Below are 51,440 nucleotides of genomic sequence, written 5' to 3' on the forward strand. Positions count from 1 at the left end.
TTTCTTGCACACATATGTATTTAAAGTACTATGATACTATATCCTCCATAAACCCAAATCTTTTTAACTGCTTTTCATTGCTGTTGCTTTCACCCAATCCTGATTCTGCCATCTATATTTCAATGTCTCTTGAGAAAAAAAGCTCATTACAAAACATTTCGCACCCTTCCCTTTCTTCCCCTACGCCTGTCTTCATCAGCCTTCCCCAGGGTGATTTTTCACTCACAAGCAAACAGCTCTGTAGCTTGAGCTATCCTCCACCTCTCTCTTCTCTTATCTCCTTTCTTTCTGCCCTACAGCGAACATCCATCATCATTTGATAATTGCATTCCTATTATCGCTGCCATACCACTCTTGCTGGTTATAAAATGAATGTTTTATTCCTTGAGTTATTCAGCTACCCAACACATCACATTTTACATGTAAATTAACATCATTTAATGCTAAATGATTTGATTCAGCAAGTTGAAGGTACAAAACATGTATTTAAGGTAGCTCAGGGACTGTCACTTCCTGTAATGCCACCAGTGCATATCTGTGCCATGGGAAGCTGTTCCTATTTTCTTTCAAATGACCATCGGTCACACAACTAAAGTGCACAAGATTGTGAGCTACACAGACCTGATGTCAGAAATTGCTGCTACTCAGACCAAATGGAATATAAAACCCCTTAAGTTGCCCAGTAGGGAAAAAACTGAATTGTTGCTATAAAAGTGACTGTATTTCAGGCCTACTTGTTCTGCAGTTGTGGTCTTACAGTTTCCTTTGTTGGTTCTTATTTCAGATTGAACAGACCTACATCTCCTTGAAAGACAACTTTGTTAACTGACAGTAAAGCCAAGATAAGTGGTGGATCGAAGAGAAGAACTCATGAGATGACTTTTTGTCCTTGGAAGAATCAACTGAAGGGCCATCATCACACAGACCCTGAAGAGGAGAGACGGGGAGGGAAAACAATATTTGTAACTCTATAAATGGCCTCAGGACCCTGCAGGTGTCTTTGAGTGGTCCGACATGAGCATCCCAACTGGTTTCCAGGGACTGAGGGTCAATGTTGACAGAGCAGAAAAGATTGCAAACAAAACCCAGATCCAGTTTTCCCAACCAGAGGATAATAATGCCAATCAATTGTCTTCAATTGGTGATCAAGGTGGAAGATGCCTGATAGAGGACACAAGGCACAGCACAAGCTCCCTTCCTCCTTTGGTCTCTCAGAGTGAATCACACGACAAATTTGTGATCTGGGACTCTGAGCAGCAATGCATGGAGCCTGAACTCAGAGAGTTTGAGGTTGTGGAGAGTCCGGAGATTCATACATTCTTGGGAAACAGGGATCAGGAGGAGGAAAATGAGGAGGAAGATGATGGAGGAAGTTTGAGAGATGGTAAAGATGAAGGTCCAATGTCTATATCCTCTAGTTCAACTGCCAGCTCTGCTTCAATCGGGGCGAGGATAAATGACAATGACAGCAACAAAGTGGAGAGCAGAATACAGAGGGCCAAAGAGTCGCAGAAAAGGATTGGCTGTCATAGCACTGAAGAGCTAGACACATGTGTGACAGGCTCAGTAGAGAAAAGGGACACAAGGTCAGGCAAATCAAGAGACAGAGAGAGACGGAAGGGAGGTCTCAAAGAATCCAAGTCTGAGACAAATGTGTTTGTCTCCAGTCTGTCAGCTGTTTCCCACAGTGGGAGCCTATCCAGTGCTCTGAATTGTAGTGGAGAAGCACAGTCTCTCATCTCTCTGCCCAACTCCAAGACCAATCCTTACCCCAACACCAACAACACTACCTCAGCCCAGACTAGAAGAAGGGCAACCCCTGTAGATGCCAACCAGAACACCTCACCATTGCATCCTCAGGAGAAACATGACCGCCTTCAATACAGAGAGGAGGAGGGAAGTCATCAGAAGAATGGATTGTCCTCAGATGGGGGGCTGGGCCAAAGGAGGAAGGCTGGATTTGAGGAGAGGGTGTTGCCACCACGAAGGCAACAGCTTGTCAGACCCCTTTGTCAGACAGAGATGGGGAGAGCAAGGAGCTTAGCAGATCCCAATGTTCATCAAGCCATCAAACCTTCTTATCCAGACCCCTCTCTAGATTCACACAGTAATGGGTCAAACAGAAAGTTAGCAAGAACATCTTTACGTGAACCATCAGATTTCTCCCACCTGTATAGCACAGCTGGATTTTCCCAGGCCAAAGAGCCCAACCAGGTGGCCCAGTGTGAGGCTTTGCCTGTGGAAAATCAGGCGACTGCAACTGCTAATTCAAGTCCCTCCAACCCCTCCACCTTAGAGAAGAGACCCCAGACTCAGCTTACATACAGAAGGAACTGCTCCAGTCCCAAAAGGACCGGGGTCGATTCCGAGGCATCTACCCCTCCCCACTCCCCTCTCAGGACACCACAGGGATCACCACGCAGGCAACCCTCTATGTACCTTGTCTCCAGGAATGTCTCGGGAGCGGTTAGACAGATCCCGTCAGGATGCAACCCTGCTGTAACAATATCAGCTCAGGGCTATGGCAACCCTTGCTTAAGAGCACCAGTCAGAACCAATATAAGCACAACTGGAATTCCCAAAGCGCCTCTCAGCAACCAGCAGAGCTCCCCCAACTCTAACAATTCCAGCCCTAAAGAGAGTTCTCCTTCACCTAAACTTAAACCCAAAGGAGTTCGCCCCAAAATCATCACTTACGTCAGAAAAAATCCTCAGTTTAAGCCCCAGGTTGCTGACGGACCATATCAGGTATCTTCTTTACCATCCAGGCTCTCAGCATACACACATGGCCAAACAGCCAGTTCCTTCAAAGACACACATAAAGACCCCTCCAAGCCTGACAAAGAAATCAGGGGAGCCCCAGTACTCAGTGCCTCCAACCTGCTTTATGAAAAGTACCGCCAAGAGATGCAAACAAATATCTTCCCATCAGGAATGCTGTGCCGGAGTATCAGGCCCCCTGGACACACCAACACTGTTCCCCCTGCGCACACACATGCCACTCCACATGCACACACACACAGCCACACGGCACCCCCAAAACTGGGCGGCAAAGCAGGTGACTTTTACGGGGCATCATCAGAGGTGAGTATTTTGTATTGTACTGTCTTTACCAGAAGTATCTGACTTCAAAGTTTTATGCATCTTTAGTTCTTCCTTAGAAGAATGAAGCTTGTACTCTCATTTCTTTCATAGTTTGGTATCACGCTCATTCTCAACAAAGGATTTTCTGTCAGCACAATCCACTATCACAGCACAGTCACACCAACATTGAAAAGGGACAGACATAAGATTTAATTATGATAGCTCCTGCATCAATTAGCAGTGTCTTCAGATAATGACTTTATGATATACAGTTTGTCATATACGTTGAGTACAAAGACAAACCTCTTCTGTTACATATGTTGACTCTGCCTATTAATTTCCCCAGCAGATGTCCATAACTTCTATCCCGCAGTAAAAACATATATAATTGATCACATATCTTCTGCAATTGTATTCCTGCTCTCACCAGAGCTGCTCGTTATCGCTTTGAAATCATTCCTTATTGATTCTGATTAAATAGCTTCATTTGGCATTCGTATTCTTATGGCAAACACAGTATGTGAAAATAAATATTTAATGCATGCTGAAGTGCAAAGCCTACAGGGACAAGACTATTCTCATCACTTTACTGTACATTCCACTGCAAGTATGTCAGATGTTTTGTCCACTACACAAGATGATGTCCTTGAGAGGATACTCTTGTGTTGGTGATGTCAAACAGTTAATGTTTCTTGATCTCTGTTTCCCTTCAGGGTGATGTTACATTTTCTTTAAGAGCTAATAATGTCAGATTTGCAGTGATCAACTTTTTTTAAACCTTAGATTTTAGCTAGACACAGCAGTAATGTAACCAAAGTAGTCAGCATATATGATAATTATAAGGCATATCATGTTCTAATTATCTGTCTTGCTCATATTGAAATTTTATATCAAAGAGTGTCTTGCTTGAGTGCGATTTAATTGTATGAACTTTTGTACATATTAGAGCTCCAAAAATGGTGTAAGACAATTACCTCATAGTAGTTTTTTCATTATTTTTTTATTAATTATTTTGATTCTTAGGTGGGAAGATCAGCCAGTTTTAAAGGGAGTTCTGCTGAGGACGCGCTGCAGCACCGCACAACCTCTCAAGCCGGAGGGAGCGGCAGTCTCCTGCGTTCTGGCCGAGGTCTGCGTCTGGGCCTGGGAGCAGTCACCAGAACGGCTACAGGCTCAGCCAAGGGCAGAGGACCTGGTCAGGGTCAGAGGTCGATGCTTGTCTTCAGCCAGCCAGTCCAACCTGTCAGCCCAGCAACCAGTCACCAAAGCCAAGATAACACAGGTAAAAAAATAAATAAAAAACTCTCAGAAAATATCTAGAATGTCAGATGGAGATGTCTTCTTTTGAGTTACAGAATGTGTCAAATTTCATTTTCACAACGAAAAATTTGACACAATAAAGAGCTACCTTATATTTCTTCTTCTGTGCAGCAACGAGCAGTCATGGAACTGTTTCTCCCTCAAATTGGCCTGAGATGAAGGCAGCTCATTAAAATGCATTCTCTGAGATTAATTTTGGCTGATCTGATTGGAGGGCTTTAAGAAAATATTCTGCAGGGACGTTTTGTGCTCCAAAAGGCTGCATCTACAAAACAAAATAAATAAATAAATGAACGCTGGCTTGCACTTTCTCTGAACACATACACAGCGTTCACACACTTCAAATTTTCTAATTCAGATTTTTCAGATACCACCTCTGACTGCTGAAGTCAGATTAATGTTACAGCTTGACTGTCGCTGGAATATTGAAGTATGAAATTTGCTCATCACCCTGCACACTGCTGGAGGCCAGCGCCATTTATCACCACCATGCATATTTGATCTGCTGTCTCCCTGGGTGTGATAACCCAGGCATACAGTTAAAACCAAAACTGCGCACACAGAATTGATCAGCATAGTGTTAAAATGTGCCAGGCTTCCTTATCATAATCCCTATTAATACATATGTATGGTGTCTTGGTGGTGCTCATCCCTCTGGGAACTACAGGCTTTGAAGTGCAAAGCAATTAGTGCTTAAGTAACGACAGTATCCTCCTGCTAGAATCATCCCTCATGCCTGCTGTACCCAGCCCTACACATACAGCATGGATAAACATCAGCTAAAATATATTATGTAGCATTGGTCAGCATCAAGTTTGTCTGCGTCAGTGGAAGTGAGGGATTTCCTGTTATCTTCTCATTCTTTTTCTGGAGAACCCTATGCTGTAACCCTTAAAAATGTGTCAATAAATTTTGCTTTTTTCTTTCAGGCTTTTGTCAAAGGAAATCTCTTCATTTGACATATGCTATAGTAATTATATAGCAATTGCATAGCTGTCAAAGTGCTGTAACTACTCACATAATTGCCATGTAGGTTTTAACTCTGTATTGTTATGGTAATGAGGATCATCCACTTACAGGACATTTGTGTTGAAGGTACTGTAACTTCTGCATACTGAGGCTCTCACCATGCCTTTCTCGCAGCACAAAAGCCTGTGCTTTGTTCCAATAGTTATGCAGCGCAATCAACTATCACATTTAATAGCATGCAATTTAACGCTTTGTAAAGGAAATCCATGCAGGTTTGTCCCAGTCACCTTGGGCTATAATTAAAATCACTTGGTCATTATATAGTGCTTATTCATGCTGTCCCATTGAATTTACTGAGATCAATTTTTATAATTCACCTCAAGATAGGATGCTCATGTCACATTTTCAGATGTGTGAAGTTTTGTACTTTTTTGAGAGCCTCTTCATCAGTTAGAGTGTATTGTGCAGGTACATTGTGTGAAATAATAATGTGAGAAATGCTGAAAACACACATATATGTTTATGTATATATATATATTACAGAAAGAGAGAAGGACATTCAAAGTCATATTATAAGTTTGATCTCCTTATGAATAATGTGTTCTTCCATTTAGCAGGAGCAGATATCTGTGATATCTAGGCTTAAGTAGATGTTTGTCAGACTCACTTCTCTTCCCTCTCTCAAAGGGGATGAAGGGAGCGTAGGGCAGGAGGGAAATTAGGACATTTATCTTTAATGATTCTGACTCTCTCACTCAAGAGGAGCAAGCTCGAATCTAATAAACAGACTGCATGGCGCATAGGCAGATATTGAGGAAGAGGTGATAAGTGTGAACAGCGGCACCGATGATGCTGGAGGGGAGTTACACTGGAGACTTCTCCTTTTTCTGTCCTACTTTGTCTCTCTCTATCAGCAGAGCTGGTATTTTCCTTCTCTGAATTTTTTTTCCCTCTCTGGTATTGATGTGGTGGTTATTCTGTAGCATCCACTGGAGCACACAGCTGTGCCAAATGGAGAGGAAAGGAGGGCTTCCTACCTTATCTCTGAAGCCAGCAGGGGATAATGCTCTTCTTCGGCCCAGGATCTAGGACCCTGTGTTGAAGGCTGGGATAGCCAAGATGGGGCTTCAATCCAAGGCCTGAGGATTTGCCCACTGCCCACTGTGTGCATGTGTGTGTGCAGCCATGGTTGTTCATGCCTGCACATTTCATCTGTTTTGCTGTTGAAAACCATAGATTACTGAGAGGGAGGATTTTCCCCCATTGCTAGTTGAAAAATAGCTGCCACTGTGGAGCTATGATTACTTTTTTATCCGTCCTTTCACTCTTTGATTCCCTGTCTTTTCTTTCTCTTCTGAAGAGATCTCTTTTCTTTATTTTCTCTATTTTCTTCTTCTTTTCTTTTTTTAAAAAAAATCTACCTTTCATTACAGGTCTGGAAACTAGGAAGGTAGAACCACAGCTTTTAGTTTAGTTAGTTTGTTTCACTGTAATATCTAAAATAGTGAGACATTACTGATAACATACAGAACTTTAAACACAGGCAACCCAGAAACATAGTGCATATATCACCTGTGTCCTGCACTGTGGGTGGCATATCAAACTGTGTTGGCATTAGAAAAAAAGCTGGCTGCTAGCCCAGTCTGCAAGGAAGACTGCACAGTGCTGTTTGCAGGTTACTATACTTAATTTTTGATTGCAGTTGCAGTTGGAATCATAACACAGAGAACTTCCTGGTTGCCCACTGAGAGCTTAGTCAACACAGGATGATAAATGATTCACAGGGGGAAATAAACATCATGGCTATGCAGAACCTCCTGCATTTTGTTTACAGTAGTCACGCTAACACACACACACACACACACACAGTCTTACTTGCTACACTTGTGGTTTCAGTTTACGTGCTGCAGTACAACAGCTCAAACAAACGGATCATTATGCAACTAATTACCATATATGATGAAATGCATGATGAATGAGTGTGTACCTCTTTCTATACTGTCTGGCTGCTGCCTGTATTCTCTGTCTGTATAATATCAGTTGCTAAGGGCAATCCTTGTAGATTTAACTCTATAGATGCTTCAATTAAGAAAAAAAAACTTTCCCAATAGAAGATGAGGTTTTCACTCATCATGCTCCACCTCCGGCTCCAGTGGCAGTGTCTGCCCAGCCCGAGGCCGCCACCTCCAGGTCTCTGCTTCCCAAAGTGAACCAGTCAGGCCTGCGCCCCCCGGGCTCCAGTTCCAGCAGCCGTCACCCTGCAGGTCGCTTGGCAGCCTTCGGCTTCGTCAGGAGTTCCAGCGTTTCCTCCGTTTCCTCGGCCCACTCTGCTGACAGCTCACAGAGTGACCCCTGCAGAACAGCTCACCGTGAGTCATTTCAGGGATGCTTTCACAAACACCTACTTTACTGCTACATCATGAGTGCACCATCATCATACTGTTTTTATTACCTTCCTCTATGTATCCCCCTCATGAATATAGTTTGCATAAACAGCCCCCTCCCACATTCATTATGTTACAATTTGCTTTCTCTTCCTGAGCTCCTCCCTGCTTCAAATGTATTCATCTCTGTATTTCCAAGCTCCACGTCATTAACTACTATGCAACTGCAGTGTAGCACATTTTATAAAAGACATGAGGGCACAATAAAAGGTTTTTTTTTTAAATTCATGAACGTTTTGCTATACTTTCAATCATTTATTTAAGATTAAAGGTCAGAATGTTGGCTCTGGGATGATTCTAAATATGCATGCACAAATGGCGATGACATGGTGCTAAGTAGGTGTGACATTAAGGCAGGATCGACTCTAGTTTAGCAGAAAATTTTGTATGAATTTTCACAATTTACTGCAGCAGTGATACAGTAATTCATTGATTTATATTCTGAACAAGGCACAGTTTATCATGAAATTCAGTGGTTCCCCATTTGACAGATCAGCTTATAACTTCACCTTTTTTTCTTAAATGTTAGAAGAATTCTCTAGACTTATCAGTAATGTAAATTAGAGTCATAAACAGGATTGATTCAGACAGCATTAGCACAGATTACAGTATACTTTACTTTGTGATGCTGCTGACTGAATGATGTGGATAGTTTTGATTTTCACAGTCATGGAGAGCTGGAAGAGCACTTACAGTTGTGATTTCAGTGCTGCTTGGCAGGGTGGTCGGTTAGTTGGCTGAATTTGTGATCGCTGCATGTGTTTTTAATGTGACCTACATAAGAAATGCTTGCTCTCCCTCTCCCAGTTACAGTTGACGTAAGCACCTCAACTCTCACGCACATCAAGCTCCCTGTTATGTCATCACTCTTTTTCCCTTGCACCCCCTCCCATCTCAATACCAGTCATACTTTTTCATCTCTCTTTCTCTCTTCCCCATTGGATGAAAGTGAATACATACTGTTTGCAATGTAGGGGATGGACCTTTTCTGGAGCTGTGAAATAGGAAACAGAGTACTCTTCTGGGTCTTCACAGCAGAATGTTTTTAAGTGGCATACATAGAGAAGTTGTCATTTTTGAAAAGCTTTAGAAAATTGCTTTAATGTTATTGTCATGTCTGTTTCATATAAATATAGACATTGATTTGATCATTCTTTTTCGTCAATGGTTTCTGTGTTTGAGTAAAAGCATTATAGAAGAAAGGCCTTACATGATTGAATGATGAGTAGTGCAGGAATTGTGCTCGAATTGTGCTCTAATTGCATTGACCAAGTGTACTGGCAACAGTGCACACACACATGCCATTGTCAATTAATCGATTAGTCAAGCAACAGCAAATTGATCTGCAACTTTTTTGATAGAACACTTAGTAGTTCCAGAGTCTTAAATATAAAACTTATTTGGGGGTATTTTTGGACTCAGATAAGCAAAAAGCTATTATCTGTCTTAACAAAAATCGATAAATCAAGTTAATAATCAGCAGATTAGTCAATAAAGAAAATAATTGTCAGTTGATGCCCTATGCAACAATAATAAGGTGAAAACTAATTTTCTTCTCCTCTTGATCATTCTCTTCTTGTTTTACCCCCCCCCCCCCAGTTGCACATATTGACACAGACGTTAAACTTCTATGTCCAACAGAATGTCAACCTTAAGTTTTGTGACACCAGATCGATCAATTTCCCAAACCCTTACTGATATTGACTTCTGACATCATATGCACATGTTAGAAAATGAAAAAAAGTCACTATATAAACAGACCAATGAGCTACAGCACAGTTTCCATGGCACTGAGGTACTTATATGCCATCAACTGCTGCCTGCAACTACTGTATTTAGATTTTCCTGTTGTTCTCCTTATTATTATTTGCTTTCACAGAGAAATACAACATCATCATCAGTATAGAATTTACCCTTCCCTTTCCATAGATACCTTCATTTGTTTAAGTCTCTGCTGGACGGACCGCCCTGGTGGTCGAGTGGTCAGAGCGTATGCCATGTAATAGCAGCGTCCCTGGTTCGAATCCGGCCATTCCCCTCTCCCTGTTTCCTGTCGGCCTCTCTGCCAGTTACTATATAAATAAAGGTGAAAAAGCCCAAAATGAATCTTTAAAAAAAAGAAAAAGTCTCGGCTGGACCACTCTGCTGGCCAAAATAGTGACTGACTCTGTAGCCAAAAGATCATAAATTAATTCCCAGCAACATCCATCAGACTTTATATAACTCTGTATGCTATTGTAACAAGTGCATCAGCTAAATCCTAATTTATTTAAGTAGCTGGCGATGTAAGGGTGGAGATTCACTGTATCTATTACCTGTAGTGTAAAACTCCAGTGTGACCATTTATAAATATGACACCTGTACACACACGAACACGCAAAGCACAGAAAAACACCTGCCAGTAGAAGGCGAAAGACTAGAAATTTTAGAAGTAATGCCTGCAGCAGAATGTTTCCTCTGCTGTTGAACTGCTGCTGCTCGGAGCACAGTGGGACGAAAATGGAATCAAAAATGATAGACATGATAGGGGAAAGATTACGGGACCTTTGATGTTCATTTCTCTCTCTCTCTCTCTCTCTCTCTCTCTCTCTCTCTCTCTCTCTCTCTCTCTCTCTCTCTCTCTCTCTCTCTCTCTCTCTCTCTCTGCTCTCTTTTCTCTCTCTCTCTCTCTCTCTCTCTCTCTCTCCTCTCTGTCTCTGTGTGTGTGTGTGTGTGTGTGTGTGTGTGTGTGTGTGTGTGTGTGTGTGTGTGTGTGTGTGTGTATGTGTATGTGTATTTCAAACAGTGACATAGACAGGAAGAAAGAGCAGGAATATTTACCTCCGATTTTGACTCTGTGTGATGCTCGTGACCTTTCAGCTGTGAAACATTTGAACTCCCTGTTCACATTTGACCTTCTGGATTAAACTGGGCTCAACTGTACACCCCTTTCTGTCTCTCCCACTGTGTGAGTGCTTGTTGAGCTTTAACCAAAAGGCTGTCTGATGTCTTTTTGGCTAACCTTTCTTTGAGAAACTGAGGAAACTTTCAGTTGCAATTGTTCACCTTTCTGCTCCCATTTTTCTGAGTGACAGCACAAACACATTTGTAGACTGGTGGTGCAATTCACAGCAAGATGATATCAGAAAACTTAAGTAGCAGTCATGAAAGTGGTAAACAATCTTCAGTTTCTAATTTCCAGGGTCTCTGTTGAGACTTATTTGTGAACGTGTGCGAAAGAAGAAAAGCGTGCATGCAGGAGTATTTGTTATACCTTATCTCCCTCTATAACTTGCCGCGCTGCAAATCAAAGAACTGATAGAGTTCTCACACATCCTTCCATCAAGGATGTCAGGAGCCGCAGCAACCTTCTTTAACAGAGAGAAGAAAGGCTGGGCTCAGTTGCTCGTTTCCCCATTGATCAGCAAGCAAAACGGACTCCATTAGGGCTCTGGATGATACAGATACAATAAATCATTAAAGAATGGAGCGATAGGGATTGTGGGATCTCAATAAAGTGGGTTAGAGGAAGATCCCCAGAGTTTAAACTCCCCACTGTTATAGCTCCTCAACCTGCTCTGATCAATGGGTGATGTGCAGATGTGCAATTGTGTGACTGTGAAGAAGAGAGCGGCAAGGGAGAGGAAAAGGAATACTTTTTGCACTCATTTGTACATTACTTTATGTATTCATGATTTTAAAGGGCTTGTTCACCATTATTACACAGTAAGCCATGCAACTATACAGTTGTTTTATTCCCAAGTTTTTTTTTAAAATGATTCTCTGGGTTTGTTGCTGTTGTGCCACCCACCTTTGACATTTTCAAAGATGTACTGCATACCTGAAAAATCAAAAACCGACACAACTCTTTGATATTGATGCTTTGTAATTTATTGTAAAATAAAAACTACTAGTAGTGTAGATTTTTTTGGAGTGAAACCAATCATAAATGCAGATCCAGATACATTGGAAATACACAAAGACTTTTACGCCTTCATACACATTTTTAAAGTTGACACATTGAGCCAAACTGATATAGACTTGATTGATTCTTATCTTCTGTTTGCATATAAGTTTGCATGCAAGTGGGGTTGTCTAGCATCCGGGGGGCTATAGGTCACTCTATATAACATTGATTAGCCATTAACCCAATCCTGCCTTTAGCCCAGTCTCTGACATCCCCTAAGGTGTTTCGGGGATGCATGTTTATTTGATGTGTGCGTGAAAAGAGAGAGGGCATCCGTGCATGTAAGGTACATTGGGGGATATGTCGTAATTCCTCTGTGATTGACAGACTCTATTACATAGCTGAGAGGTGAATCCAGCAGAAGGAGGCAGATGAAGCCTGTGCCTTTGAGCCGCGCTGACTTCATGATGGAAACTCGATCGCTAAAATAAACAGAATATTATTGCCTCTATCAGTCTACTCTTTAATGAAATAATGGTGGAAATCTAATGAACTAAAGGGCTGAGCTGAGAGGAGAAGCGAGGAGAGATGCAGTGATGAAAACCAAATCCAGTGAGTGAAAATGAGGGCAGGAAGGTAGCATGTGAAAGGGAAAAAAGAGAGTGAAGAAAGAGGCATGGGAGGAGAGTGGATGTGATACCCCAGATGCCATGGCTCAGATCTGGTCTGTGACTCATGCTGGCTCACTGTGAACAGATGGTTTCTATGGTGTATGTGCACACGCAGATATACACAAGCGTACATGCACAAAAAAATACACACAAGCAGAGCAGAGCAGCAAATTAGATGGGCCAATTAGATATGGCTGCCATTATGCGGCTGAGGAGAGAAAAACTAACATGGCAGAGGCTTATTGAAGCAATGGAACTGTGGCAGTTTGGAATGGCTCAATAGGCCTGTTCATTAACCAATAAATTACCTGCATGTTTCATCCAGCTCCATGTTAATCACAGTTTATGACTAAGCGATTGTTCAGAATGACAAAAAAACATCAGAAATGTAAAAACAAGTGAAAAACCAGTAAGACTCTACTGCAAGTCATTCTGTTTGGTGTTTATGGCCAGTATATAAACACACTGTAACAAACAAACTAGCACACTATAACGTAAGCTGATACAAAAAGATTTTCAGGATTTCAGATAGTCCACTGGAAATTCAGTACAGCCTGTGAATGTAAAACATCAAATGCAAGATTTTGAAGACTTTTGTAAATGTGTGTTTTTATTTTTCTCTTTTTACCCTATGGCTATATTTAGTTCTTCCAGAACATAGGCTGGCTGCTTAATGTTACACTGTGAGCACGGATGATTGTGCACTCTGCTGAGTTCACTACATTAACCTTCACTCAGTTTGCAGGGGTCATGTGAAAAAGGTGCATTTGCACAGGCTGAAAGATTGTGGTGGAAAAATTGTTACCAGTATTCTACAGAATTTAATCAGTGGCAGCCGACAAAGGCCAAAGTCCCTCCATTGCCCTCTCTTTGAATCCCAAAACTAATTGTATCCTCCTTTTCCATTTGGAAACTTTTGTTCTTGTCCTAAGCCCTTAATTTTTAGGGAAACTTTAATTACTGTGCTCAGAAGATTCAGGGCTGCATCTACTCGATAGAGAAAATACATTTTTGACATAAGTCCTAAAATAATACTTTGAGAGGATAAAGTCTGTGTTATTCATATTGAACTTCTGTCATACACTCATAATGCCATTTTCCCAGTTTCAGTAAATGCTGATAGATGCATTGTTGACTATAAGAGAAGAAATACTTTACATGTCCTCCTGGTTATACTCAACCTTAATCTCCTAACATATGGGACCTGACAGAGGACAGGAGGCCCCGTGGCTGCTGCTGTCAGCTCTGGTGTTATCATCTAATGTATCTCTCAGTCTACAGCCCAGGTCTGTTTCTGCAGGGTCATTATGTTGTGCTTTATGTAGGCAGCTTTAACCTTGGCTTTCATACACATTGCTGCAGATGCACATTTTCTGAACTTTTTTGTTGCTAGGAGGAAATATGCATAGTTTTATGGTTGTTATTAAGTTTTCAGAACTCTTAGCATCAGTTACTTTTCCTAAGTCTACTCAAAAGTTGGTATTTTAACTTCCAATATCAAGTCTAACTTTGATTAAATTGGGATGGATGACACAGCTTGTTTCATCCACAATATATAGAATATACACATATACTATCTGTACTACCAAATCTGAAATGCCAAATACCTACACAATAACAATCACTTTATTATTAGCATAATATATATCATCTCCAAATTTCTGTTTTGACGGGCTGAAACCTAATGCAGACAAAATAATCGTTGCACATACTGTGGACATAGCAAAAACAGTTTCTAATACACAAAAGATCACAGGAAAAGTGATTAATAGGTAATACCTTGTACATTATGACTGCTGGATGAAGATTGACAGACATCTTAAACCAGCTTCAAACAAATGACAGGAAGCAAAGATTAATAAGCAGAACAAATTACAGGCTCTGATGAATACAATCTTCCAGCTTAATTACACACACTGTCTTCTGCACTGAACACTGCTGAATGAAGCTGACATCTGTCTGTGGGAGCATGCAGTCTAATTAAACAGGCAAGATTAAGGGTACACCTCAAAATACACAAAAAGTATAAAATCAGTATTTAAGCAAAAACTTTCCATGTGGAATTAAATGATTTCAGTTGTTTTTTATCTCAGTTTCACACCTCAGTTTCACATATATTCCCTTTAATATGGAAGACTATATTTACTACAATTTGTATTTATGTAGGGTTAGGGTTAGGGTAAGGTTACGGGTTAGGGTTGGGCTAGGGCTAGCATGCGCAAATACAGATGTTAAACATAGAAATGCTCATAAAACATTCTTGAGTCGATTTGTACCAGATGCTGCTGTTTTTATGTTTATGAATAAATACAACTTAAAGTATTCACTCATATCCCAGGGTACGTATGTTTTTGTTGAATAAGAGCTATTTCTTTGGCATGTCAGCAGTGTGAGCTGTGCAGTGGGTCCAGTTCAGCAGTCTATGTGTATAAGCACCTGGTTGTATACTCCTATTTCGGCTGCTGTTTGCCACCTGGACAGACTACAGCATGATGATGATGATGTGAATGTGCTGATGTAGTTGACAAGTGAAGACAGGTTCATGCTACAGTCAAATAACCACCTCTAAGGTCTGAATTGTGTTATTTTACTTTCAAATTTCATTGTATTCCTGTTAGTGACATGGCTACATTTTACATATAGACAAGGGGGAACATTTGAGAATACACACTGAAAGCACTGAGAGTGCACATGGCTCGGTTTGATCTGTTTCCTGTTTAGTCAGTGCAAGAGGACTGAGATCCAAAAATCTGCATTATTCTACAGGCATTAGTTGAGCAATGAAATGCAAGCTACTGCAATAAAATGGCCCCCTACTGAGCCGGAAAAACTGTTCTCTTTTGTTCTCCCCTTGCTCCTCTTGCTCATGGTCCTTTTTTTAATATCCCTGATATTTTTCATCCATCTTCATAATTTGCAATGCTTGCCACTGGCTCCATATCAGCACCATCCTTTCATTCCTCTTCATAACTCTATTTTATATCCTTTTGTTCGCCTCCTCCTGATCCCATACAGCCAGTCTCTTCCTTCCTTCTCCTCCTCATGCTCTGTTATCCATCATTGGCTGGCGTTTTGCCAATCAGTGATGCATATCAGTTTGCTTTTACCATTAATGAAATACATTGCTTTTTCTCTCTATCTCTACGCTGGTGAATTACTGTCACCTTTTAATCATTCACAGAGCTCCTCAATTGTTTATGTTTTGTAATGTCATCATTTACTCTTCCTCTCTCTGTTCCACGCTTTGGGAATTTCTTTATACATAGTTGACCTATGACTAATGAGCACGTTTCTGTTCATATCAACCAGCCAGTTTATCTGTGTTGACTCAGATAATGGAGTACTGGGGAAAGCATTCAGTGTAAAAGACACTATTTTCTTTGATTTAAAGAAATATATAATTTAATCTATTATTTGCATGTGCTGGTCTCATCTTTAAGACTCTAACTTCTGGAAGTCCTCACATATAGGATGTTTACAGCAGTAATTAAAGCATGCAGTAATAGTAACACAGTGCTCGACCAAGATCATACACTACCCATCCCTGCCCATGCCCTTGACCGGTTAATAAGGAGGAAATACTGTAAACAGCCTCGTTAATCAACTCCTGGAGGACCTCTGGGTGGACTAATGAAGCTTTGGGAATGTAGATTACAGGTTGTCACTAGAATGGTGACAAAGCAACACATGTACACACAGTAGTGAGAGATCATAGATGATTATGATCTACACGCAACCTGTGGGTCAGGGCTTTGACAAGGTGATTTTTGCTTTTCTTTTCACATTCTCCTATAAATGACTGTATAAATTGACCTTAACATGCCTAAAAAACTATTCAAATGAAACAAAGAAAGAAAAACTACAGTTCAAATGAATTGCATTTCACGGTCTCATGCACCTGGTGTTGGTCATCTGTTGTTACTGCCATGAAAACCCTTCAAGAAGAAAGAAAGTGCTGAGACCTTACACATCGGCACTGTTGCACATGTTGCTGTAATAATAGGCAAACAAAGAAACTTCTTTATCCCTGTGTCTGCATTACCAGTAATTCATAGTATCACAAAAGACACTAAATGAAGCCAAACAAGAAAACACAACATGATCTGCCTTTACTTGCTGTCTGCATACAGATAGAAGAGACTGCGGGGCTAAATAAAATGAAATGACTGAATTAAATAGAATGTGGCCAGAAAATGGTCAATTATTAGACCAAATTATGCTTTTATATACAGTATGCTTATGTGTAGAGTTAGTGAGGAATGTGTAAGTTAGTAAGGAGTAAATCTAATCTGTATTTTCAAAAGTATAAGAACATTTTTAGATTTTCCTTTTAGTACGTATTGTACACCAAACTTACTCTGTCAAGTGACGGAGCACTTATGTGGCTCTTCATAATATTAAACAAAATATAATTTGATTCCCACTACTAAGTATTCAGAGCAATATTGGTACAATACAGCAAACAGTGAAAAGTATTTCATAAGGAGATCTGTGTGTGTTCCTGCATGGTTATATACGCATGGTGAGGTAGAGTCCTTTGGTCACCATAATAATCCTCACCAGTGGCAAAGCTGCTCCTATGAATAGACAAGGTTCCCTGCAGTGTACTGTTCTTATCTTGAGCGCCTGAGGCACTTGGCACAGATATAAGACAATGCAGACCAAAAGGAACTCTTGATATCAACATTTTCACAATAGCTAGCCATCACAAGTTGCGCTTTGAGTAATACTGCATGGCTTAATCACCATCTCACGGCTGCTTATATGCAGCTTTGCATTAGATAGTTTATCACCGTCACATACAGAAGGTGGAGAAGTGCAGTATTGATCGGAGATTGTGAGATAAGTACGTTATACGCAGTGCGAGAAAGTGTGTACTAGTCATTTGATGGATTACAGCTGCAATGATTGGTGTGCTTATGTGTGAGGGTACATTGTATTTTCCTCTGTTTGTGCTCAAGAGGCCCTGTGTCAACATGTGTGTAAGACTGTGAATGCATCTGCGGGATAAGTGCACTGCTCCAGCTTAACAGAGGGAAGACTGAGAGCAGCAGCAGTGAGACCCAGAGGTTACAGACCATTTTGCAGCCCAGTGAACTTTGTGATTCAGACATAATACAGATACTGTATGTGATTTTTTTTTCCAGGGCTGAGTGTGAGCGAGGAGCCTCCTCTTCACAGAGTGACCACCAGCCCTCCATCAACAGATCACCAGAGAGGTGTGCCATGTCGCAGCAACAGCCTTCAACCGCCCTCGACCCCTGCCCTGCCCCGACGTTACCTGCCTACTCAGCCAAGAAGCTCCCCTGGAGGTCAGCAGACAGAGCATGATTTGTTGATATTTGTTTGACTATAGATATAATTTTTCAAAATATAGGGCCCTATTTTATGCGTGGCGCACAGTGGCGCCAGGCGTGATGCAAGTGTCTTTGCTAGTTTAAGACCGATGCATTTGTCATTTCCCCGTCCAGTGCCCATGTTGTTTAAATAGCAAATGCACTCGTACTCATCTGTGCACCCATTGGCGTGTTGGTCTCAAAATGAGGTGTGGTCAGGTGCATTGTTGGTGCATTGCTATTTTGAGGCAGTGGAAAGTGTTTGAACTCAACTAAACTGAAGTCACTGGCACATTATTTCACTGTTATTTTAAGGGCACATTATCAAGATTGTAATAGGCGGGTGTACAATGTGCATACACTCTGCCTGTTAAACACATGCAGACATGCAGCAGTGCACAAACATGCAAAAAATTTGAAATAAAAGGATTACATCAACATATTTTTGAAAAATACATTTCATAATGGTTAGTCATAATATTTATCAGAATTAATCAATCTCACAAATAGCGATTTAAAACACACCCATGATTATTAAGAGACTTTAGTACAACCATTTTTTCCACCGTTAAAATAGCAAAAGTGGATTTGGACATGCCCAAATGCACTTGAGCCACGCGCTTCAAACCATGCACTATATATGGTTAAAATAGTATAAATAATATAAATTATACTTTTAACATTTTGTACAGGGGAGAAACACCACACTTTTACCATGTTCTTCATAGTCTGCTCTGTATACATGTTGACACCTGTCATGGTTGACGGTGCGAATTGGGCCGGAAGAGATGAAGAAGAAGCTCACTTTCAGGAATGCTTTTCACACACAGTGTTTTTTCACACCTCAAAATTAACACCATAAGCCTTCTAGTATCACACTTAAACTTTTGTTATTGGTGTTCTCAACTGGTGAGAGTGTTTCCAACATATATTTGTGACAGTTCCTGTTTTTTTTTTTTTTTTTTTTTTTGGGGGGGGGGGGGGGGGGGGGGGGGGTTGTAGAAGCACAGTGGTGTGGCAGTGTGTATTTGTATGTGTGTGTGACTCTGGGGTTCACTCTGCAGTAATGAGTCACTCTGAGAGCCACATTTGCATGACCACACCAACATATCCACAGTGAAAACACACACACACACACAGTGCCTCTACAGGCCTGAAGTATATCTCTCCAGGGTTATATGGGGATTTGTTCAGGATCAGAGGCTTCTCTCACATTACAGGTCTAATTAGTTTCTTTCCAAGGCCTTCTCCTCCCTGCTTCACAACAGACTCCCCGCTAACCTCCTGACACCTACTTCTTTATTCACTAGCATCTGTTTTTTTTTTATTTCCTCCACTTTTTTTCACCATTTTGAGCTCCTGGGTAACACATCTCACATTGATTGTTTCAAAACCAGCTACATTCTTCACACCCACACACCTCAACAGCTCTGCAACAGATTTCATGTGACAAGATGCTTGAGCACAGAAACATTAAAAATGATGCTCGAGTTCTGAGTTTGGCTGCAAAGTGTGTAATGTCACAAAGAGCAGTGACGTGATCTCTCCCAGTATGCTCTGCTTCTCTTTGACCTGTATTCCCATGAGACGTAGTTATATTACAGTACACAGCAGGGGGGAGATAGCTGGAGATGAAAGCAGGAAGGTAACATAGCGATTGAAAAAAATGTAGGAGAGGAGAAAAATCAACAAAGGAACGGAAAAAAGGAAAAGGGGAGATTGTGGCGTCAACAGGGAGGGATGGTTGGTTTGATGCTAATGTGAGTGTGAGTGTGTGTGATGATGTTTGATTGACATAAGGACATATAATATAATGGTCAGATACATTTTAACGTTTCACTGCAACATTTCCTTTACACCCACTGATTGGTTGTATCCTTGTCAATTGGCAGTTGGCAGGAAGGAGTTTCAGAGGAGTTCTGAGGTCACACGTTCCCTCCCTTCCTCCCCAAAGAGGCTGGCGGTGGTTCCTCCCAAACCTCAGTCCCCAGGTGAGTCTTTTCCATCGTTACCAAAACACACCATAGCCAATGCACATAGACGTTATTGTCAGTTGTCTTAGCACGTCCATCTTTACCCAATAGCAACATATGGTTATCTTCTGTCTCTTTTACACAGAATCACAAACTTAATCACAAAAGGGCTTTTTCATAGCAGACATTTTGACTTGTGATATTAGGAAAAGCACTGGTGTTACTTATAACCTTAAATGATGATTCAGTTCTATTCAAACGTCCCCTATTTTTTCCTTATTCCACCCACACCAATTAGTAGCTTTCATCCATTCTCTGGTGCTGGCTGTGTGCTTATTTATGACCTACTGTTTCCTTACACAATGCTTACTGTAGCACTCTCTTCCATGTTGTGCCTTGGTGCATACAGTTTGGAGTTTTCTTCCACATACAGTACAATGCAGTGGGGAAACAATCTTCTCAGGTCACACAAGACTGCAGAGGGTCTGCCCACCTTTCCTGGCTGAGTTGACACACATCTCCTCAGGCTACACCTGTCTCTTACTATTTCGGGTGCTGCTGTTAATGATCACCCTTCTCTTTACTGCATCTTGCTTGCTCTTTGCTGGACTTTGTTTCCTCCCACACAGTCTCAAAACACAAACATGTTTCCTCCTTTCTAGTTTCTAGTCAGCACTGTAGCATTTTCTCTTGTTTACTTGGATATACAAATATTGACAGTATCTAGTGTTGCTCCTACTCTAAGCTGCTCTGAATAGTGTGCTGGCAAAATGTCAACGTGTTGAAATGTAGCTGAAATGTTTTACTTCATGAGTAACCCTCCTTTACCACTTTTAATAACACGCTTTGCACACCACAAGGTCTGCTATCACCTTTTCTCATTGTGTCTCACATCAACCCTTCTACCAAAATCTGCATGCTGCCATCACACTCAGCCATATAAACTCATTTAGTATTCACTATTTTCTCTCTAACCTTTCAGGTAGAAACTAGAGTTGTCTCAGTGTGTGTGCGCCTGAAAAAATACCTAATTTGCATACTAATACTTCTAGAAGTCGTTTTCAAAGATGGCAAATTTTAATGTGCCTTTGAGGCAAAGACACTGATGAAGATATATCGGTAATATTGAAACATTTTGAGCGGCACTGCATGGGTCATTGGATGCCATGAAAAAAACACTTTCCTTTTATGTTTAGTTCTTACATTTTCTTTTTGTCTTTGTCCAGAGAGGAATGTCCCCATTTCAGGTTTTATTTGCACACATGCGCACTTGTGAATGTCTGTATGTTTTCAACTTAGACCTTTAGCTCCTCTCTTTTCTCTAAATTGGTTCAACATGTCTGTCACCATTACAATCATTCAGTGCCTTTCGGTAACCCCCCTCCTGTCTGAAAATGAGGAGAGAACTCCTCTCATTCTATCCCCCCTCCCAGCATCTCCCTCTAGCCCATCTTTCACTCATTACCTGGGACCCTGCACCCCAAGCTCAGCCCCGCGTTGTCATGGAGACCGCTCCCCATGCTTCAGTAGGCCTGAATGATATGGCTGAGGCAGTAGATGTGGGGCTGCAGTGATTTACTGTGTGTATGTGGACATTGAGGCTTGTTTTTCAGTCTGTGTGAACGTACAGATGGTAAGTCTTAAAAAGAATTTCATGTATCTGAGAGATGCTGTGTATCTCCACAGGTTAGTATGTGTTCACACTGCGTGAAGGTGACTCACACAGGGGTTAATCGGACTGCCTGTATGTCAACTGCAGCGCTAATGGTTGCCTGCGCGAAGAAAAAAATAACTTATGCATGTTTGTGTTCGTCTGGCCTTTAAATTAGCACCATCGTTGATGCATCGAGCCTTTACTTAAATGTGCTCTAATGTTTTTACACAAACACAATATATTGTAACAATGTCCACATGTTATTGCAGTCATTTCTTGATACTGGTCACATTCATCACAAGATTAGATCGTCCAACATGAGGAACACCGGACTGGGTATTACCCCAGGGCTTCCTCTTTAGAAAAGATTCAATTAACTTACTATCATTTATCATGTGAACACAGTCATTAGCAATAGGTCATGTCAAATCCTCCTCTGATTTAATACTCATCAGTTTCAATATTATGGATAGATGTTTCCCAGTTAGATTAAAGAATGAGTCCATGAGTAATTAATTACATAGTGGAGATATAATACACTATATTCTGAAAATATTTTTTCTAATTTATTATGTGTTTTCATTTGTAATTTTATGATTTTCCTTGAGCAAACACATCCTCGTGCAGACTCATTTGTAACTGTTAATTTAATCTCTTATGTTTGTTTTTCCTCTCCCCACAGTCCAGTCTGGGCAGCGTCCCGCAGCAGCCGTGCGAGGGTCGGCTCCCCCGGGGTCCCCTCATCACTTAGCCCCCCAGAGGCTGCAGCAGGAACAGCAGGAGAGCCTGCAGAGAGAAAAAGAGGAGGCTCAACAGAAAGAGAGAGAGAGGCAAGTGGAGGAGAAAGAAAAAGAGGAACAAAATGAGGAGGTGAGCTGTTGAGAAATTCCCTGGCACAGCTTGGAGCCTGCACTGGTGTTTTCTGTTTTATGCTATTCCCTTCTGTTCTTTGTCACTTAGGTGCAGAGGCTGCAGGGACGCTGCGAGCAACAGGAGAGGCAGCTAAGAGCTCTAAGAGAAGAGCTGAGGAAGACATCCTTGGGTCTTGAAGCCTTCATCATCACCACCCAGCATTACTGCCTCAAGGTAGCCAGTTGGAATAATACAGTGCATACTCAATAAAATTGTCTTATTTACACCACGATAATAATGCACCTGCTTTGCAGAGGTGTAGGCTTATTTTGTGCTAAGTTTATCTTTTCATTAATTAACTGAGGATTTTTTTGGGCTCTTGGTGGACAACATTGCTAGGAGATGGTTTAAAGGTACATCTATGATCTGGCTTAGATAGCCAACAGTGCCTCAATCTTTCCATTTCCTGAATTTCACACACATACACACACACACACACACACACACACACACACACACACACACACACACACACACATACACACACACAAACTCAGGAGCACATACAGTATTTAACAGCATCAGGTGAGATTCACAGCATGGTTAATGAGCAGTACGATAAGCAAGAATGATAGCGACTGTGGAAAGGGTCCTTTAGAGTTCACTGTGTCAGTGAGCTGGTTTCATGCAGGGATATGTAATGATTTTAGCCTCTGAGGTGCTATAAGTGTAACTGCCAGACTGTCGGGGGACTGTCTGGTTATTTTATGGTCACTGTCTGAGTGTGGCAGTCAAGGGCCCATAGTGCAGATATAAAAGACAGGAATTGTTTGTGTGTGATCATTTGAGTAGGTGTGAGCTCCCTCTGCTGTCATCAGTCAGGCACAACAGCTACAGTATAAGCAGTGGAACACAGCATGCAAGTGTGTGCTTTGAGTTGTCCACATTTATTCTTATCAGTAAGCAACATCTAGTGTTTTGCAGCTCATGCAGGTTAATTCAGTTTAACCAGTACATCAGGATCTCTCAGTGCAGTATTTTTCCAGATATCATATTCCTCTGGAGAGCTGCTGGTATGGCTGTTGACTCTTTACATTATCCAGCAGCTAACCAACTTGCTGTTTGAACATTTACACCCATACCCCAGAATTGTATAATTGGTCATTTGAAGCTGTACCAGCTATATCAAAATGTTGTGTTGTTCCCATTTTACAGTGTAAAACTACAGAAGAGAATGAAAGGAAATTGTCCCTGGAAATGCAAAAGATCAGGGAGGAAACGGGTGAGTGGGAGAATCAATCAAATAAGGCGCTAAGGCAGATGGTGATTTTTCACTGCAGATATTTTGTCTCAACATAGTTAAATATGTAGACAGAGCCGTAATTAGTGTCATCAGTAACACCTGGGATTTTATGGGATTCAATTTGTGTCATAATAATTGAATAAAAATGTTCAAGAATCAGACCAAACAAAAGAAAGTGAATGAAAAGGGAGTGGAAATAAAATCAACTTTTTTTGTTTAATTTTTGAAAGATTTTATTACTATGACACTAATTTTATCCCATAAAGTCACAGGTATTACTAATGACACTAAGGATGGCTCTGCTCAATTCAAGTGTCCTAGTAAGCCATGACAGTGTGACTATTCCAGATTCCAGTCATCATTCATTTTATTATATATAATCTGTTTTTCCATGACAAATCAAAATGTTTTCTGTGAATAATACCAATTTGTTCTGAAAAAGCCTGAGAGAGCACCTTCTCATTCAACTTTATTTATCATACTCTGAATGAAAAAGATCAAATGAATGACTCACTGACTCCCAAATGGAAGTTCTGTTTTTAAGTTTTATCGAGCTAAAATGAAAGTGAATTAAACCTGACCCCAGTATACATAGTCATAAATGTACAGTAAAACTTTAAATATTCTTCACTCACAAACTTGCAGCATCCAACACAATGCAATGGGAGAGACTCCATCATGAAAAGACATCACTGGAGGTGGCGTTTGAGCAAGAACTGCAGGAGCTGCAGCTGCAGCAGGAGGCAGAGCTGGCTGCTGTGGAGGAGGGGCTTAGGAAATGTCACTCAGCAGAGGCAGAGCACCTGAAGACGGAGCATCGGTCAGAGATGGAGGAGCTGAGGACTCAGCAACAAGAACAGGTGTCTGTTTCATGTTGGCTCTGATTAAATTTAATCTTTCACACTGAATATGATCAGTCATTTGAGAGCCTGTGTGCGTGTGTGTGTGTTAGGTGGAGGAGATGACTGTCCACCACCAGGCAGCCATTCAGGAGCTCAGAGACATGCATAACATCACCATGGCAACACTACATGAGGAGCATGCCCGTACCATGAGAGGTATGATCATCGATCTCATTGATATAAGACAATATGACACCCGGCACTGCTATAAAACAACATCAACTCTCTTTCTTAATGTGTGTCTGAATCTGTCTGTAGACTTAAGGAAAGCTCATGAGCAACAGAAGCAGCTTCTAGAAGAGGATTTTGAGAAACTCCAGCTTTCTCTACAGGTATGATTCTATTAATGAATTTAAAGTCCCCTCCATTTTAATACATATTAAAATGTAATATAATCATTTAGTTAGAAATGATTAAAATTACACCTGCTCTGTCTCCCTCATTAAGAATCCAGAAGCTATGAATTTCAAATATTTTTTTTAACATAATAAGTTTAACTGCTTAACACATAATCTCTCTCTACATACTTGTGCACTGGAGGCTTCAGGTTTCCACATCACACTTGTGTAAGTTGCATACTAGGCCATGATTGTCTCCAAACTAGTTGTGATGTCAGACATCACCTACAGCAGATGAATGTGAAAACATCCTCAAAGTGTCAAACTCTGCACATCATTCTGCACAGTGAAGCTCAAACATCCAACTGAAGGAAGAAGAAGAAAACAAACGCATTTCTGAGACACATTTAAACATTTTTAGTTGACACACTAATCTGTACTGAGGCAATGCATTATATCATGTGTCTGTGTGTGGATGCTTGTTCAGGATCAAGTGGATACTCTCACATTTCAAAACCAGAGTCTGAGGGATAAAGCCAAACGCTTTGAAGAGGCTTTGAGGAGGAGCACCGACGAACAAATAGTTGTGAGTTTACCTATAATGTAATACACTGTAGACACTGCACAGTAGACCTACGTGACTGCATGCATCTCTCAAGTGGCACTGTAAATAATGTAGATATCCAAATACACTGTATTTATAATATATAGTCCTAATGGGAACTGGCCATCTTAAGTGGTACACCCAATGTATTTCTGCCTGCCTTTCTTATGTCTTGTTAACACATGTCTGTAATAGGATGCTTTGGCACCATACCAACACATTGAACAGGATCTAAAGAGCTTGAAGGAGGTTGTCGAAATGAAGAACCAGCAAATACACCAGCAAGATAAGAAGATCTCTGACCTGGAGAAAGTGGTAGGCTCAAATAAGCCATCTACACCACAACCACCCCTACCCAAGCACACACACAGGCACACTGGTCTAGATACACACTGTCAGTATGTCTGGTGAATGAAAGATTGCACTGTGGTTGTGTTCTACTTTTGAGCAGGCCCAAAAGAATGTGTTCCTCGAAGAGAAAGTCCAGGTTCTGCAGCAGCAGAATGAAGATCTGAAGGCTCAGATTGATATGAATGTAGTCCATTCTAGGTGAGACACGTTATCATTATTATAAGGCATTGTCATTATCATAAATGCTGTTATCTATATAATTTTATTCCCTGCTTTTTGCTAACATTAGCTGTCACTGTGATGCTCTCCCTGCAGGCAACTGTCAGAAGACAACGCCAACCTCCAAGAGTCCGTCGAGAAGGAGAACACTGAGAAGAAGCGACTTAGTCAGAACAATGAGGAGCTACTGTGGCGTCTCCAGACCAGCCCCCTTATGTCCCCCTCCTGCTCCCCATTGCACCGCTCCTTCTCTACTTCCCCCGTGCCCTCGTCCCCATTCTTTTCCTCCTCACCTGTGGCAGGCTGCGATTCCCCAACTCACTGCTACGGCTGTCCCCAGCAGGCGCAATACTCCTCCCCCTCCCACAGAGCCGCCACCAATCAAAATTTCTCCCCTGGGCCAGCCACACCCACTCACAGGGCAGCGAGCAATCAGAATTACTCCCCTGGCCCAGCAACACCTACACACAGAGCGTCAGCCAATCGCTGTAACTCACCTGCTTATTTCAACTCTTTACAGCGATAAACTCATATCACTCTTTTTCTTTTTCTTTTCATTTTCGGGTTCTTTTTTTCTCATTTCCTTAATTCCCTCTTCCTTTTTTGAATGTGAATGGCATTGTAGTACATGTTGGAGAAGGAAGTGTCCTCCAGTCATCACATCATAAACTGACAGTGCAGTCAAAGCATTAACGAGGCTTGAACTTATTTCTCAAGCCTCTACAGTAGGAGGTGTCCATCACGTGAAACACAATGTTCTACACACAGATAAATAATGGGAAAATGAAGGTAGATGACTGGAGTTCAAGTCTTTGCATTAATAAAAAATCTTGAAATGTATATACTGTATGATAGTGGCACAAATAGTGTCAAATTGTAGTTAAACCTCCCCTGCATGGACAGTCATGAGTCCCACACAGACAGAAACAAACACACGGAAAGTACAGTAGCACTCAAATCGAATTATCACCAGAACACAATACTCTGGTGAGTTAAAAACACGGTCATGTCCTCGATAAAATAAGCTATATTCTCTGTCTCATTGGGATTTGTTTCTTTTAAAAGATGAGTTACAATTCTGAGTCGTGACCTGAATCGTCTTTCAGTGGTTTTGTTTTTCATTTGGACAAAAAAAATCCCAAACAAAGCGCCTTATAGGTAGTCCTGCCGTCTAACCAGCAGAGAACGACCAACATTTTTGTTTCATATCAGATTTTCATGAATAATTGAAAAAAATATCAAAGGGATTCATGTTTCTTAGCCTCTTCAGGGTGTAATCAGTTCAATCCTGGTAGTTTTTCTTGTGTGGGACAAGCCAACCTGGAACCCCAGCCATTTTACCTGTAAAACACAGAGGACTTAATGTTGAAAGTCTTTTAAAAAAACCTCACCAGGTCTTCCTACAGTACAGAGTGTTGCCAGATGGGCCACTCTTCACTTTCGGGATCCCTCAGGTCAACTTGCAAAAACAAAGTCTGCCATTTTGTATTTTACCTCATCGGGAATGTGCAGTCAATTGTGTCTGTAGCTCAACAGCAGCAACAAAACACCAGGGAGCTCAAAGCTAAAAGGGGGTGGGGGGGACTTAGCACAGGACTTGCTGTTTTAAACGTTGATGTGGATTTCTTTAAAATGTGATGTTATCTCATTTATTTATTACATGTATTTTGCTACGTAAGCAAGCACGTACCGTGAAAGTCTTCCAGTCTTAACGTGAATGTTATTATTGCTGTGATTTGTCTCTTTATTAGGATTGAGGATGAAGGAAATGAGTGATGAACTTTGAAAATATCACCTATGGGACACAAATGGAATATGTGATGTACCCCTGGAGAATGGACTATGGATATTTTGGACTTGTCCTGTTCAGGGTGACTGTCTTATTAAATGATTTGGGTCTATAAGCTATGTAGGTTTTAAAAAACACAGGTTAACCCTCTGTTTACCTCTTTGTGATGTACTAGATTAGTGTAGCCCTTTTCTGAACCTACAGTATGTAAACCTCTTCATAAAATGAGAATATGACATACATAGAAGCTTCCTTCTGATGCTTCTGCTTTGTTTATCTGAACAAGACTTTTTATTGATTTTTATCTTCTAAACTTTTGCAAATTACACTGTATTCTCAGTGTGTAGAAATAAATCATTCAGGGAATTATTTTTTAAATTTAGATTAGAATTTTCTTTTGTATAGGTTCTCTACGGGACATAATACACTTTCAAGATATTTCCCAAGATAATTTTCCACTATAGAGAAATCAACCTTTGGTATATAAAAAGAAAACATATTTTATAAGTGTCGTAGCTGCCTGTGCTGTACTCTACTGACAAACTTACCCTCAGGGTCCTAATCTTTCATCTGGAGCTGCTTTGACCAAGTTAACTTCTATACAGTCAGTGATTTACTCGCACACGAGTGGTATCCTTTACAAAGACAAAGTTCAAGCTGACAACAAGACGCTGTAAATAAACCGAGAGAACGGATGAGGGTAATAAAGGCTGTGTTGGCTGTAGACAGTTGCAGCAACATTGCTGTTTGAGGAATAAGATAGGATTAGTGACTAATGTAATATTGTTAAGTAGATGCATGAAGGGAAGGGTTGGGGTGGGGGGGCAGTTCTTAAGCCTGCCACAGGGCCTTCTTTAAATTCCTCACAGGTGCCCTGGTCACTTGTTCTCTCGATCTACAGGTTGAGTAAATGGTAACTTTTTACCAGCATGTAAAGGATTACGTTTCCAGGTTGCCAGTTTTTTTTCCAGTAATAAACTTGTAAGTAGATATTAAATTTGCTATACCAGCACTTTTGATGTTGAAAAGTAAAAAAAAAAATCTTTTTTCTATGATGCGAACACAGAGTTAAATGCTCTTAAACAAAATAATGTCAAGTACAGCATATGATTTGAGAAATGTATCCCAATTCTCACCAATTTTATACCAGGCTGATGATTTTGAGAATGTATTTGATCAGTTGTAAGAACACACCAGTCAGAAAGTCACTGTGTTTTCACAAGTGTTTAGAATTAAAGTTCACCTGTATGTAATTGAATGATTCTGCAGGTTCCTTCTAAAGGTCACCTCAGGTGCAAAAAAACACATAGTCTACAAGGATGCAACAAAAACTATTGTTTACAAACAACAGCTAAATTAATATTTCACCTTTGAATGGACTAAGATCTCTAAACTACAAACTAGTATTGCAATGACCCTTCAATGTGTCCTGTGGACATCTGTGTCTCACTATGCGCTGAATGTCAAAAATGTAATGATTTTATATAAGTCGATCATGTGATTTTGTTAAATATGGAAGGACCTCTTGTCTGAACAGTATGTAGCAGCCATTTAATATGTAGCACTTGGTTGAGCCTCCCCAAAAGACATATGGGTGAATTAACTAATTCATTAGCGATTGAACCGTCCATGTTGATATTTAAACACTTTCATAACAAATGTTTCCATGGCTTTCAGCACTAGAATTTGAACTTGTATAGGTAAGCTATACAATTACCCCTTGTGGATTTGGTCCAGAGACAATGTTTACTGAATTTGTTCGTTCTGGCACTGATTGTATGTTTGAATGTAAATACATTTACAACATGAGTTGTGTCTTAGTGCACCAACAAAGTAATAGAAGCATGTTTTCTCTGTCTTCGCTGTTTCTCACTCTCCCGCTCTCTTCTTTTACCTCTTCTGCATTGTGATGGTCAAAATGTAAGTGTAGCGTATAGGAGGCCTAAAGGATGAGGAATGAGATACTTCAACACATAATGTACACACAGTATGTTGATGCTCTCATTTGTACTTTTTGGGGAGAATACAGTACCTATTAAAAATATTCAAAAGAAGTTATGTGATGGTCATGTTTCCTGCCCTCAATTCACACATACAGGCAACATGTATTCAGGATACAGTATTGTCTTACTTAACAGCTGATTACAAGCTTGAAAGTATACTTAAACAGATTTAGAGTTTAGTGATATCAAACTTTTTGACATGAGATATCCTGTGCTCAGACTTTCCATATTTCTCCTGCAAGGACACTTCAAGGGCTTCAAGACTGAACAAAAAAAGCACATAAACTACAGTCCATGCTGCAACTTATGATATCCAACTAACCTGCCAATAATAAGTACTAATGCTCTCTCTTTCCCAAAGTTAGAAAATATATATGTATAGCTTGAGTCAAATTTGTCTATATATCACCAAATCACAACAGAAATCATCTCAGGACCCTTTTCACATAGAGCAGGTCTACTGATTAGTGAGTTCTTATACTGAAACATAAGTACAGGTCAAGGATGAATGTTTCACATATCTCTGAAAATGCTGCAGATATATGGGATATATGTAAACTGAACTAGGTGATTGCAGGTAGGCGCCAGGACTGGATTAGTGAAATAGTCTCAGCCTTCAGTTGTACATTTATCTTTTACACAGTGATCTGTAACATTGGAGCAGGGCTGACTGGCAGGTTGCATCGACATAATGAAGATCTCTCATTATGGAGGTTTATAAAGGCTGAAACACATTGAGTCTGGACTGCAGTAGTTTTGGTTATTTAGAAGGTGTGGGGAGAAACTGAAAGAACGTCACATTCGTAGTCGTGCTCAAGATAATTAAGTCAGTAGGATTCATTCCTTGGGGACCATGAACTCCTTAATCAAGCTGCATGGCAATTCATCTAGTAATTATGAAGCTATTTCAATAAATATGTGAACATTTTGACTGACAAACTGACTTTGCCATACATTACATGAGTTAAACCTTCAACTGCATGTCTTGGAAGACACCTCAGTGTGTGTGATATGGTGTTTAAAAAATTAAACTTTTCAAATAACTACATTGTATTTTAATCAAAAGTGGTAGTTATATGAATGATTGTACATGATTTATACAAAGAGAAGAATGAGGAGAAAAAAAGTCCCAAAAATGCAATGCATCTTCACAGTTAATTTGGCATGTTCACATGTGCTAAAATGCAGATAATAATGATGAATTGAGGAGACCTACCCTTTCATCTGCTGTCTAAATCATGTTCCAATCCATGTTCCAGGACCAATGCTTGACAACATAAGGCTGTGAAGCAATGTGTACTGGTACAGGGTCTTTCATGGAATGCGATTACATTTAGGATTTTGTTTCCGTTGCTGTAAATGTTATGGTTGGATCAAAGCTGTTGTGTGCCATATAACATCCAGTAAGGGGAAGTCAGGGGAAGCTGCGCCTACCACACACAGGAACAAAAACTGGAGGTCCAGCCAGAACCCTGACACACCAAAAAGAAGTACATATGTGGACAGTTGTTCTTGACTCTGTACACAAGCACATTTGATACGGAATTAAAGTGCTAATTTTTTAGCCTTAAGTGTGATATGTCAACATAAAATGAACTGAAATTGTGCCCTATTAAAGGGTTATTGCCAGGTCCCAAATGATTACTTTTAATGAAAAACAGAAGTTTCAGAAAGCTTAAACAACTGAGAGGCTGAGAATGAGAGGCTGAAAAATACTCACACAACACTCACTAACAACTGCGCCATTGTCATGTTCCACAGGCCCATCCAAGCCACTGGCCTTTGGCCCATGACAAACACTCAATTTTTAAGCCATATGCAAAACAAAAAAAAAAAAAAATCAACATTGTTGGCTTCATAAATTTTTACATTTAATGTATCAAAACATGCAACTGATCAACATAACATCATATAATATAATCAACAATACACTATTCATTATGTCATGCAAGATAAAAAGATACCAGTTTCAAGACATGTAAACTCTTCTGACTACTGTGGATTTCTTTCAGATCACATTAGGAGGACTGGCCCAATCACAACCATAGACTGTGATCAATTTCTAAAAATATCATGCATACAGCAATAAAACTGTGATAATCCCAAAGTCAAAATAATAATCAAATTATTATTTTTATTTCCCTTAAACTCAACAAACTGAGCTGAGGTTTCACTTCCGCATGAAGTGAGACAAGACATCCATGGGCAGGGGGAAGATGATGGTGGAGTTCTTCTCTGCTGCAATGGTGTTGAGAGTCTGCAGGTAGCGGAGCTGCAGGGCTGATGGAGACTCTGCAATGACAAGGGAAGCCTCCTTCAGGGCACGAGATGCATTCATCTCACCCTCTGCTGCAATTACCTATTGACAGTTGAAGAAAAACGTTAGCCCAGCACACAATAACCATCATACAATAAATGCTTGCAAATCTTTCCCCCAAATATAGGTTTTTCCCTCCTTAATGACCATTTAATGCTTGTGTTTGCACATTGTGTTTTACAGTAAATCTTTCTATTAACACTATATGTGTCCTGACCTTGGCTCTGGCCTCTCGTGAAGCCTCTGCTTCAGCAGCCATAGCTCTCTGTAGCTGAACTGGCAGTTTCACATCTTTAATCTCCACACGCTCCACCTTGATACCCCAGTCATCTGTGGCTTCATCCAGGCTTGACTGGAAAAGACAAGAAGAAGAGTTTACACCTGTAGTTAACAATGCAATGTGCATTCATTATATTGGTCAATGTGGTGCATTTTGAGAAAAATACTAACATTATGCCAACCAGATAGGATGTCCACTTATCTAAATAAAGCCAGAAATGTCAAGAAAACAAGACATATATCCACATAGCTCATTTTGGCTGCTAATCTTTGTCAGAATACAGATACATGTCATTTCTGTCTGCCTAACGAATCATTACCTCTTACTAGTAGGGAATCAACTTCTGATTGTTTTTTGTAGATAAATCTCATGTCAACAAAATATTGTTACCTGTCTGTGGGTCTGTCATACCAAATTTAAAGTGATAATCACAGTTGAATAGTGCCTATTTATTACTCTATATTTGAAAAACTGTACCACCAAATGTATTACAACTTTTGTAAATAATGTTCTCACAAACAGCACAACACACATATGAACAAGCTACTCCAATATTTAGTATGTGTGATTCCACAAAAAGACTCAAAAGAGATCCCAGTAATGTAGAAGAGGCCTATATAAGCAAAATAAAACGGATCAGACTGTTCAGGCAATAGTAATTATCTAAAAGGCAGCCACTTCACAATCAAATTGACCATTGTGATAAATTAGGGACTTATAAATTGAATATGCTCTTCTATACCTGCATGCTGTGAGCAATGCCCTCACGGTCAGACAGAAGCTCAGCTAGGTTCTTGGTCCCCAGGACATTTCTGAGGGTGGTCTGAGCCAGCAGACGGGTGGCAAAGTCAGCATTAGACACATTGGCCACAGAGGCAATGGGATCACTGACGCGGAAGTACACCACTCCGTCCACAGAAACTGTAACCGAGTCCTTGGTCAGGATCTAGATTAGAAATACATGTTACGTATAATATGTGTATGTCCACAGATTTGAACTGAAATCATTTTATTATGCTGTAAGAGAGCATTTCGCCCAACAACTTTGCATTGTTGTTTGGGCAGTGTGTACCTCTTGGGGTGGGATGTCAAACGAAACTGTACGCAGATCCACTTTTGTAAAGGTATCGGTGCATGGCAAAACAAAGAAAATTCCTTTGGACAAACAGGAGAAAGATAGATTTTTTTAAATGAAGGGAAAGGGAAAGTGACTTTTTTTTCTTTTTACAATTACAAAATGGCATCCACATATCAGGATATTATGCACATACAGTGCTGTGAAAAAGTATTTGCCCCCTACCGAATTTCTTCTGTTTTTGCTTTTTTGTCACACTTACATGTTTCAGATCATCAAAGAAACTTTAATTTAAGAAAAAGACAATGAGAGTGAACATAAAATGCAGCTTTTAAATGATCATTCCATTTATTTAAAGTAAATAATTATTCAAAACCTATATCACCAATGTGAAAAAGTAATTGCCCCCTTAACTTAATAACTGGTTGTGCCTCCCTTTGCTGCAACAACTGCAATCAAGAGTTTGCGATAACTAGCAATGAGTCTTTCACGTCGCTGTGGAGGAATTTTGGCCCATTCTTCTTTGCAGAACTGCTTTAATTCAGCCACATTGGAGGGTTTTCGAGCATGAACAGCCCGTTTAAGGTCATGCCACAACATCTCGATTGGATTCAGGTCCGGACTTTGACTAGGCCACTCCAAAACCTTAATTTTGTTTTTTTTTAGCCATTCAGAGGTGGACTTGCTGGTGTGCTTCGGATCATTGTCCTGCTGCATAACCCAAGTGCGCTTGAGCTTCAAGTCACGAACTGATGGCCGGACATTCTCCTTCAAAATGTTTTGATAGAGAGCAGAATTCATGGTTCCGTCAATCACAGCAAGTCGTCCAGGCCCTGAAGCAGCAAAGCAGCCCCAGACCATCACACTACCACCACCATGTTTGACTGTTGGTATGATGTTCTTTGTATCAAATGCTGTGTTAGTTTTGCGCCAGATGTAACAGGACACACACCTTCCAAAAAGTTCCACTTTTGTCTCATCAGTCCACAGAATATTTTCCCAGAAGTCTTGGGGATCATCCAGGTGTTTTTTGGAAAATGTGAGACGAGCCTTTGTGTTCTTTTTGGTCAGCAGTGGTTTTCGCCTTGGAACTCTACCATGGATGCCATTTTTGCCCAGTCTCTTTCTTATGGTAGAATCATGAACACTGACCTTAACTGAGGCAAGTGAGGCCTGCAGTTCTTTAGATGTTGTTCTGGGTTCTTTTGTGACCTCCTGGATGAGTCGTCGATGCGCTCTTGGAGTAATTTTGGTAGGCCGGCCACTCCTGGGAAGGTTCGCCACTGTTCCATGTTTTCTCCATTTGTGGATAATGGCTCTCACAGTGGTTCGCTGGAGTCCCAAAGCCTTAGAAATGGCTTTGTAACCCTTTCCAGACTGATAAATGTAAATTACTTTGTTTCTCATCTGTTCTTGGATTTCTTTAGATCGCGGCATGATGTGTGGCTTTTTGAGATCTTTTAGCCTACTTCATGTTGTCAGACAGGTTCTATTTAAGTGATTTCTTGATTGTACAGGTCTGGAAGTAATCAGGCCTGGGTGTGGCTAGTGAAATTGAACTCAGCTTTCCAAAAAATGTGGTTAATCACAGTTAATTCATGATTTGACAAGGGGGGGCAATTACTTTTTCACATAGGGACAGGTTGATTTGGATTGTTTTTTTTCCCTTCATAAATGAAATCATCATTTAAAAACTGCATTTTGTTTTTACTTGGGTTGTCTTTGTCTGATATTAGAATTTGTTTGATGATCTGGAACATTTAAGTGTGCCAAATGTGCAAAAAAATAGGTAATCCGTAAGGGGGCAAATACTTTTTGACAGCACTGTATATATATTTTTACAATTGGTCCAGAAATATGTAAATATATACATTATGAGTGTTTCTACCTGGTCCTTTAGCCTTCCTGTCTGTGATGCGGCCCAGTCTGAAGATGACAGCACGCTCATACTCCTGCACAATCTGCAAGACCAAACCACAAGCTCAAATCACAGGTCAAATTCACATTCAAACTTCCAAAAGAGAACACACAAGTTCCCTGCAAAACATTGAGCTCATTTCTTAAGTTCACTCACCTTAAGACAAAACCAGATGGTGATAGGGAAGAGTAAGATTGTAAAGATGCCAGCGAGTATGACTATGAACCAACCAATACATCCCAAAGCCCCTGTCCGTTCAGCTATGGAGAGACACACAGAGAGACAACAGAGTTTGAAATACTGTGAAATCCTTAAAACAATCATGAAACAGAGAGGAAACACTCCTCGTCAGTACAAAGTATGAGGTGTGAGCAGGTTTGCATTGTTTGAAGAAAGGTGAGGAAAATGTGGCTGAAAGTAGATAAGATCTCTTCTGACCCTCTCAAAAACGGATCATCATTTGTAACTATAATGCATCAATGGATTGTATCTCAGTGTTTTATCTTAAAGTTTGGATAGTAGTTCACACACAGAGAAACTAAGAGTTTACATAAAGAGAGGCTGTCATGTACACAGTGCAAACAGTAAAATATTTACTTAGGCAACATGATCTCTTAAGTACTGCTGTGACAATAAAATAAGTCATTAAGTAAGGGAAGGGTCATTGTGTCATAGGCTGCATCATAGTTTCCAGCTCTAATGGGTGTATTTTCAAGCTTTTTTTCAGAGTCATTATATTTCACATTACCTCCCTTGTGATCACAGTATTAGCCTCATGTTTATAGACTGACAAGCTTTCCATGACATATATTGTCACATATCAAAGGTGCATTTGACTTCACCTTAGCACCATTCTTACATTGTCAGAGTAGGCTAATTACATTTTAACATATAGATTCATGGCCTCATTTTTCAAGAAACCATTTCTTCTGTTCTCATATTACATTAAGCAATACTAAGCTCTATTCTAGGCCAAACCACAGGAAATGCAATGTCCTGTTGTTGAAGTAAAGGAAATTTACCACGTTTGCAAAACTGTAGAGTAGCATTATTGCACATTACAGAAAGTTGCAAATTCACTTCCACTGCTTCATATATTCTCTGACAGTTATTATATTGAGTATGTTGGGAGCTTATGAGGATTGTTATTACATAATCATACAGTAGATATATCATAATGACATAATGTCAAGGTATGTAAATGTAAGTTGGCTGGTGAGTAATGTATTCACACAAGGATTTTGGTGTGTTGAGTTACACCATAGCACCATAATTTTTTGATTATGGAAGAACTTCACTCTACCATTTTATATATCCTAAATGGAACAATTACAACAAATTATTCCTTAATAATCTGTTCACCCAATTCATGTTTTATTGATTTGGACTTCCTTGTCAATAAAGATTTAATTGAAAGTGGATGTATGTAAATTATGTGTGTGCACAGCTATCTGCCTTATGTCACATGATCCTGTCCAACAGGTTGGAGATAACAATGACCTGGGAAATAATTATGCTGCAAAAACTCTGATATGAAAACAAGCCCTTATCTATAAGCAAATTAAGGGACATTCACACAAGCCAAATACAACCATGTAACATGACTCTCCTTGTCCACCCGCCTTCACAGAGTGAAGGCAGGTGAGTAAACACACACAAAAAGGGAAACACACACAAACACTCACAGTCACATGCTTTTGGGAGTCTTTATCTTTGTGACATGTGAGTTCTGTCTCTATGGTGATGCGGTTATGTTATGCCCTTGCCTCTGTGGCTGCTTTCCACCTGCACAGGTAAACTCCTACATATACAGCATACATAATGCGCTTCTGCTCATGTAACTGATAGCATGTTGACAATGTTAACATGGAAGCCGGTTTAGTGAAGACTAAACAACACATTTGTTGATCTTTAACCCAGTCTAATGTTAGTCATATTTATATATATTATATTTATTTACTTTAACACAATCCGTTATGTAACATTTAAAAAGCTCAGTAGAAAATGTTGTTCAGCTTACATATTAGGTCATCTTTGCTGATTCCCCTTCTCTTCTGGCTCTCCATTTGGTCTTCCATTTCCATGTACTGGTTGAAACTGAGAGTGGAACTGAGTTGAAAGGCAGTTTCTTTCTAATCTAGAGGGAGTTGTCCAGCCTTTTAAAGCTGTAACACTGCCACATAGAGCAATTCAGATAAGATGAGTAGGTGTGACTAAGACTCAGAGTTGATCATCAACAAAATACAATCAGCAATAGATCACTAAATAATCTCAGTGTTTGTGCATAAAATTCCTATTTCATGTATGTTATAATGGAAAAAAACTCCCAGACAAATCATTCTCAGTTGCACAATGAAGAAGGATGTAATTTGAAATACTGGTAATATATATAGTAATACATGATAACATTACATACAAATATTAGTAAAACTGTCCAAAAATGCATATACCAGCAACTGTCACTCAGAGATTACCCAATGTGTACATTTTTCAATAGTTTACCCTACCTGTCTCTCCCCATTCAACATTTTGTGAGGTATTAAATTAAACACAGACTCCATAAAGCATTAAGCATTAATTTAGGTTTTCTATTAGAAATCGCATTAAAAATTTAACCTGAAACTGGTTAGGACAAAAGTCAAATAAGCTCATTTGACTCTCTGTTAGGATTTTAAATAGTTCCTCTTTCCAATAAGAAGTAACATGAGGGCAAGAACAGCATTTCATTTTGTAGTGCTGCTTTTGAGAAAACAATATGAATACAATATGTTGAATAGTGAGGGGCAGGGAGGGTTAACTATGGAAAGATTTACACATTGGGTAATCTCTGAGAGACAGTTGCTGGTATATGCATCTTGGGACAACAGTTTTACTAATGTATACACATATGTATATATAATACTATCCTTTATTACTCTTTATATTATATATAGTATATAGTATTTCAAATTACGTATCTTTATTGTGCAACTGAAAAGGATTTGTCTCCTTGTTTTGTTCCATTATAACATACATCAAATGTGAATTTTATGCCACACTGAGATTATTTAGTCACCTATTGCTGATTGTACAGAATTTTAAATAGGTCCTCTTTCAAATATGAGGTAACATGAAGAGAAGAACAACTTTTTATTTTGAAGGTCCACTTTTGAGGGAAAAAAACCTTTCATTTTTGGATGTACAATACATAGAACATAGAAAGACCAAAAAGAAAGAAAAACCAGGAAAAGGCTGGAAGGAGTATTCAACATTTTTTGAATTAGTTGACTTCTATTATTTGTTGATTTTGATGAACAAAATGTAAGCCTGTTGTATATTTAGGTCCAGAATTACTACATTGTAACATTACTTACTGTAAAGGTAAATATAGAAATTACATTTTGATCAAATTGAAAGTTTAAGCAGTTGGCCAGCTTTTGGATCAAAACATGTTTCCTCTGCTAAAGAAATTGAAAAACTGCTATAAAATGCAAACCAATGTCATAGATCAAATATGCCTTAAAATGTATCATATTTTAAGTTTTACAGGTGTATAATAAATATATTGTCTGTATTGCATATATTGGATTATTAGGTTTAGTTGAGCAATGAATGGAAAAAAAGTTAATTACATTTTTCCATGAAATCACCTGACTAGTTGTCTCATGACTAATTGACGCATGACCCACTGTTTGTGTTGCGCAATATAACACTGATGCTCGTGATAAGCACCACATAGAGTGCAAAGAGGACTGTAAGTAGATTGAAAGAACAAAATGATTTATATGTATATATATATATATATATATATATATATATATATATATATATACATCATATATATGATATATGTCATATTTAACAACTATCTCTGTAATAGATTCTGATAATGAACCTTGACTTTTAACTTTTTCTGTGTTCATTCTGTTTAGGATGATGTCCCTTTAATGATCTGTTTTTAAAAAGTTTAAAGCCATATATATATACAAACTACATAAATAGACAATGGTTATTGCAACTCTTTAAACATAATAACTTGTCTCCAATAACAGGTACTGAACATCTAGCTGTCTTTGATATGATCTGCATGTCTGGATGCATTTGATATGATCTGCATGCTGTCTTTGTAATAGTAATCAAGCAATATTTTTATGCCTCGGTGCTGGCGACAGTCGTGGCCAGAGGCATTATCTTTTGGGGTTGTCCCATTCTCACGAACTTGATACCTCTGGTATGCCTTGAAGAAATTTCTTCAAATTTGGCTCAAATGTCCACTAAAAGATGAACTGATTAGATTTTGATGGTCAAAGGTCAAGGTCACTTTGACATCACAAAACACACTTTTGGCCATAACTCAAGAATTCATATGCTTATTAAGACAAAGGTTCAGTCTAGTAGGATAAAATGATGACATTTTATATCAAAAAGGTCAAAGGTCAACTTCACTGTGACATTGCAATGTTCTGCAAAAACACTTTTCTGGCCATTATTCAACATCAAAACTCAGGAAAAGATGGGAGATTGTAACCATATTTAACATTTGGTCAGATACTTAGTTGATAATAATCTTGGGTGCCTGTTTTAACACTGTGGTAGTGGTACAGATCGTCTGTGCTGCCAGGTGAAGATGTGTTAAGCATCCACATTTCAGAATTTGTAGCTTCTTTGCAGCAATGTCCATATCTGATGCTTTGTCTACTCTCATTGCTATAACTTTGTGATCTATCAGAATCAACTTCATTGGTCAAGCATGTGAACATATGCAAGAAACATACACATAATACCTTTTATTAAATTCCTTCAAAGTCTTCACTACAGATATTATGTACGTCTGGAAAGACATGGATGCATCTCGACTGGCAAGTATTTCTAGTTTTTCCAGTTTTTCCATGAAGTGTTTCTATTATTTTGTCAACCTCCACTAATTTTAATGGGCTTGCCTGACAGCCATGGCATGACATAAAATAGAAATACAATACAGTAAAAGCAGTTTACTGACAAAAAAGAAAACAGTTGCAAATACAAAAAAAAAGGGAAAAATTGAAGAAAAAAAGAAAACAGTGTAACAAAATTATTACTTTCAAACAATACAGTAACTGTCCATGAGTGACCTCTGCAGTTAAGAAGTACTACTGATACGTATATACAGTAAATCAAGTAAAATTAATGTTTTCACTATGTTGTACTGAAAAATACAGTCACATAACTCAACAAACCTTTCATCTGTTGCCAGAAAAAAACATCTGTATACAGTACAGGAGCTTTCAGACCGAACAGTTCTAGGGACTCCCTGAAAGGAACTACCCACTGGGGATTTTCTGCAAGAACTTTATACTTTCAATGTCTTTTTTCTGTTTGCATTCACACTGCCTATAGGAACATTGAAGTGCCGTAAGCCAGCTGGTGGTCGGTATAGCAACGTCACAATGTCCCCCACCGATGGGGGACATTGGGATTGGAGCTATGAGTTTTTTGTGGATTTCATGATAATTACAGAGTTAGAAAGGAGACAAAAATGTGTGTATGTAAATATATGAAAATGGTGGTTGCCGGTGCTGAATTGGTTCATGAGTTTGACCAATCAGCATACAGTTATATCTGGACCAATCACTGTACACTTATATCACTCAAGGTTCCACTTTTTTCTGGGAGAGTAACCACCCTGAAGTAGTAGCTAAAAAAGTTCCTCAAAACGGCTATGCAGTATGGACACAATAAAAAGGGGGTAGTTCCACCAACAGTTCTTAGAAAAAAAAAACTGTTGGTTCCTCTAGTCTGAAAACACCTTATGTTTGGTCAAATACTGTAACAGCAGTAATAGCAGTGTCACATCTGGCAAAATAACTTTGTAAACGTACAAAACATAAATCACATTAAAATGTTGACAGCCCCGAGTGAATGTTCATTGAAAATACAAATAATGAATGGAGCTGCCAAAGTTGGGTTTCTGTGCACAACGCTTCCATTCTTTACACACCAAAAGATGTATGGTGTGGCCACTTCCAAATGTGACTGCGCCATACAAGTCAATATGCCAGTCAGCTTAAGATTTCATGCCTTAAAACAATATTTGATTTAAAAGGCAATCAATCAGTATCATACGAATGGCCTTTACACTGAGTTTGGACATGAAATACTACATGAGGATACTGTCAATTCATTACATGATAGCATGTACTGTATATTGTTTTTATTTCTACACTTCATTATTCACAAATTATTGTTGACCAACTGCCAAATCCAGCTAACATTAAAACTCATCACAGTCTACTTGTAAAACCAAACAAATTTGACAAGTGATATTTACAACAGTTCACTATAATAGAAGACTTCTCCCCTGCACACTATTTTAACTGTTTACATAGTAGTGTTCTCCTCGTAGTGGTGAATCACTCTGACTGTAAAATACACAGAAATCAAACTCTTCAGTCTGATGTCCTTTGCTCTGCAGGGTTCAAGGCCAGAAAATAAAACATGTCAAATCCTGAAAGTGTAGGGAAGGGTGTAACAGTAGAGGTCAGCATGAAAATATACTCAATGTTTCAAAATGTTGGTAGGCTTCACTGCCAGCCCAACTGAGGATGCAGGCCTGGTTGGAGGGTGAAAGGGTTTCCTGGGCCTGGGGGGTAGTTGGTGAAACTGTTGGGCTGAGAAGGAAAGTTCTCTAAAGCAGATGTGGGATGACCCTGGAACGAGACGAAGATGAGGCTTTATTAAACTGACATTCAAATACTTTTCTTCAAACAGAGTATTGTGTGTCTGTGTGTGTGTGTGTGTACCTGCAGCAGGGCAGACTGCATTGTTGGGTTGTGGAGGCCACCAAGGCCAGCAGGGGAGGCAGAGGGAGAGAAGCCTGGTACACCGGGGAAGGACAGCAAGCTGGGGAACCCACTGCTTCCTGGAGGCTGGAGGCCGCTGGTCAACCTGGAACATGCACAATAATTCCTGTTAACTACAGACACACGTTATTCATATTTTACTAATTCACATCATTCTGTATCTGCTGGTGTAACTGTTGTATACAACAAAACAAAAATTCTCATTCTTAATTTTATTATAAAAAAAAGATGCTGACCCAGTGTTTTTTTTTCCATTTTCAATACACATCCTTAAAGAAAAAAACATGGCCATGTTGTAGATGACTATAGGATGCTTGATGATTTTTTCCCCCCTTATATTTCTTGTATATACTTTACAGTTTTGCAACTCTTCCATGTATAAACTCATTTCAGTTCTTGAAAGGAAGGGCACCGCCTGACTCTTGAATGTATCACACGTCAACACATAGGCGAGGCTTGTGCTTGCAACTAGCTCATTGGCAATATAACATTGTAAATTTATGACTGACAATAATCACTCGGTAGAATTGGCAAAGAACCCAGGACAACATAAACTAAAGTCTGAGCTTTACTCTACATGAACAAATATGAGCGGACTTTGCCCTTTGTGGGTGCACTTATCACCCCAAGAGGATCCATTTACATGATTTATGATCATCTTTTTCCAGCCATTTAACACATACGTGGAAAATTAGTCACATGCTCACACGCAACTCTGACCACTGAATACTGTGATTTATTATATGTGTATGCAACAGCAACACAATTGGCAAATTCAGTTGTTGTTCTGTTCTATATATGTGGACTAAATGACATGGCTTCTGTATATTTGTCAGAAACAATTATCAAAGTTTTCTGTAATTGTCCGTTAAACTTATCTGACATACCCAGGCTGGAAGTTGGAGCTGAAGGCAGATGCAAATCCAGGTAAAACTGGTGATGATGATGGAACCCCAGCTGCTGCTGCTGCGGCTGCTGCCACTGCCTGCAGTGGTGCCACCGATGCTACTGAAGATGGAGTGGCACCAGGCAGTCCCATGAATGAAGACAACACAGGGCTCCCAGCACCGTGCCCTCCTGAAACCCCCAACCCTGGGAAGGCAGCAGGGTTGGGGCCAGGCGGAAGGCCTTGGAATATAGAGGCGGCAGAGGTGAGGCCGAGACCAAAAGGGGAGGCTGCACTGGAGGCAGCGCTGGGTGCCATGCCTGGGTAGATAGAGGTTTGTGGGTGGTTGGACATATTGGTAACAGGAGGCATTGCTGTTATTGATGAAGGCATGGAGGAAGGAGGGAGAGAGGAAGAGAGGGAGGAAAACGGGGACAGGCCTGGATAATGAGTGGGCGCTGGGCTGGAGGACAGAGCTTGGAGGCCGGAGATAGCAACAGGACTGGGGAGAGAGACTTGAGGGGAACCTGAAGGGTGCGACAGACCTAAGGAACGTGCCAGAGCAGCTTGCGCAGAACCTGGTACCACCAGAGAGCTAACAGAAGGTGTGCCTGAGCGAGAGGTGCCCTTAAAAGCAGAGTGCACTGGGCTGTTACTGCCACTGTTGCCACCCCCGGCGTGCCTATTCAGGACTGCTCGATGCTCTTCGATCTGAAGGACTCCAGCCGGCCCCATGGAAGCGTGAGCCTGTACAGAGAGGGCTGGGGAGAGTCTGGGAGTGGGAACTGGGGTGGAACAATTTGGAGTGGAAGATCCAGGAGTGAGAGATGGTAGTCCAGATGGGGTGTAACTTCTTATAACAGACCCAGAGAGGTTACCTGCTTGTTGGGGTAAACCATGGAAGGTGGGTCCTGACTGGTGGTCTGCAGTCTGGGTAAAAATTCTCTGCTGAGTTGAGCCCATGGAGTTTGTCTGAGGCAGGGGATCTAGGCAACTGCGTGAGGTAGCAGGGGTGTTAGGTCGGGAAATGGCATGGAAGGGGGAAGAGGAGAAGCCCCCACTATTGGAAACAGGAGTTGCACAAGGGGTTCCTGAGGGGGTGTGAGCTTTAATGACAGATGAAGGTGTAGGTGTAACATGGCCAGTGGGGGTCTGTGGACCTGCTTTGATGACCGACGGGGATGGAGCAGGTGAGGGTGAGGGGGCATTAGGGTTGTGAGAGGGCACCATGCCAGGGAAAACTGGTGTGATGGGGGTTGTGGGAGGCGGGTGAGCAGGAGAAGCCTGGGGTGGGACAGGGGTAGAGGGTGTGGACCCATGAGGAATGAGCAGGGGTCCGCTGTTGACTCCGGGTGTGGTGATCTGTGGATTGCCTGGTTTGGCGTAACCTAGTGGTAAAAGGAAATCAGAGTTAGTGAATCTAAAATGATGACCACTATTATCTGACATGGTAAGAATCAAAAGGGAAAAGAAGTCAAATACATGAACTTGGATGTTTGATTTTTTTTGATCAGTGGTGTTATTGTTAAAAAACAAATTTCAGTCCAGAGTAGGTTAAAACCCAACACACGAGAGGAAACAATCCACTCACATCTAAAAAAGAAAACAAGACAGAGCAAGGAGGAACAGCCAGAGAGCTTCCCTGCGTGCAATAAATTACAATTTTCAAGATTGGAATATCTTCTTCTTACCTTTGGGGAAATGTTTAAATATGTTATTTCGTTTGGTGTTCTCAAATTAACTTTCATCACATCTCTCACCATTTTTTGTTCAATGAAACATGAGACATTTTCTGCCCACATATCTCCCCAAAGGCCCCAAGAGATGTATTTCAAATGTGAAAACTGATGAGATGGTGCATAAAAAAAAAAAAAAAGTTATTCTAAGCGATGCATGTTAAATGCCTGTGCAGAACATATTCAGCTTCAAGCATGAATCCAGAAAGAAAAAAAGATGAATGACATTAAAAGCTATTCCCAACCAAAGGCCCGTCCTCACAGTTCATGAAAATATAGATCTACACTGACTGACCAAAAAACACCTGCACAGTATAATGCAATGTAATAAATTACATTCTATGTTACATTTTGAGGCTGTACTTGGTGGTGTTGCCCTATTGGACTGAATTATATTGAGAGGCTTTTTTAATATTTTGTCAATCTCATCTATAGAGGATAAAAAATACCAGAAATACTGTATTAAATTATCAACATCTCTCCAACAACTCTAAATTAAATTCCCTTGAAGCCAGGACACATGAATGGACTGCATTAAAATGTACAGGGGGGTTTGTATTTTTCTGGTCACTCAGCGTACGTCATCAGAAGTAGGAAGTAGATTCTTCACCTGATAAAAGGCATTAAACTGGAGAAGCGCAGGTAAGCAGCATGCCAGGTAGTTAGGCAGCAAGCTTCGAGGAGTGTCTATTTGCTGTCACACACACACACACACACACACACACACACACACACACACACACACACACACACACACACACACACACGTTTCCATTGAATCATACCTGCTACTTTGTGGGCGGAGTTGTAGGGGGGAGGGGGCACGCTGGCTGTTATTACCCCTCCCACAGAAACAAGGCCTGCGTTGTTGTATGCACCTGAGTAGCAGTTGCAAATATTAACAGTGTCCACCACGCAGTCATACACACTATACCATTAACTACAGTTATGCCTCGATCAGTCCCAGAGAGAAGTAAAACAAACTGATGGAACATGTCTTACTGTGCAGCAGCAGCAGCAGCATCATTAATTCTGTCTTAAACTGTCTTAGTGCTTTGCATCTTTCATATATGGTTTCTTCTCAGTGACAGGTTGTATACGGTGTTAAGGCACTGTACAGGGCAGGAAAGGAAGTGATGAGTGTGTTTAAGTGCGTTGATTCTTACTTGGTGCGATGGTAGCATGTGGTCGGCACGGTGGTATAGGGTAGGGCACAGGCCGATGAGGGTTGTAGGTAGATGGAAACTAGAGAAGGAAATGACAGTTACTTACAATTACATACTCATATTAGTAAGCAGTTTATGTGTTTCCGATATTCGTCTCTTTTACTGCAGTCAATCATTAGCTTAGATAACAGTGCGTAATTTGTATGTTGAAGTTTTTATCTTGTCTTCCAAGTATCATAATTTTGTCATATGAGAGTCATGTGCGAGCTCCTCAGTCGTCATGAAATTTTTCTTGGGCATCTTGTCACTATTACATCATTTGCCCAGTGATACCTTTTCTTGTACTTACAGGTTTAAATGGTCCAATAATCCGGGAAGCGATTCCTTTCCCCTCCATACTGTTAGATGGGTCCTCTTTCTTCTCTCCTTCTTTCTTTACTGGAGGGATTCCCTGTGATCATAACAAAACACACTTTGTTGATGGTCAGGCTTATTTTGATATGGAACAAATCTAGATAAACCTCCAGGAGCTGAAACACATGTGCCACCTTTTTTGTGCCACATGCATGAGATTACCAACAAGTAATAAACAGAAATCACCATTTATCTTAACCCTGTGTTTTTTTTTGTTGTTTTTTTTTGGGGGGGGGGTTTACATTAGTTTTAAAATTGTGTAAATTAGAAAAAAAAAGCATTAATACTTCCACTTCAAGCCCCCTCAGTTTGTAGTGTACAGACAGCACTGCAGGTCACATAGACTTTGAATTTTGTTCTGTTCACTAATGACAGACTTAAAACAGAATGAAACATGGAGGTGGAACATGTTCAACTACATGGATCTACATTCGAAATACACAATATAATCTACATCTTTACTTTGTGTGAGAGTGTGTAACAATTTGAAATGGTCTGCTTGTGTAAGATCATTCAGCCAGGCTCACTGGCTGGACTGTTAACCATCAGAGGCTGAGCCCAGATTCTCTTTCAAAAAAACATACTTTTGAAAAAAATACGTTGGGGACTTAAACTTGCTTAAAAAATAGGAAAATTGGAGGAGGAAGGAAGGGTTTGAATGTTGTTTACCATATAATATGCACATAAATATTCCAGTCACTCCAGTCAAACAATACTGAGACACTGAGTCATATCAGATCCCTGCTACCATTATTACTATATACCTTTAAACTTCACAAATGAAAGTTGAAAACAGCAAACTATTCATTCTCTACACACACACATTCCATTTGTGTTGACAATCAGTTCTCACATAAAGTTTTTGAGCATTATCAGTCTACATTTACATATATATACTATAACATGAATAACACAAGAAACTTAACTGGTTTTATTTCAGGTCAAAAACTAACAGCTAACACTTCAGAAAGACAAAATTGCTCTCCATGAGTCAGCAGCGTAGACTCACCCTCTCAGATTATCTCCTGTAGTGAGTTCTGACCTTGTGTTACATGATGTCTCAACTACATAGTCCTTCAATGTTTTATCACGCCACCCTCTGTGTTCCAGTAGTATAGATATCAAGATATTCAAACAGTGCCTTGGTGTTCCCATACACTATACTATACACTGTAGTATATATATCCATACTAAATCTGCAAAGCTGTCTTTCCAGTCCCTTAGCCAGAGGTGCTGAAATGCTCCTTAAGGTCTGGATCAAAGTTTTCTGTCCCCTACCCCTGGGTGTTTTTTAAAGATTTGTAATTAATGATGGTTCATGGGCATAGCAATGTATATATATCGCTTTTAGATACTTTTTACTAAGTCAAGCTTTGTACACTGTCACTGCTGCCAGAAGCACTATCGTACAACATGTAAGGGGTCTCATTCCATGTTTCTCAAGGTCCTTTCTATAATGTCAGTGATGGAGCTAGCATCAAATGCTTCACTCTGGGGAAAATGGAAAGAGTAGCTCTTTCAGCAAGCCCTGTGAATAACATATCGCACACACAATTCAAGCTGCTTCAAACAATGATCCTCTAGTCTACTTCATCCACCATTATCAAATACATGTTCTCTTCTTTAATCTCAGAGATGGTCCTTGAAGTTATAACATGCACTCAATAACATTCCATTTATTGTCACTGTCTGTTTGACCTCAAAAAGCAATCCCCTGCTTCACAAGAAGCTGCTCACTGCTGCAATAGGACTATGACACTCTCTATGATCCACAATCTCACTGATGTCCATGATGTCCGCATGGACCAGTTTGGCTTCAAAGCTCTTCCAACACACCTGGCCTGGCGCATGTTGGATCTTTCATGCTCCCTGAAAGAATCTAATGCTCTCTTCCAGTTTGTGTAACCTGTGGTGGTTAGTGTATCCTTTTGCTTGCTTGTTTTAGTTTGCCATATAATCTGCACATGAAACAGAATGCTGCATTGTCAGTTATAGACTATTCCTACAGAAAGGCTCAGAGTGGAGTCCTGCACATACTTACGGGGAATGTGCCAGTGACCAGACTGGGTCTGCCTTTGGGGTATGGATTTCCTGGTATCATACCACAGGAGGATATCATGGCTACAGGAGCCTTGCAGCCAACCTTACAAACCTGAGGAAACAGAAGTAATAACAATTTAGAAACTGGGTGCATGTATGTGTTTGTGTACAGCTTTGAAAATATTATGATTATTAGGGATGTGAAAGATCATGCGTTTACACATGAAGAATTATTGACTGTTTTATTATTATTTATTTTTTAATTGCATCAATCACTTGTACTGGTACATCTCACTTGGCAACAATAGTGTCTTCTGGGACAGAAAGGCTACCACAGGGACTCCAGAAGATCTTCCGAAACCAAGTGGATTAGAGAACACACACTTCATTTGGAAAGCTGAACTTACTTGCTCCAGTATCCTGCGAGCCCGCTTTTTCTCAGATAAGTGTATGCGAAACAGATCCTCCACAGGACGGTAATTTTGAGCATCTGATATGTTCCTGTATAAGAGCAGAGTTCCAACATTGATCGAGTAACAAATTAGTCTATATAGAATAAACCCAATGGGGAAATATTAAAATACAATGTTAAAAAAAGAAAAGAAAAAACAGTTCACAAGATTAGAATCTATTGTTAAAATGCACTCACAAAGCTATCAGTTCCAGGACAACCAGTCTGTCCTTTGAAAAGGTGAAGCAATTCAGAATATTTGCAACCTTGGTTGTAGGGATTGCGACCATTTTCTAAGCAAAAGAAGGAGAAAAAAGTTCAACTAACAGTTTCAAACATATCTATACACACATATAAATGTGAGCGGTAACAATTCTACACACATGAATGCATTTTTACTCCTGTACTACAATTGTTGCACTGATCACTTACAACAGAATACTTACATGCTGCAGAGCTTTTACTGCTTTAATCTGAGGGTCTGCCCATGAGAAGTATTTCAATATCTCCGTCACCTGCAGACATTCAAGACAGTGTTACAGCTTAACATAACACTAGAGCTTTGCTGCTTGAATATTGTGGACGTAGCACCCTGTCACTCTTGACTTCCATTGTAATTGATACATTGAAAAAAAAAAAGACAAGATATTCCCGCATTATACAAGTTTGGTCTGTAAACTTTTAGCCATGCCTTTGTTATTTGGCATGAAAACAGCAATTTCATATACATACACTATGTAAAGTATTCTCAGTAAGCATTAGAGCTAACAATGTTCTTTGTGATTTTATCAATTTTGTTATAAATGTTAAAATAATCAACAGTCTTTAAGTTCAATTAACTTAAGATTTACATTTTTCTACCGATATGCAGCATTGGTTATAAGGCAAGTAATAAGTAGTAATAATATCAGCTCTGGACAAGAGGAATTTTGAGTGAATTGTGGGGCTAAAGGACTTCACCAGTCTGTGGAAAATGGGAATGTATCCAGTGATAGACTGAATAAGTTCGGCGAAGATCCAGAATTGTTTCTTGCTGAAAAAGGTACTGAGAAGCAAATTATAACATAACAGTGAGAGGGTTTACACGCACACTAGTATCCTGATTTTGCTCATATTCAGGATATAGCGTTTACATGGAACATGAGAAACCTGGTTGTTCATATCATGTTTACATGACTGAAACGGTATACAGGTTTCTGATCATTCTGTTGTGTCTTAATCACTCATCATCTCAGCCACCATGTTCTGTACCGAACCTGGATCAGGTGTTTACATGTGACAAAATCCTGGTTTCTATCGGAGTAATCTGGGCAGCATATCCAGGTTTTTGAAACCAGTATAAAGGGATACTCCCTAAACCAGCATACTAGTGCACATAAAACACAGTCAGTGTTGTTGACTAGACAGTTATGTTACCTGCTCGCTGGAGAAATATCCATGCACCTGCTCGATGGCTTTGATCCGCTGATCGGTCAGGACACACTAAAACACAGGATGAAGAATTACCAAACCCTGAAGCTGAGATGATTTTCAGTGTATATTCAGACAGATAATTTTAGTAGTCACTCTTTACCTTCCTTATCTCATCCAAGACAATGTCAAATGATTTCTTATCCATGTTGATGCCTAACAAAAACTTGACTATTAACAGAGTAACTATATCACGCACTTGGTAAATACACGTTTTCTTTCTTTCTTTTTTTACAATACAACAGCTAAGGTCATTTAAGATTACAAGCTTTCAGGTGACTTTAATTCATTAAGGTCCAACGTTAGTGAACTGAATTCATAATGCATTGAAAGCATCGTTTGAAGAAATAAATATTCGCAGAAATGTGTTAGTTCCGTGATAAACCCGCATGGTCTTTCCAGGCGTTCTCTACGACAGAACTTTTCCGACCGTGAACAATGACATCCAAACAGGAGCAGCTATTATGTTTCTGCGGTGCAAAAAAATGCCTGCACCAGATTTCTCCCCGCAGCTAACAACAAGCTAGCCGGCTACGGCTACCTAAATCCCGAGCATTTAACTCAAATACACACACAAATATTTGCACATCAGTTCACTCCAGCTCAGTTCAAGTCCAATACCCGCGATAATTATTATAGAGGCAGCGAAACGTCAAAAAAGCAGACAAATCTCAAAATGACGCGCTAGGAGATATAGCAGTGATGCTAGCTTCCACTGACAGCTGGCGCCAGGATCGTCAAGACCAGAAAGGACCCCTCCGAGGCAGCTTGTCAGATAAGACACTGTAACAAAATTACAGCTGCTTTTGGTGATTAAATCAGTATTTATAATCGATTCATAGTTATTGTGTGTATTAATGAAATTAAATTAAAACTTTTTTCACATGTTCCACCTTAGGGTTTCTCGACAGGCAGTGTCAGACCATCCCTTTAGACAGTGCACAGGAAGTAAACATAAAATGAGCCTCCCTGCAGCGGAATTGGATAAGAGAATAAGCTGTTGCTTTTAAGCGATCATGGATCGCTTTTCGTGGTCTAATGGGCTTCTAGAAATAAACGAAACTTTAGTGATTCAACAGCGAGGTGTGAAACTGTATGACGGTGATGATAAGGTATAGTTTCGTTCCTTGATAGCTAAGTTCGTGGTCTGACACAATACGGCAGCTAAAAC

The 51,440-nt window shown here is 40.0% G+C and overlaps 4 protein-coding genes across 5 annotated transcripts in view; 2 read left to right on the forward strand and 2 right to left on the reverse strand.

Annotated features, from left to right (window-relative positions):
• The first annotated feature begins 1,014 nt into the window (after window positions 1–1,014).
• Window positions 1,015–26,432, forward strand: mtus2a (microtubule associated tumor suppressor candidate 2a). Its single transcript, XM_062433679.1, has 15 exons — window positions 1,015–3,084; window positions 4,108–4,366; window positions 7,527–7,732; window positions 17,518–17,686; window positions 19,603–19,701; window positions 22,020–22,207; window positions 22,298–22,423; window positions 23,405–23,471; window positions 24,138–24,352; window positions 24,445–24,550; window positions 24,653–24,726; window positions 25,220–25,318; window positions 25,532–25,651; window positions 25,785–25,885; window positions 26,003–26,432. The coding sequence occupies exons 1-15, from the start codon at window positions 1,015–1,017 to the stop codon at window positions 26,430–26,432; spliced, it is 4,329 nt and encodes a 1,442-aa protein (XP_062289663.1).
• Window positions 26,433–30,807: 4,375 nt separating this feature from the next.
• stoml3b (stomatin (EPB72)-like 3b) lies at window positions 30,808–37,381 on the reverse strand. Its single transcript, XM_062433035.1, has 7 exons — window positions 37,309–37,381; window positions 35,445–35,548; window positions 35,259–35,331; window positions 33,368–33,450; window positions 33,038–33,241; window positions 32,233–32,367; window positions 30,808–32,057 (listed from the first exon to the last, which is right to left on the reverse strand). The coding sequence occupies exons 1-7, from the start codon at window positions 37,370–37,372 to the stop codon at window positions 31,869–31,871; spliced, it is 852 nt and encodes a 283-aa protein (XP_062289019.1). The 5' UTR covers window positions 37,373–37,381; the 3' UTR covers window positions 30,808–31,868.
• Window positions 37,382–39,976: 2,595 nt separating this feature from the next.
• On the reverse strand, window positions 39,977–50,990 carry proser1 (proline and serine rich 1). Of its 2 annotated transcripts, XM_062433740.1 has the most exons (12): window positions 50,373–50,990; window positions 50,216–50,281; window positions 49,246–49,314; window positions 48,998–49,092; window positions 48,756–48,849; window positions 48,350–48,460; window positions 46,244–46,345; window positions 45,895–45,973; window positions 45,514–45,606; window positions 42,994–44,380; window positions 42,047–42,191; window positions 39,977–41,953 (listed from the first exon to the last, which is right to left on the reverse strand). In XM_062433740.1, exons 1-12 carry the CDS (start codon window positions 50,415–50,417, stop codon window positions 41,828–41,830), a joined length of 2,412 nt encoding a protein of 803 aa, XP_062289724.1. In that variant the 5' UTR covers window positions 50,418–50,990; the 3' UTR covers window positions 39,977–41,827. The 2 variants fall into 2 exon arrangements, with proteins under 2 accessions (XP_062289724.1, XP_062289725.1); XM_062433741.1 differs by lacking the exon at window positions 45,514–45,606.
• A 232-nt stretch (window positions 50,991–51,222) lies between these two features.
• vps36 (vacuolar protein sorting 36 homolog) overlaps window positions 51,223–51,440 on the forward strand; it is a 5,395-nt gene continuing 5,177 nt past the window's right edge. Inside the window, exon 1 of the mRNA XM_062432980.1 lies at window positions 51,223–51,381. Within this exon, the coding sequence (XP_062288964.1) occupies window positions 51,286–51,381 (96 nt within the window). The 5' untranslated portion in view covers window positions 51,223–51,285. The remainder of the gene's footprint in view (window positions 51,382–51,440) is intronic.

Source organism: Scomber scombrus, chromosome 14, assembly GCF_963691925.1.
Source record: "Scomber scombrus chromosome 14, fScoSco1.1, whole genome shotgun sequence".
In the NCBI taxonomy this organism is placed as follows: Eukaryota; Metazoa; Chordata; class Actinopteri; order Scombriformes; family Scombridae; genus Scomber; species Scomber scombrus.

Excerpts from the sequence above, each read along its gene's own strand:
- mtus2a (XM_062433679.1), top strand. The coding sequence starts at position 1,015 with ATGAGCATCCCAACTGGTTTCCAGGGACTGAGGGTCAATGTTGACAGA. Across the intron at positions 23,472-24,137 it reads AAAGATCAGGGAGGAAACGG|CATCCAACACAATGCAATGG; the intron begins GTGAGTGGGAGA and ends ACAAACTTGCAG. Across the intron at positions 25,652-25,784 it reads TCTCTGACCTGGAGAAAGTG|CAGGCCCAAAAGAATGTGTT; the intron begins GTAGGCTCAAAT and ends TCTACTTTTGAG.
- stoml3b (XM_062433035.1), bottom strand. The coding sequence starts at position 37,372 with ATGGAAATGGAAGACCAAATGGAGAGCCAGAAGAGAAGGGGAATCAGC. Across the intron at positions 33,242-33,367 it reads TTGACATCCCACCCCAAGAG|ATCCTGACCAAGGACTCGGT; the intron begins GTACACACTGCC and ends TTTCTAATCTAG. Across the intron at positions 32,368-33,037 it reads GCATTGCTCACAGCATGCAG|TCAAGCCTGGATGAAGCCAC; the intron begins GTATAGAAGAGC and ends TGTCTTTTCCAG.
- proser1 (XM_062433740.1), bottom strand. The coding sequence starts at position 50,417 with ATGGATAAGAAATCATTTGACATTGTCTTGGATGAGATAAGGAAG. Across the intron at positions 50,282-50,372 it reads TCTTGGATGAGATAAGGAAG|TGTGTCCTGACCGATCAGCG; the intron begins GTAAAGAGTGAC and ends CCTGTGTTTTAG. Across the intron at positions 42,192-42,993 it reads AGCTCCAACTTCCAGCCTGG|GTTGACCAGCGGCCTCCAGC; the intron begins GTATGTCAGATA and ends TGCATGTTCCAG.